Genomic DNA, 67,894 nt, shown 5'->3' on the forward strand with positions numbered 1-67,894 from the left:
ATTTTCAAACCTCTATTTTAATTTTTGTGTGATTGGAGATAATACTATCAATCTGCATTCCCTTACTTAGGAGTGACGTCAAACCCATTTTCCCGTGAAGTGACTGTTTTAATTTCTTTTCCTGTGGTCTTCGCACTCTGCTCCAGGGTGCCAGACCCATGCATGCAGGGAGCACAGCCCAAGTTCACGTGCCTGAGGAAACAGTCCACAGTCTCCATCGGGAGCTCCAGATGGAACCTGGCCGGGAAAGAGTGCCGATCACAGGACTTCCTGCTTTCCTGGGGCTCCGGCTTAGAGAACAACGTCCACCCCCACCCTTGTCACTGAAGCATCTTTCTTCCTGGGTACAGAGCTCCAGGAGGTCGAGCTCAGAAGGAACCACTCTCTACCCATAGATGTTTGAGGTACTAAGTCCTCCAACTCCAAATTCTCGCCTGACAGAGGCAACACAGCCTGGTCAGTGATTAGAGAGGCCCAGACCAGGCGTCAGGAAACGGGCCTCCTCTCCTGGCTTGGCGTCATGTGGGAAGTCAGGGCTGGCCGGGGTGGGATAGATCATGCGTCATCCATTTCACAGATGTTAAAACTGAGGCCCAAGGAGGTGAAGGGATGCACCCAAGCCTGTACTGTTTGCACGGAGCCTGGATTCTGGCTCTAAAGAGACCTGAGTCTTTTTTTTTTTTTTTTCTTTGATTGAAATACGGTTGATTTACAATGTTGTGTTCATTTCTGGTGGACAGTAAACTGAATTCCTTCACATATGAAGTGGGGTGGAGACTGGCCTTGCCCAGCAGCCAGAGTTATTGAGAAAAATGGGGCGGTGGATGTTGTGAAAGGGGGTTTGCTCTGTTTGCACACTCAGTGCGTGTGTGTGCATGTGGGTGTGTGACAATACGCTATCACTGACCTGTGATGTAAGTTCCCTTCCCATCCCTAATCAGCGGGGTGGATGCTCTCTGACCTCCCTGCATGAACTTTTCTCCTTGCTGCTGAATTTTAGGCTCAGCACAGCAATTTAGGTCCATCTAGTCAAAGGTCTGTCTGGTCAAAGCTATGGTTTTTCCAGTGATCATGTATGGATGTGAGAGTTGGGACTATAAAGAAATCTGAGCACCAAAGAATTGATGCTTTTGAACTGTGGTGTTGAAGACTCTTGAGAGTCCCTTGGTGCCGGGGTCCAGCCCCGGTGGATCCAGGGAATTCAAAGCGGGGACGGCGTCGGCGAAAATCAGGAAACAACTGCTTAATTAAACGTTTATTAAGGATATAAAGAGTGGTGAAATAAGGATAGCTCAGGGAAGAAATTCAGCGAAGAAAAGAGGCTGAATAAAATTCCAAAGCAGGGAATTAACGTCACCTACGAAGGCCACAGGCGTCCTCCCGTTCTCCCGAAGGAGAGGAGACACTAAGGCCTCCCCGGTCAGATCTTAGAAGCCCAGGCAAAATTAGTAGGCTTGACGAGCTTCCCTGCCTCAGAGGAAAAGTTCAGCTAGAAGGTGAAAGAAAGAACGACATGGGGAGACCAAATTTCGGTGAACAAAAAAGGGCATACTTTATTTTCCAAAGTAGTTTTATACCTTAAGTTGTGCATAGAGGATAATGGGGGAAGGGGTAGAGTCATGCAAAGACAGCAGTTCCTGATCCTTATCGAAGCCAGGCTTTCAAACTTATCATATGCAAAAATTTAGGTGATTTACATCATCTTCTGGCCAGGAGGCCTGTTAACATTTTAAGAAACTTATTTTTCTCTAAAGGTGATTATTCTAAAGTCAGGCGCCAGCCTCCAAAAAGCATTGGATAAAGTTGCATTCCTATAGGGCAAAGGTGAGGTGGGCTCAATCAGGAAAAGAATTAACTCAAGGGTCCAAGGTTACAAACACTGAGGCTACTACTTACATTTCTATACACCCATTATATCAATCAATACACTGCCAAGGACACAGTAGGTAAGGGATATGGAGACTTAGCAGCAAACATTGGCCCAACAAGTGAAAAACCCTTCACCAATACAATTTCTAATCAATCTTTTAACTACTCAAAGGAATCTGTGTTTAGACAGTTTAGAACATCTCCTGCCTCTCACAGTTGGGAGGCTCTGAACTATCACATGTTGCCGGAAAAAACCTATTCAGGCAGGCTAGAGGACTTCCAAAGGAGTTTGTAGGTTGAAACACTGTCACACCCAGGAATTATTAACTGGAGCTGTAAGTTAACTCTTTTTTCAGAGAGAGGTAGTGGGGGACAGCCCCCCGTAAAGCCAGAGGTGTAGGTGAAAGCACAAAGCAGAAAGTAGGCAGACTCTGGTTTTGGGGGTAGATGCTCGAGAATTTCCAGGGAGACTCCTGAGGCTCGATCCCGCCTTTGCGTATGCCAAGCCTCCTTCCTCAAGACCTTTGCCAGGGGAGGAGCTCGCTCCCCGCACCTTGGACTTCAAGGAGATCCAACCAGTCCATCCTAAAGGAAATCGGTCCTGAATATTCATTGGAAGGACTAATGCTGAAGCTGAAACTCCAATACTTTGGCCACCTGATGCGAAGAACAGACTCACTGGAAAAGACCCTGATGCTGGGAAAAACTGAAGGCAGGAGAAGATGGTTGTCATGTCTCATGTCATGTCTCATCCTCTGTCAAGAGGATGAGATGGTTGGATGGCATCACCGACGTGATGGACATGAGTTTGAGTAAGCTCCGGGAAAAGGTAACGGACAGGGAAGCCTGGTGTGCTGCAGTCCACGGAGTTGCAAAGAGTCGGACATGAGTGAGCGACTGAACTGAACTGACAGCAATTTAAGTGGGGAGAGTGGGAGTGATGCTGAGATGAGATCAAGGAGAATGCATGTGAGCAGCTTGAGGGCCAGACCCAGCAGACAGAAGGATGCACCAGTCCCCTTGGGATTGCTCTGCCTCATGAAGTGGGCCACAGGGACCCTGGGGTTTCTTCTGGCTGGACCAATCTCCCCACGTGCGTCTGAAGGGGATGGATGTAGAAGATGGTGCAGGGGCCTCTTCGTGTTACATCCCTTGTGTGAATTTACCCGGGCCTGGTCCTCATCCTTGCAAATCTAGAACCCAGACTCCAGCCACACAGGCAGAGATGCTCAGACTCTACCACGGCTCAGCTCAAAGGATTCATCTGGGGGACAGTCCCTTCCAGAACCTGAATGTCTTGACCTCATGCCTCCAGGCAGGCTTCAGGGCCCCTCTCCAGTTTTCTGGTCTCAGTTATATGGGGGGTTGCCTAAATCATGAAATAGGCAGAAGGTAGTTCATAAGCCTGGGTGAGAACCAGCGTCATTCCGCTGGGGCATCTCCATCTGCAGCCAGGCTGGCCTCAAGTGGCCCTCATCGTCTCTATCTTTCTTTGTGTTCCAAATATTCTGCAGTTGACATCATGTTCTTTGTTCAAATAGAGTTTCTCAACCTTGGCTCTGTTTATCTCCTTGGAGTGATTCATTTTTTATCTGTCTCCCAGGGTTAGCCTTTCTTAGCAAGACTTTTATTATTTTTCTTTTGTTTTTTTCCTACTTTTATTATCATGAGCTCTTTCTTCTTCTTCACCTTCTTCTTCATATTCTCCCATCTCTTCCCCCCACCCTTTCTTTTCTTCCTTTTTTTTTTTTTTGGCCACACCATGCAACACGCGGGATCTTAGTTCCCTGACCAGGGATTGAACCCTTGCTCCTTTCATGGGAGGTGTGGATTCTTAACCACTGGACCTGTTGTGACAACCAAAAGCATCTTGGACATTGACAGATGTCACTTCATTGTCTCCGGTTGAAAACTTCTGGTTTAAAGGGTTTGCTTGACTTAAGTTTGAAGTTGAGACTTCCCTGGCAGTCCAATGGTTAAGACTCCATGCTTCCACTGCAGGGGGCCTGGGTTCCATCCCTGGTCAGGGAACTAAGAGCCCAACAAGCCGTGAGGTTTGTTCAGAAAAAAAAGTGAAGTCAGATCATGACATTGGTCCTTTGAGCCTGGCAAATATTCCGTGTGTCTTTCTAAACTCCCCCTCCCTACCGCCAACACTGAGTTTTATTTTAAATGAACTCCTGCTCATGGGGCAGGCCCCCACTCTCGTACTGACATCTCCCACATTGTCTGTCATTTCCTCATTCCTGTATTTATTAACTATTTACTAGATACCAGGTGGTGTCCACACCGGGGATGGAGAAATAGATGAGATAAACACGGTTCCTGCTTCATGGCTTTCCTCTTCCTCATTCTGCTCGTCAGCACAGAGAACAAGCATATGCGGGTGCCTACCTTGCAGAGAGAGGGCTCAAGCTTTCTTGAAGTTTAAGATGAAAAAGCTGTCAGGAGACACTGTGTCTATGTCTTCACTGCACACAGGACATTAGGAGGAGGGGGGCAGGGAAACCAGAGACAGAAGGTCACGCAGCGCAAGGATCTCAGTCCACACATCCTGATCCCATGGCAATGCTCTCTCTTTTTAAAAATATTTATTCGTTTTTGACTGTGTCAAGTCTTGCTTGCCACACGCAGGATCTTTGTTTCAGCGCTCGGGCTTCTCTCTAGTTGTGACTCATGGACTCAGCAGTTGTGGCAGGTGGGCTTAGTTGCCCCGAGCCGTGTGGGATCTTAGTTTCCTGACCAGGGATCGAACACGTCTCCCCTGCGTTGGCAGGCAGATTCCCTGGCGTCACGTGGCTGGACCGCCAGGGAAATTGCTACTGTGTTTTTGGCACTCATTATTCAGGATTGGATGTGTTTGTCCCCATAAGATCAACACCCAGGCTTTCTCAGGGCACCTTAGGAACCCAGGCTTAGCAAACGATGTGCAAATCCAAGGTGTTGTTTTTTTTTTTTTTAGTCTAAAATCTTTATTTTTTAATCTGAAAGGGCCAAAAAGAGTTACCCAGGAGAGGAGAGACTAGAAAATCCTTACAGGATCCATCCTGATTTATCCTCAGAAATTCTTGGCTTCTCAGTACGATGTTTGATCATCTTAACTCTCTGACCCAACCCAGTCCCTAGTCTCATGTCCCCTCTTCCCACCATCCTGAGAAGCCCACCCCTCTCCATTTCCCCAAGCAGGGCTGGGGGCAGCCTCAGAATACTCCCTTTCCAGCTCTTGCATGTCTTGATATAAAAACAGCAGCAAATCTCAATCTTATGTGGATTTTACCCGGTGCCATTAACATTTTTCTATTGGCCACCTTAAAAACACTTTTAAAAAGTTGAAATTGATTTTAGTAGTATTACTCGATACACTGGAGAAGCCTCTTGAGAGTCCCTTGGACTGCAAGGAGATCCAACCAGTCCATTCTAAAAGATATCAGTCCTGGGTGTTCATTGGAAGGACTGATGTTGAAGCTGAAACTCCAATACTTTGGCCACCTGATGCAAAGAGCGGACTCATTGGAAAAGACCCTGATGCTGGGAAAGATTGAAGGTGAGAGGAGAAGCGGACGACAGAGGATGAGATGGCTGGATGGCATCACTGACTCAATGGACATGGGTTTGGGTAAACTCCAGGAGTTGGTGATGGACGGGGAGGCCTGGCGTGCTGCAGTCCATGGGGTCGCAAACAGTCAGACACGACTGAGCAACTGAACAGAACTGAACTGACTCGATACACTCAAAACATTATCATATCAGTGATATTGGAGATATTTTAAACTCTTTTTTCCATAGCAAGTCTTCAACACCTGGTGTGTGTTTAACACTCGCAGCACGCCTCAGGACCGACGGCCACGACGTCACGTGCTCGGTAGCCACATGCGTCCTGTGGCCGCCACATTGGTCTGGATGCTGGTTACCTGGCTCCCAAACCTCCAGCCCAGATCTCCTTGGTGTTTCTCTTTCCTCTAGTTTCTTCTCCCACCTCCTCCAACTGTGTCTTAATTTCACTGATGCAGCAGTGACAGAAAACTCCTCGTACAGGGTTAAGAGCCTGATGCAAACCAGACTATGAGCTTTTGTCTTGGTAATGGAATAAGCAGAATGCATGCAAAGTTGTGTTTAAACTACAGGAAGTGTCCATCCTCCCGACGCCCCATCACAGCCCCCTCCTGCCTCTGGCCAGCTGCCCTTCCCCTCCAAGGTTCCCACTTTTTCTCTTCATAGTCAGGGTAATGCCCTAAATAAAAGTCTTCAAAGTGAAGAGTCTACCCGTCTTTCTGGTTTGATGACTAGGGTATGATTAGCGTTGGATTTTTTTTCCTTCCCACATTTGCTTTACTGAGATTAGTTTGGAACTTCCCTGGTGGTCCAGTGGTTAAGAATGGCCTTGTATTGCAAGGGTATGCAGGTTCGATCTCTGGTCTGGGAACTAAGAGCCCACATGTTGTGGAGCAACAGAGATGACTGGCAGAGGAGGAGCAGGGGGAAGGGTAGTGCGCAGCAGCAAGGGGATGGGAGAGGGTTGCCCAGAGGGACCCAGGCTCCAGGTCCCCTCCCTGCTAACTCTCCCAGTTGAGTGTTAGGGGGAACTCAGGAAAGCCCCCAGAGGTGCATCTGGACTCCCCTTCTGGGAGGAACCTTGACTCCCAGCTTCACAGGAGGCAGGGTCCCCAGATAAGGACAGAAACAAAGCCAGCCATGAGGATCTGGGAAGTTTGGGGCAGGTGGAACAAAGCCAGGCAGACAAGCCAGCTGTGGAGAACAGAGTTTCAGAGAATAGATGAGCGAAGCGCTGAAAACTTATTCCTTTTGCCTCATTTATTAAGAAAACAGGGCTTCCCTAGTGGCTCAGATGGTAAAGAATCTGCCTGCAATGCAGGATACCCGAGTTCCATCCCTGGATCAGGAAGATCCCCCGGAGACGGGCATGGCTACCCACTCCAGTATTCTTGCCTAGAGAATCCCATGGACAGAGGAGCCTGGTGGGCTACAGTCCTTAGGAGTGCACAGAGTCAGACACAACTGAAGCGACTTAGCATGCACTCATTAGGAAAACATCATTCAGGACGCATCCATCATCAAGAAGAAAGCTCCCCAAGTCCTGGCTTGGGCTCCTGTTGCTTCTCCTGCCCCTGATTCGCTTCTCTCTGCTCTGGGTGAACTTCCTGTGTGGTTGCACAGATGCTCAGAAGTAGAGGCCCATGGATAGGAGCTCACAGGGAAGGAGAAGTTGTGCTTTCCTCTAAAGAGCAATCCGCATCCGCTCGCTCTACCTCGGCCAACAGTTGGTTACAGAACCCGTTAAAACCACACACGAGGAACCATAGGCGTCTCCAGCTATTGGAGGGCATGAGGGCTTGGGTACCAGGCTCCTGCTAGAAACACACTGGCTGGAAAATATCATCCCAGCTGTGGTGCTGACCTACTTCATTTCTGTCTCTCTCCCTGCCGTGGAGAGTGGGCGTATTAGTCAAGTGAGGCCTGACAGCTTTCATTGGAACCCAAGAGGCAATTGCCAGAAGCATGAGTGTGTGTGTGATTGTATGCATGTGTGTGTGTGTGGCAGGGATGGGGTTCAGGACAGACAGGTGATGCCTACTCCAGTGGATTTTCTTTGATGACATTGTGTGAGTAACAACTCACCCACAGTTTCTCATAGAGATCAGGACTAAGTGAATATCAGCTGCAAAGAACTGTCGGGAAATCACTGTCCCCAGGTTGGCAACCGCCAACGGCCCCTCAGCCACCTGAGCCGAGGAGGCAGCTGGACTCTGGCTTTGCCTCCTGCAGAGCAGAGCTGCTATGTTACCTGAATCTGTCTGGTTGGATCTTCGGAAGGCTGGATCCAGGACGTATTCACAGAGGAGGGGACTTGGGAGCTGGAAGACTGTGGGTTCCCAACAGAGTGACTTGGTGTCTTCAGTCAGCTCAGTTCAGTCTCTCAGTTGTGTCCGACTCTTTGCGACTCCATGGACTGCAGCATGCCAGGCCTCCCTGTCCATCACCAACTCTGGCTCAAATTCTGTTCTTTCTGGGAACTTGCAGGCCCATCACTGACCAGAACCCTAAACCAAATGCAAAGAGGGAGAAGGTTTCTCATTGGCCAAAGGACAAAGAGAGGGGAGTACAGTACCCCTGTGGAGGTGGGAGAGCGGAGGCCCCAGCCACCTTACTGGGGACAGGGAAGATTCCCTTCTCCTTCACCCTCAGTTGAAGCATCTTCCGGTGGCCTCTCGGGGCTGAGAACCAGGGCTCGCCTATTAGGACAAAGAGCAGGACTGATGGGTCTTCACAGGTGTTCAAAAACATTCCATGTAGAACTAGGGAATGGAATGTGGTTGGTGGTGGGAGGGGCTGGAGGGGATGGGAAGGAATAGGAGAGGCTGATCAAAGGGCACAGACTTCCAGGTCTGAGATGAGTAAATCTGGGCTCTAAGAGTATGGGGACTTCAGCTCATCAGACTGTGCTGTATCCTGGGGATTTGTAAGAGGGTAGATCTTATGTTCTCACTGCACAAAAAATATTAAAACTGATTTAAAAAAAATAAGTGTGTAAAGTGGTGACTGTGTTAACTTGATTGGGATACTCATTTCACAATATATATGTATCTTAAATTAGCACATTGTGCACCTTTAAAAAATCACATTTACACCTTAAATATAGTCGCTGTTGAGTCACTTGGTTGGGTCCAACTCTTTGGGACCCCATGGACTGTAGCCCACCAGGCTCCTCTGTCCATGGGATTTTTCAGGTAAGGATACTGGAGTGGGTTGCCATTTCCTTCTCCAGGGGATCTTCCCGAACTAGGGATCGAACCTGTGTCTCCTGCGTTGGCAGGCGGGTTCTTTACCGCTGAGCCCCCAGGGAAGCCTGGTAAAGCTGGGGGAACAGCCAAAGGGAAACATTCCAAACATGTGTCTATCCACGTGCTTGCCTGTCTAGGTGTGGAGGGACTCGTCTCAGGTGGAGCTGTTTCTCCTCAGTGAAGTGCGGCTGCTGCTGGTGTGAGGACCGTGGCCCGTGACACAGACAGACCGAATCCCAGAGCGTCCTTGACGCACGTGAGGCGCTTCAAAGAGGCGACTTTCCCTCAGACATTTTAAATTATTATGATGATTTTAAAGAACATAACTGTTTTTTTTTTAACTGTTGAGCCGCACAGCGTGTGGGATCCTAGTTTCCCAACCAGGGATCGAACCCGCGGCCCCTGCAGTGGAAGCTCAGAGTTCTAACCACTGAGCCAGCAGGGAAGTCCCCGAGGACATCACTTCAGAGAGGCAACGAGATTTCCCTCAGACAACTTTAATTAACCAGATGCACACGTTATTTAGAAGAGACACCACCCCTTTCCTCAGACAGCTTTTATATCACCTTCCCTGACCTTGAGGTGGTTTCTGAGGCCCCAGGGCCCCATGGAGACTCTGCAGTCCTGCTGAGGGGGGAAGTGAAGGCCGGGCTCCTGAGTCTCAGCCGCCCAGCAGCCCAGCCCCTGAGAGGTGGGGGGCAGGGGGCTTGGGGAGCCAGAGCTGAGTGGGGAGGGGGAGGATGAAGGGGGAGAGTGAGGGGGAGGGGAGGAGGAAAGGAGGAAGGGGAGGGGAGGGGGAGGATGAAGGGGGAAGACAAAGACCAGCCCCAGGGCCCCTCCTCAGCCCCCTGGACACAGAGCGGTGTCCTCACTGGGCAGAGGGGACATCAACCTGTCACGGTCCAGAACCAGGACTCTCCCCAGAATCACCCTCCTTAGGGTGTGTGTGTGTGTAGGGTGTGTGTGTGTATAGGGTGTGTGTGTGTGGGGTGTGTGTGTGTGTGCATGCGAGTGCATCAAGTCAAGTGATGGTCACGAGCCATCAAAACCCAGCTTGAGATTCATGTTGCTGTTTGACAGAAAACAACAAAATTCTGTAAAGCAATTATCCTTGAATTAAAAAATAAATTAAAAAAAAAAAAAAAACCCAGCTTAACTAGCTTAAGGAAAAAAGACTACAAAATCCCATATGTCAGAAGCCCAGTCAGGGAGCGCCCTGAGCTGGTCTCAGGAAGGAGGGCCCCCTCCTCTCTCCTGTATCCCTGTGGCTTCCCCCTGGACTTTGGTCCCCGGCCCTGCGCCCCAGTTCTTCCAGCAGTGGGGGCACAATGGTCTGAACTTGGGCTCTAGCCCAGCAGCTCCCAACTGTGAACCCTGAACCCCAAGTGTGGGTCCAGGCAGGGCACTTGCAGCCCAGAGAAGCAGGAACAAGATGCTGGCCCTCCAGGTGGGGACCGCACATCAGGAGCAGTGGCCCTGAGCCGAGCGGGGCAGGGCGGGGTGGGCGCATCCTGTGACTCCGGGGTGTTTCGTCCACAGCTGAGTTTTCTCTGGAAATGGGGTGCGGTGTTGGAAGGCTCCACTCATCTGTCCGTCTAAACGGGGGTGTCCTTGGTCAGAAGCCCAGAGGACAAGTTCGCGTAGATGGGCTGTCCCCGCTGCTCCGCAGGGTCCCTCTGACGTTCCTCCAACCAGAGCACAGCACCAATCAAGCCGAGCAAGAAGGGCACCTTCAGGAACACCAGGAGCACGTAGTGGGTCCTGGGAAGGGGCGCAGAGCAGTCAGAGCCCCGGGCCCCTCCATGCCCACCCCCCCAGAACTCAGACACCGGGGAGCCTTGCGGGGAGCAAAGCCTGTGACCCTGCACTCGGCAGCCTCGTCTGAAGACTCACAGGGACCTGCTTAATGGCTCAGTCCTGAGGGCTCCTTGGAATAGCTCAGCTTTGCAGCTTTGCTCTGTTCTGTGCCCACTTTCCTCTCCAATTTCACCTTTGCCTGAAGCACATCTCAGCACAGGAGATGCACCTGCCGGTCCCCCACGGCAGGCTGGCTCTGTGTTCTCACCGCTCCCATGACTGCCAGCTCCATGTTGCTAAACCTGGAGGTTTGTATCTCGTTTCCCTCCACATTCAAAAGTCATCTGTGCTGTTTTGTTGAATGGGCAGAGGACCCGCGACCTCCCCTCCAGCAGGGATGCTAATAGAGGAGGAGTCTGCAGAGCAGATGTCTGGCCGGGGCTCGAATGGGAAGATAGAGGATGAGGAGGGGCCTGGGCAGAGGGGCACGGTGGGTGGGCTTGGGGCCTTGGCTCTGACCGAGGTGGGCTCCAGGATAAGGTGACTGACTGCATAAGGGTTGACGGCCCCACAGGAGAAGCCGCAGGAGAAAGGACCACAGCTACTCACCTGCTGTGGGGGCGGGAGGACGCGGCTAGACGGCTGGTGGTCGTCTTCCTGGAGACCTGACTTCCTACTACAGCCAGAGCAGCTTCCCCTACACACAGGCAAAGTCACCCCAGGTCATCAGCACAGACCCGGGGTGCATTCTCCCCTCACCATACCCCACTGCACTCAGCCCTCACAGGAGACCCCTTTCTCCTGGTCCAGGGGGCTTCCTCTCTCGGGCTGCAGTCCCTCTGGTTTCTCCCCTTTCTACCAAGTCATCTGAACCACAATACACAGTCATGTCCCCCCTCGTTTCCAGGTGTGGCCAAAAGGAAGAGAATTAAATATGTCAATCCCAGTCTCCCAGTTCGTCCCATCCTCCACGTGTAGTGGGAAGCTGCTGTGTAGCCCCAGGAGCTCAGCTGGGTGCTCTGTGATGACCTAGCAGGTGGGAAGAGGCGGTGATGGGTGCTCTGTGATGACCTAGCGGGTAGGAAGAGGCGGTGATGGGAAGGAGGTTCAGAAGGGACGGGAAATTGTATGCATATGGTTGATTTACTTCACTGTACAGAAGAAACCAATGCAACATTGTAAAGCAAGTATCCTCCAATTAGAAATTTAAAAGAAGAAAAAGGATGTATATGTTAATATATGACTAACTGAATCCCTTTGCTGTACAGTGGAAATTAACACAGCATTGTAAGTCAGCTATGGAGTTGGATCCCTGGGTTGGGAAGATCCCCTGGCGGAGGGCACTGCCGCCCGCTCCCGTATTCTTGCCTGGAGAATCCCAAGGGCAGAGGAGCCTGGTGGGCTACAGTCCGTGGGGTTGCAGAATTGGGCATGACTGAACAACTAACGCTTCCACAAATCAACTGTACTTCAAAAAACATAAATTTTTAAGATGAAAAAAAATTACATTCTGATTTAAAAAGAATTCAAAAGAAAATGAAATAAAAGTAAGCACTGCGTTTTATTCTGGGGAGAGAGAAGAATCACACCACAAGTGGAACTTTTTGGTTGAAGGTGGTGGGAATCCCTGGTCCTTTCTGCTCAATAATGCCCAAGCAAACGGGGCTCAAGAACAGACAGTTCTGGAAACAGGGCATCTAGTTCCTGGCATGGAAACGAGCGAGGGGGATTCTGGAAGACTGGTGGATAAGAGGACCCCTTCTGGTGAAATAGTGAACAGTGACAGTGATGAAGGAGATATATATCTCATTATGAGATACTATGGAGACGATTTATTGTGAGCAGCCTGGTCTCCGAGAGCAGAGGCCCAGAGCACTCTGGGTGGCCAGGTTCCTGGGGCTCAGCACTGGGACGCACTGGGTTACCCCAGATGTCCCTCTGTGCCCCTCTGAGTAATGACGGGTCCCGGGTGTGATGACCAGAGGTTGGCCGCTTCCTAGAGGGATGCTCTGGGACATCACTGCAGAGGCCTCGGAGAGACCTCGGGGATGTGGTGGGCAGCCGGGCTGGGAAGTGGTGCTCTGCCTTGGTCTCTTCCCCTTCCTCCCCATCCGTCTGTCTCTTGGTCTCACTCACACTCACTCTCAGACACCATCCTTTCTCTCCTGCCCTCGGGGAGGGGTGGGGAGGGGACTTCATTCTTCCAATCCTGAGCACCAGGGCCCCGGAGCGTAGACAAGGAGGCTCTTACTTGGACCAACAGTCACTTTAATTTGTGTCCCCAGGTTGGCTCCAGGGTTCTCAATCCCGCACCAGTAAGTGTCTGCGTCGTCCGGCCTGAGCTCCTGCATGGTCACTGTGAACGAGTGGTTTCTCTGATGGTCCTTGATGGACACGCGGGCTCCTTTCTCTTCTCGCTCTGATCCCTGGGTTTGCACGAGGATCCGGCATGAGGCCCACCGTGCTCCCCGGCACCACCACTTCTGGTGGGTCTCCCATCCAGGGTCATAGTGACATTGCACGCTCACCGACTCCCTCTCCCAGCCCCAGACGGACTCTGGGCCTCGGATGGACAAACAGCCTGGAAAACAGAACCCAGAATCCAGCTCCTGCCAGAGCTGGGCCAGACTGATGTCCGAGCTTGCACCAGGGTGCCCGGCCTTCCCAGAACCCCCCAGCTGATGCCTCAAGTCCACCTTCTCCTCCCCACCAGCTGCCTTGGTCTCTTTGGTCCCCGTGTCCCTACACCTGCTCCCCGCATCTGCTTTTCTGGCACTTCCTTTCCGTGTACTCTCAACACTGTTCTCAACCGGCTCCTCCTCTTCTCCAACCACCAGGTCCCCAAGGCCTCTGCGGGTTCTCTTCTCTCCCTTCCTCTTTAAATCTTGGTGTCAACCATGCTGCTGTGTTGGTAAATACCTAACAACCCGTCTCTGGGGGTAAAAATAATCTCATTTGGAGTGCTTTCCAATTTCCGGAGTGTAAATATTCCCACGGCTGACGTCAGGCTATCCACGTGACGTCACTGGGCACCGAGGCGGGAAGAGGCGTCCCCAGTCTGAGCCAGCTCTCCCAAGGAGGAGCCAGGGTCCCCCCTCCAGCCTTTATCTTGTCTCACTGTATTACGCCCCCAAAGAGTGACTCTCCATTCCTTTGGTTTCAGTTCTTGCCTATATGCTGATGATTCCCAAATCCACATTTGTAGCCCCGACTCTCGCCTTGGCCCCAGCCTGCCTGTGCACATGCTGAGTCACTTCAGTCGTGTCCGACTCTTTGTGACCCCATGGACTGTAGCCTGCCAAGCTCCTCTGTCCGTGGGATGCTCCAGACAATAATACTGGAGTGGGTTGCCATGCCCTCCTCCAGGGGATTGTCCCGACCCAGGGATGCAAGCTACATCTCTTACGTCTCCTGCATTGCAGGCCGATTCTTTACCACTAGCGCCACCTGGGAAGCCCTGGCCCCAGCCTACTGCTTGCAAATCCGCACTGGATGTCTCTTTCCCAGACTCAATAGTTACAGAGCTATGACGCTTTTGAGGGGAGCTGTGTCACACAGCTTTGGGGATCCCAGTTCCCCAACCACGGCCTGAACCTGGGCCACAGTAGTGAAAGCAGAGTCCCAATGCCTGGACCACAAGGGACGTCCCGACAGTCACAGAACTGAATGCATCGCTTCTTCCATCCAGACTCACTCTCCTTCAGCACTTCCTCTCTCTTGTGGAGGGTTGGCGTGGATGAACCAGCAAGGGTCTGCTGGGAGTGGAACTGGGTGTTCTGTTTTCTGTGAACTGAATGCTTAAACTCACTGTGTTCAGATACACAGATACTCTGTCCTTGGCCAGGACCATTTGTGCATTGACCACGGGGCGATACACCAAGAGAAGCTCACAGGAAGCCTCTCTTGACCACCCCATGGCCCCAGAGCCCCAGGGCCAGGGCGAGAGCTGGGGTCTGTGCAGGAAGGAAGCAGTCAGGTCCGTTGCACCAGGTGTCACCTCTCACACCTCAGACCTTCTCCCTGAAACTATTTTAGTTACTTGGGGTTTGCACATATGGAAGCAGAATAACTCCCTCCCAAGACGCTCAAGTCCTGGGCTTCCCCTATGGTTCTTTGGCAAAGAATCCGCCTGCAGTGCAGGCGATATCAGAGACGCGAGTTTGATTCCTGGGCCAGGAAGACCCCTGGAGTAGGAAATGGTAACCTACTTCAATAATCTTGCCTAGAAAATCCCATGGACAGAGGAGCCTGTTGGGCTACAGTCCATGGGGTCACGAAGAGTCAGATACAACTGAGCGACTAAGCACACATCCTAATTCCCAGAAATTCACAGATGCAACTGAAACAAGGCTCTCAAGACGGCAAGCTTATCCTGGGTTATCTAGCTGGGTCCATTGTAATCACAAGGGTCCTTAAAAGTGAAAGCAGAAGGGACTTCCCAGGCGGTCAAGTGGTCAGGACTCCACGCTTCCACTGCACCCCTGGGTTCAATCCCTGGTCAGGGAATGCAGATTCCCACCAGCCACGTGATCAAAAAGGAAAAAAAAAGTGAAAGAGCTGAAGGAGAGTTAGTATCAGCATCACAGATCTGAAAACAGAGAAAGGGCTCTCGAGCCAAGGACTGTGGGTGGCTTCTAGAAACTGGGAAAGCTGAGCAGACAGGCTCTTCTGTAGGGCACCCAGAAGGAGTGAACCCTTGCTGACCTCCTGAGTGTAAGCCAGTAGGACCGTTTTGGACTTCTGACCTTCAGAACTGTAAGAAAATAAGTCTGTGTCATTGCAAGCCCCGAGGCTTGTGGTAATTTGTTACAGCAGCCACAGTGAGTGGAGCGGAACCCTGTGGTGCCTGCCCCCCTTGTCCTCTGCCTGCCATTCATCTGTGGAAAAAATTTAGCCCATGAATAAGTTTCATTAGAGAAGTGAGAACATGCAGAAGCCAAGAGAAACAGTCAGGAGAGACCAGATGTTAGCGAAGCCGTCCTTAAGCATAGTCAGAGACCTTTAGTTCCTTCCCAAGGGCTACAGATAGCATTCTGAGCCGCGCTCTGTGAGCAGTCTTACAGAGATGAGCCCCTCGCCAGGTGGAGAAGTTAATTACAGATGACCGGATTATAGCCATGACATAAGCGGCCACAATTCCAAGAACTGGCCTCAGGGAAATGAGAACAAACCGACCCTGGAACCGAAGACTAACTGTACTTAAAATAATACGATGACGCTGGTCAGACCACTGATGACCGACTTCAAGTTGACTGTCAGGGCTGACTGTGCTGTTTCTGCATGGAGCCCCCTCCCGCAGTCTACAAAAGCTCTGGCCTCTTGACTGTCAGTGGGAGGGGGATCAGCCTTTCGACAGGCGTCCATGCCCAGCACCCACCCCGCCCTGTTGCTGGCATCCAAACTAAAGCAAACTTCCCACCAACCTGGTGTCTTTAATGGCTTTTGAGCAGCGAGCAGCCTGTCCCTGCTTTCGGTTATGATAAGAAAGTAGTGTAGATTTCAATCAGCAGAACTAATGCTACTCTCTCCTCAAACCAGCACCACCACGGGCACCTCTAACTGGAGACCCTGGCACCTTCACTGCCCTGTCCCCTCCCTCCCCGTCCACAACAACGGGTAACCAATTAGTCAGCTCTCCCTCAAAAACGGGGGCTTCCCTGGTGGCTCAGTGGGAAAGAATCCACCTGCCAATGCAGGAGACTCAGGTTTGATCCCTGGGCCAGGAAGACCTCTGGAGAAGAAATTGGCAACCCACTCCAGTATTCTTACCTGGGAAATCCCATGGACAGAGGAGCCTGGCGGGCTACAATCCATAGGGTCACAAAGAGTCAGACAGGATTGAGCGACTTAGCACAGGACACCTCAAAAATGCTTGTCCAAATGACTGTCTTGTTTCCTCTGCCGTCAAGGTCCACGGGGACAGCTTGACATGCTAGAAAGATACTGAGCTTTGGACCCAGAAAGACCTGTCAGCCACAGGCTAGTTGGGAAACTTTAGGTTGCTTCATCTCTGAGCCTTGCTTCTGTATGTGTAAACTGGCTAGCTGCTTTCCACCTTGCAGGTTCTTCTTGGGGATGTGTGCAACCCTCAACACTCAGGAGTTGCCCCATCAGCGGGAGCCCGGCCGCAGCCCTGCTCTGCTGCCTGGGTCACAGCAGCGGCACCCCTCGGGGTTCCCCAGCCCCCACTGCACCTCTCCTCCTGTCTCCTCTGCACATCGCCACAAGGGTTTTGTACCAAAATTGTCCCCAGATTCCTCCTCAATGACACTTGCCATGAGCACTTAAAATCTTTCGGGACTCTCCTGCAGCCACTTCCCGCTGCCTTGGAATGATTTTAAATGCCTGAGTTCTCTACACTTAAAATGGATAAGCAAAGACCTACTGTCCAGCACAAGGAACTCTGCTCCATGTTACCAGGCAGCCTGGATGGGAGGAGAGCTTGGGAGAGAATGAATACATTGTGTGTGTTTTTTTTTCTCTCTTCCCAGCCCCAGCCCCTGTGACTTACACAGTGTCTGGATCCTGGTTGGTACTGTTGAAGTTTGTGATTAATTTTGAAAAGAAGCTGGTCATTATGATCTCAGACAGACTCATCCAAGTCTAGGATCAACTACAGTTTCCACACCAATGAGAAATGAAGTGTAAGGTGCTGGTTGGATTGCTATCCAAACAGTGAACACTGGAAACAAATCCAAAGCCACCAGTGGGAGGCGGGGCTAATAGATTGTGATCTATCCAACACATGGTTCAAAGAAAAAGACAGGGACTTGGCTGGTGGTCCAGTGGCTGATTCCCCACTTGCAAAGTGGGTGGCCCAGGTTCAATCCCCAGTCGGGGAACTAGATCCCACATGCTGCAGCTAATATCCAGTGCAACCAAATAGCTACATACACGTTAAAAGAAAAGACAGATCATAATGACGAGAAAGACGTCCCAGACATATTGCTATTGTGTTCAAACAAGTTGCCTGACAGAGTGTGAGTGATTCCACTTCCTCAGTATTTTGATAGCCCATGCATAGGGGGAAAAATTGATCTTTAATAAGTGATTAGTGTTGAGTTTGAGGTTTTTGAGCAGAAATTTCACTTTCTAAGTCACACATTTCTATTTTGTCAAAATCTTTGAAAACATAATTAACTGATAATAATAATGAACATAATTAACAGCTTTTTTTCATTAAAAAGGAGTCAATTAAGAGAATTGCTAAAAAAAAAAAAAAGACAGGAATTGATGTAAATTAAAATCTAATGTAAGAGTCAGCAGAAAGGGTCATTTTTTTTTTCCCCTTAAAAACAAATAACACAGCTATAGTAGGAAGCAAAAGCACAATGAATACGGATTCTATCTGCTGGTGATCATAAACAGCAGAAAACAGGTGTGGATACTTGGAAACAGAAACGTCACCCTCCCCAGGGTAGGGAATTTAACAGAATGGTCCAGCACTCATAATGTGATGGGGCTTGTTTTTTAAAAATACATGGGAGGTTTTTATAAACAGAGATTATGATGGATGATAAACTGTTCATTGGACCTACGTGTGTTTGCAAGAGTGTTTTGTTGTTGTTGTTGTTTAGTTTTTGTCTTTTGGCCTTGCCGCTGCAGCTTGCAGGATCTTAGTTCCTGACCAGGGATTGAACCTCCGGGCCCCAGCAGTGAAAGCAAGAAGTCCTAACTACCAAACCTCCAGGGAATTCCCCCAAGAACTGGTCTGAAGGAAGAGAGAAAAATGACAAGACAGTACTGCTGACCTGGGAGCAGAACTCTGAGAAACGTAGCCGATGGGTTTTAAAAGCCTAAGCCGGTTTGGGGCTTCCCTGGTGGTTCAGACAGTAAATAATCTGCATGCAATGCGGGAGACCCAGGTTTGACCCGTGCATCCATCGAGAAGATCCCCAGGAGAAGGGAATGGCTACCCAACCCGGTATTCTTGCCTGGAGAACTTCATGGACAGAGGAGCCTGGCTGTTTGAATTTGAATTTCAATTTTTTTTTTTTTTTTTTTTGCTTTTGTGAATTTGAGATATAAACTTTCTTTTTCATGTCAAGCTTTCAGGAAAGTTTGCCCTCTGTGCAAAATTCTTGGGTGGACAGTCCTGTCTCAAAATCAAGATCATGGTTAATCTCCACATCTAGGCTAATAGCAAGTGACAAATGACGCATAAAAATGAGTCAAATTCACCCAAGGCAGGCTCAGAGCAGAGGCCCTGTTCCAGAGGGAACGTGTGTTGTGCAGTGGGGTTTGATCCTGTCTTAGTTTGCACTTACGGGGCTGGGGGTCTGGGCTGGTGTTCCCCAGACGTCATGCCAGCCCAAGCTAAGAGAAATAGTTTCTGGGGTGCAAATCTGGGCCCCTGGCTATTCTTGCAACACTTCACTCTTTGGAGAACAGAAATCTCTTCTTCCATTCTCTGAGTTGTTGGGGGTCAGGATACCAAGCAGATGAATGTCCAACCAGAAGCTGGGTCGCTGTGACTTCACCATGCCCACCTTCTCTCCTGCCTTTCACAGAGGAAACCCAGGGTGGCTGATGGTGTCTAGACGTGAAAACTTGACTGGCTTGCTTTTTTTTTTCCATCCTTGACTAACTTCATGCCCAAGTTCGTTCAGAATTGGAAGAGGAGGGACCCATCCCCTCTCACAAGGCCAACCCTCCCCTCAAGCCACCAATCGGCCTGTGTGAGCGTGTGTGTGGCTGTGCGAGTGTGTGTTATTCTGTGTCCCTGTGAGCGAATATATGTGTGTGTCTCTGTGTCCATACGAGTGTGTGTGTATTATGAGCGTGTGAGAATATAGACGTGAACTGTCATGTGATTCCATAGGTATGTATGTGTGTATGGGTGAGTGTGTTGTGTACATGCGTGTAGGAGCATGTGATCCTAACACAGTCTACCCATGCCCTTCTCCTTGGCCTCCCGGTGAGCTGGACGTTGAGGTTAAGAGAGAGAGGAGATGGAGGGCTGGGCTTGGGACTCAGATGGAAAGCTGGACCCCAGGGGGAGATGCAGACATTCTGAGCGGCCATCCTTTGGGAGTCTGGGCCATCTGGGGTTGCTGTTAGTGACATGGCCGTCACAGACAAGCCAGTCCCACAAGCCGTCCACAGGTATCATCAGAAGGCTTCTTCAGCATCAATACCATCAACAATGGCAGTGAGAATTCAGGGACGCCCACAGCCCTACCATCTGAATGGTAGAGTCCTACATCATTAGAGCTAGAAAGGGCTCAAGGACTCCCATCCCACTGGAAATCCAACAAGGAACCAGAACTCAGCTCTCCAGACTCCTTGGCCATGCTCTTTCCTGCGGCCCCTCCACGGAGTGGTCTGTGAGCGTCACATGGTCGGTCCCCAGGCCTGGAGGGAGAGGACTTGTGACCCACACCTACTGCCTACATTGTGCAAGCTTCCACACTATTTCCTAGATGCTAGGGCAATGGTTTTCCATAGAAGAGAAGCCCCTCCCGTCACCCAGCAGTTTCCTCTTTGAAAGCCTCCATTCCTGGGCAGGATATCCCGGGCCTTTCAGAGTCCTATCTGTGGCTCTCCTAACCTCAGTTCCAACCAGTCACCCCAAGCCTTTCTGAGAATTCAGAGCTCCCTCTGCACGAACCCAGCGTCCTTTCTCAAGCCTCCAACCCTTGGCATGCAGTTCCCTCTCCAAGGAACACTGGTCCCTCTTCTCCACTTGAAGAGCTGATCCTCACATTCTCCCAAGCTCATCAGATGGACAGTTGCCACGAGACTGTTCTGCTCGGCTCGTGGGAACTTAGTTCCCCGACCAGGGATTGAACCCAGGCCCTCAGCAGTGAAAGTGCAGAGTCCTAACCGCTGGACCACCAGGGAACTCCCAGCTCCTCTTTTTAATGGTCAGTCCTATTTCTCTTTTCCCTTCCTCAGGGCCAGATGCCTGCCTGGTACAAAGAGGAACCTAGTGAAATTTCGCTGGATGAAGTAACAAAGTCACCTCTCATTTCCCCAAGATATTCTTCCTCGTACCTGGGACAAGGGCTTCTCAGGTGGCACAGTGGTAAAGAACCCACCTGCCAAGGCAGGAGATGCAAGAGATGTGGATTATAATCCTGGGTCAGGAAGATCCTCTGGAGGAGGGCATGGCAACCCACTCCAGTATTCTTGCCTGGAGAACCCCGTGGACAGAGGAGCCTGGTGGGATAGTCCATGGGGCAGCAAAGAGTTGGACACGACTTAGTGACTTAGCATGCACACATATCTGGCACAGACCCTCCACCCCCTCACCCCCTGCAGGGCCCCAGCCCACTCACCTGGGAGGCTGAGAAGAAGCAGAGCTGGGGGCAGCCACATGGTCCTGCCTCCGGGTTCCTCTCCCTGCTGACTTACAAACTGGGAAGCACGCCCAGGTGCCAGCTGACTCTCAAAGCTCTGGGCACAGGCAGGCTGGTGCCCTCTGCCTGTCCAGACCGCCTTTGAGTTTCTTACTCATTCGCTTCCTTTTATAGAGTGAGTGTTTCCTGCTTTTAATTATTCAGCATAAGCAGTGCTGTTTCTTGGTGGGGCTGGGTCACAGGGCATGAGAGTGTGCACTAGGTAAGAAAGAGGAAGCTAGGGAGCTGTGCAAGGGAGAAAGGGGGCCTGTGTCTGCAGAAGGGTCAGAGGAGCGGGTGTCTGACCTACCAGGCCTTGGGTCTGGTGTCAACTCCAGAAGTGATTCTCCATGACAGCAATGGGTCCCAGCAGCAGGAAACTGTCCAACTCACATGTCAGGTGTCCGTGCTCGGTACACCTGCTGGTGCCTCCGTCCAGGTGTTACAGCCACGTGCATAAATGTGCCAGCTACGAAATGAAACGAACCAGGGCTCTAACCCCATGAGCACCCCATATAAGCCATAGAACTATGGACAACTTACTTAATCTTTCTGAGCCTCAGTGTTTATATCTGTAAAATGGACTAATAAGAGTTGTTATGCGAATTTAATGAGGAAACGTATGAGAGGTTCCAAAAACAGAGTTCTGGGGTATGGTTAGCACGGTGTGTCCTTATTCGTACCCTGGGCAAGACTTCAGACACTAGATGAAGAGTAGGATTAAAATAAGCACAGGATGGGGCTTCCCTGGCAGTCCAGGGGTTAAGACTCTGTGCTCCCACTGCAGGGGGCTTGGGTTCCATCCCTGGTCCGGGAACTAAGATCCTGCATGCCACAGGGTGTAGCCAAAAAAGAAAAAAGCCCAGGACAAGAGGCTGAGAAGAAGCCAGTGGACTGGGTTTCCTCACTAATAATAGGACAAATTCTAATCTTAACCAGATATCATTTAATTCAGATCACAATATATAAAACCCAGGAGTAAAACTCTTCAAGAGCAGTTCTGAGAAGGCAAGGGAGGGTATTTCTTTCCAGGTGTCCAGAGCCAAATTGGACGGGGAGCTGTCCCTGAAAGTCCTGTGCTTTGGTGGCTCAGCACACATTCAGAAGGGCTGGGAGGAGTAAGAGGACCTTAGTCACGTACCAGGGCGCAATGGGCCCAGGAAAGTGATGGGAAGTAGGAAAAGGTTTGGGATGTGAGTCTCCCCCAGGTTTTCTCAGAATCAGTCAGTTCACTGCCCCACCATCTTCACTTCTCTGGGAACGTGGAGCAAGTCTGCTGCTGCTGCTATAAAAAATTTAGGGAGTTCCCTCAGATATGCAGATGACACCACCCTTATGGCAGAAAGAGAAGAACTAAAGAGCCTCTTGATGAAAGTGAAAGAGGAGAGTGAAAAAGTTGGCTTCAAACTCAACATTCAGAAAACTAAGATCATGGCATGTGGTCCCATCACTTCATGGCAAATAGATGGGGAAACAACGGAAACAGTGAGAGACTTTATTTTGGGGGGCTCCAAAATCACTGCAGATAGTGACTGCAGCCATGAAATTAAAAGACACTTGCCACTTGGAAGAAAAGTTATGACCAACCTAGACAGCATATTAAAAAGCATTATTTTGCCAACAAAGGTCCGTCTAGTCAAATCTTTGGTTTTTCCAGTAGTCATGTATGGATGTCAGAGTTGGACTATAAAGAAAGCTGAGCCCCGAAGAATTGATGCTTTTGAACTGTGGTGTTGGAGAAGACTCTTGAGAGTCCCTTGGACTGCAAGGAGATCCAACCAGTCCATCCTAAAGGAAATCAGTCCTGAATACTCATTGGAAGGACTGATGCTGAAGCTGAAACTCCAATACTTTGGCCACTGATGCAAAGAACTGACTCATTGGAAAAGACCCTGATACTGGGAAAGATTGAAGGTGGAAGGAGAAAGGGATGACAGAGGATGAGATGGTTGGATGGCATCACCAACTCAATGGACATGAGTTTGAGCAAGCTCCGGGAGTTGGTGATGGACAGGGAGGTCTGGTGTGCTGCAGTTCATGGGATCTCAAAGAGTCGGACATGACTGAGGGACTGAGCTGAACTGAACTGAATGTAATAAAGGAGAGAAACCACATTACCCTGAATACTCATTGGAAGGACTGATGCTGAAGCTGAAGCTTCAATACTCTGGCCGACTCATTGGAAAAGACCATGATGCTGGGAAAAGTTGAGGGCAGAAGAAGGGGGTGACAGAGGATGAAATGGTTGGATGGCATCACCAATTGAATGGACATAAACTTGGGTGAACTCCGGGAGGTGATGAGGGACAAGGAGGCCTGGTGTGCTGCAGTCCATGGAGTTGTAAAGAGTTGGACACGACTGGATGACTGAACAACAACATGCAAAGCATTATATACAAATCCAGTACTTTTCCTGAGAAGCTAGGAATGGAAAGATATCTATAAGGAAACATTCTGCAAACATTAAAACCAGTGGTAGGGACTTCCCTGGGGATCGAGTAGGTAGGACTCCATACTTTCAATGCCAAAGTGAAAATCGCTCAGTCATGTCCGACTCTTTGCGACCCCATGGACTATATAGTCTGTGGAATTCTTTTCCTCCTCCATGGGATCTTCCCAACCCAGGGATCAAACCCAGGTCTCCCACATTGCAGGCAGATTCTTTACCAGCTGAGCCATGAGGGAAGTCCCGCAAGCCTCAGGGCACGGCCAAAGGAAAAAAAGGCAAATCATGAAAAGGCTTCCCTTTAAAAGCAGGAGGAAGACCAGGATGTTCATAAGGATGACTTCGACTCAAGGATTTGATTGGCTCATGGAATAAATAGAATGAGAAACAAAAGAAAAGAGAACTGGAAACGAAGAAACCAAATTCCAAATTATTATAGGTGATTTGATTGTCTACACATAAAGCTAGAAGGAGTCGGGTTTTAGCAGGGTTGCTATATGTTGGAGTTTCTCTTTTTATTTCTAGTTTCTTGAGTGTTTTTCATGATGAAAAGGTGTTAAATTTTATCAAATTTTTTTTTCTGCTTCAGTTGAAATAATCTTGTGGGTTTTTTTTCTCGACATAGTTTATTCTTCCTTTTAAATTTGATTAATTGTAAAATTTATATGGAAGAGGGAAGGGCCAATATTTGCAAAGACTCCTAATGTCAGACAACAATGTGCAGTAATGTCCTATCAGATAGCAAGACTTTTAATAAAACTGTAACAACGCTGTACCAGTTTTCAGAGTCAATTAGACAAATAAAACAGGATAAACACTCTAGGAAAAAAGTCCAAGAATACACAGAAATCAAACATAGGGACAAAGCTCTGAGACATTGGTCTTGGCAATGATTTTTTTAATGTAACACCCAAAGCGTAATCAATAAAAGCAAAAATTAATAAGTGGGACTGCATCAAATTTTAAAGCTTATGCACAGTAAAAGAAGCAATCAACAAAAATGAAAAGGAAACTTATAGAATGGGAGAAAAAATTTGCAAACCATACTTCGGGATAAGGGGTTAATATCTCAAATATATAAAGAAATCATACAGCTCAACACACACACAAAAAATCCAGTTTAAAAATTGTGGTGAGGAATTTCGTCTCTGCAGCCCAGTGACGAGCACTCCACTCTTTCACTGCCTAGGGCATGGGTTCAGTTCCTGCTTGGGGAACTAAGATCCCACAAGCCAAGAGGGGTGGCCAAAAAGAAAAACGGCAGAGAAACTGAGTAGACAGTTTTCCAAAGTGTCTATTTCATGGCCAACAGGTCCATGGAAAGATAGTCAACACCACTAACCGCCAGGGAAATGCCAATCGCTTCATGTCTGTAGAATGGCAATCACCAAGAAGACGACAGTTAACAAGTGCTGGCAAGAATGTGGAGAAAAGGGAATCTCTGTGCATCGTTACCACTATGGAAAATAGCATGGAGGTGCCTCAAAACCTGAAGAGAAGAACTACCATATCACCTGGCCATCCCACTTCAAGATGTGTATCAGAAGGAAGTGAAAACAGGGTCTCGAAGAATCCCACACACTGTTCACTGCAATCACAGCAGATGAAGAGACGAAGAAGGCATGGTGTGCACGCACGGAGAAATGGAGGCTGTGCATCAGTTATATCTAAAAATACCTGGAAAAAATGAAAATAAAGTAATCTTGGGGACTGTTAAAAATATATGAATGCTCTGAGGGGAGGATAAATTAGGAGTCTGAGGTTAACATATACATACTACTATATATATTGAATAAAATAGCTAATCGACAAGGACCTACTGTATAGCACCCGGACCTCTCGTCAATACTCTGGAACAACCTCTGTGGGAGAAGAATCTAAAAAATGGATATATGTGTATGTATGTATTGCACTGATTGCTGAGGAAGGCTTTCTTATCTCTCCTTGCTATTCTTTGGAACTCTGCATTGGAAGGACTGATGCTGAGGCTGAAACTCCAGTACTTTGGCCACCTCATGCGAAGAGTTGACTCATTGGAAAAGACTCTGATGCTGGGAGGAGTTGGGGGCAGGAGGAGAAGGGGACGGCAGAGGATGAGATGGCTGGATGGCATCACCGACTCGATGGGCATGAGTTTGGGTGAACTCCGGGAGTCGGTGATGGACAGGGAAGCCTGATGTGCTGCAATTCATGGGATCGCAAAGAGTTGGACACTACTGAGCGACTGAACTGAGAACTGAACTGATATGTATGTATAGCAGAATCATTTTACTGTACACCTAAAGCTAACACAACATTGTAAATCAACTCTATTCCATTATAAAACAAACATTAAATTAAACTGACAAAGAAGATGCTGGGTTGACAAACCTGTACGTGTATATACATACACACTCTGGAAAATCATGTGCATATATATGGTAAAACCATGAAGAAAGGAGATGATGAATATAAAATCCAAAGTTAAAGGAGGAACTTAGGGCTTCAAAATTTTTAACGACGTCTATTACTTAAGCTGCAAGGTATACACTCAAGTGTTACAGGGTATTCCTGGTTTAAAGAGTAGGCATTTATTAGGTATATTCTTTTGTTTGTATGATACATTGCAAGAAAAAGTTTCCCAAAAGTTCACCTAGTGTTCTGAGAGAGACACTGGCACTGAATTTATTGGTCAGGAGTCATTTCCGTCCACCAGAGGGGGCTGTGACCCTGAGCAGGCATAGCAACAGATGTCACTGGTTCTCAGCTTCTCAAGGGCCTGTGGACCCAGAGGGCAGCACCGCGCATGCCCAGGAGCAGGGCCACCTTCAGGAAGACCAGCAGCAGGAAGTGGGCGCTGCCCAGCAGGAAGTGGACGCTGCCCAGCGGGGGCCTTTGTGGAACACGGGGACAGTGAACCGCATCCTTAGAGAGACGCCCTGGTCTCTCCACCCCCGCCCCCCAGAGCTGAGGCCACGGCAGTCCACACGAAGATCACCCCCGGACAGAGCAGCCCTGCTCTAAGGCCTTCTGCTCCCCTTCTCTCTGCTTAACAATCCCCTTGAGAATTAGGCCTGTGAGCGTGAGGGTGAGAATCACGTGAGGGGGACCAGGGATCCTGGCGGGATCTGGGCAGGAGGAGGGTTCCTTCCAAGGCCCCCCACATGTGGGGCTACCCTATCCGGGGTACAGTAATCAGTCGTGTCTCCTCTCCTATAAACAGCATTTTCCATGAAGGAAGGAACTGTTCTATTCACAGGGAGAAACTCATACCAGCTGGATGCCTCTGAAGACCAGCCCTTAAACATCTGCCGTATACTCTAACATGAAATAAAATTAAATTAAAAAAAGTCATACGGTGAACGTTAGAAAAAACAAGTGACGGTAGTAGTTGATGGATGAACGAATGACTCCCTGAGCTCTCTCCGCCCCCGGAGGCTGGGGTTCTTCAACAGGATGACACGTCTGACCAGGCTCCTGGGGGGCAGGGGCCACAGTGCAGGGGCCAGTGATGCCCAGAGCTTCTGCCACCTGCTCTGCCCTGGACCGGGTCCTGAGGCCTCCTTTTATGGGACATTTGCACTCACTTTTCTCTCTACCTGGAGTCTTATTTGTGCAGAAACCTGAATGCCAGGCTCCCAAGATCCTGCAGGTCTCCCCTCAAAAGAATCAGCCAGGTGTCCCTGATTATCATGTATTAAATAGCAAATTTAATCACCTTCCCACACACTCACCAAAACCCCAGTGACTGGTATTTCTCCGTAGTACCCATCCCAAACCACCATATTTACATAGGAACTCTGTGTGGACTGGCTCAGGGCGTGACTTCCCCCATACAGCACAACTCTCAGAGTAGGGTCCTGTCTGGGTGGTCTTACCTGCATCCACAGCAGAGCCCCAGGCACACAGTAGGACCTTCACAGTCCGGTGTGGGAGTAAACGAGGGGCCCGGAGACGGAAGACCCAAATCCCCGAACGTCCCCTCACCCAGAGGAGAAACCACACAGGTGCCAATGTCCTGGGACGTGGGCCCCTTACCGAGGAGGTTTGCCAGGATCGGGGGTCTCCTGACCAGATGCAGTGCTCCAGGTGGGCACTGGCAGGCTCGTGGGAGAGCCTGGGGAGCCTGTGGACCTCTCGGGGCCGGTGGCTATAGCAGGGGTGCGGGCAAAGCAGAAGGCAGGTCCCGTTTCCTTCCCCGGGTCCCACACTCTGTCCCTGTGTGGCTGTGACTCACAGAGTCAAGGTCACTCAGGCCATCTGGTCAGATGTGCGTGTCCACTGCTCCCCATGGCCTCACCCAGGCCTGACCAGCACCCTGGGCTCCCCTCCCCCAACCCCTCCAGATGCACCCTGGGCAGGTGAGCACGGTCAATGCCAAGTAGAAAGCAAGAGGGACAGAGAGGGTCAGCCTGGCAGGGCAGGGCGAGCCCCAAGAGGGACAGAGTAGGGGTTCCTTTTTGCTCTTTCCTTGGGGTTACAAGAGAAACCCCAGAGCCCCAGGAGGTCCTTCCAGAACACTGGAGGGTCACTGGTGGCCTCTGGTCCAGCACAAGGGCAGGGTATGTATTGGAAGCAGGATCGTGGTGGAGAAGCCCGGTGCAGATGCGGGCTCTGGAGCAGGTCCCACCCCTGGGCTCAGGGGCAAGCCCGTCTCAGGTCCTCAGGGCCCCAGGCTCAAGGCCAGCCTGTATGCAGTGGGGCCTTGTGAGAGCGCGCCCCCCATAGGCAGAACCCTGCACAGGCCAGAAAGTGACACGGGCCCCTTGAGAGTGGACGTGCCCTTGTGAGGAGAGCAGGCAGCCTGGACCCCAGAGCAGGATGCCCGCCAGCCCGTGAAGCAGGAAGATGCCCACCTTGACAGTGTCCACGTGTAGCTCTAGGGTGGCCCCACTCACAGACAGAGATGTGCATGTGTGCAAACAAACGTGGGCCCAAGACACCACCCATAGCCAGGCCCACCGCCCACCCCCTCCTGGTCATCCTGGCCCAGCCTTTCTGTCCTATTTCCTTCCTGAGGGTCCGGGTGACCAGCCTGGCTCTGGAGTGAGGGTGGAAGATGCTCACCTGGGATCACAAACACCTCCACATTGAAGATGGGGTCAAATGTAGATAACACATCGATTCCACACCGGTACAGTCCCCCATCTTCTTCTCTGAGGTTCTCCAAGGTCACTGTGAAGGTGAGCCTTGCAGGATGGTCTCTGATGGACACGCGGCCCCTCCTCACTTCTCTCGCTGACTCTCTGGTCTCCACAGTCTTCCACAAACATAGGGATGTGCACCAGAATTTGTTGTCGTCTATGAATTCCTCCTGGTACCTACACTCCACGCTCAGGGATTCTCCCACGATGCCTGTCACTCTGCTGGGGCCACTCAGGGACAAACAACCTGGAAAACACAACCAGCTCCTTGTCCAGGGGCGCAGGGCTGGGAACACCAAGGATGTGGGTCCCGCAAGGGGCCCGTGGGGTTGGAAGAGGTGGAGGCAGGAGGCAAACGTTTCCTCAGACCCAGGGAAGGCTGAGGAGGGACACGTACCCTCCTCAAAGGGTGTCTACGGAGAAGGGAAGGGCCCAGGCTGGAAAGAACTGTGTGTGTGTTCCTGGGAGGAGCCAAGGTCCTCTCTGATTGTGACTGTTGGGGTGTGACCATCACAGGCTCTCCCTCCCAACAGCACAGTGGACCAGCTTCACCTGCTTTGCTCCCTGAACCGTCCTGCTCTCTGCTGAGACAGGCGGCGGCCCCTTCTGGAACTTTCTCCCTTCCCCCCGCTGCTGGTCCCACGCTCACCCAGCTCCAGCCCTGCCCCTCCCCGCCCCCCAACCTCCCCCAGGAAGAGCTGAGCCAATCACCTGGGAGGTGGAGCAGCAGCGGAGCTGAAGGCAGCCACCCAGCCCTGCCCCTCGGGGTCATTTCCCCAACAGGGATGCCACTACAGCCAGGCCTCGGGCAGGGACAGGGTGGAGCCTCTTCAGAGGAATCACTTCCAGTCCTCACTTCTGCTTTTCTGGGCCTCTCTGCTTCCTGGTCCCATCCCGGGTCAGCTCAGGTGGTTCAGGGGGCAGGGGGCAGGAAGCTTAGGGGGAGGGGCACACGGCTGGTCCAGGTGCTTGGACCCACTGCCCTCAGCTTCTCTCAATCCAACGACTGGATGCGTCCAGGGTCCCCCGATCTAGGAGGCTGCCCCCTCCCAACCCTGCACAGCAGGTCCTCTCTCGGTCTCACACACGCTCCGGCAGCAGCACCAAGCTGTGCTCCTCTTCTGTGGGGCCTTAGCTTCCGTGTCACATCATTTCCCTGCTGTCAGGATGGACACTCGGATGAGGATGCCATGCTCATCCATCCTCTCTGGCCTTCATGGGGATGACCCAGGGTCTGTGTCACCATGACCAGGGACCGCAGGCAACCTGTGGGACCCCTAAGTCCACTTCCTGCCCCGCAAGTCTGTCCTGTGACCCCAGACAACTTCTTATGTTCCACCTTGGCTCTGGTTCTCCCCGGGGTACACATCCCTCGGGCTGTGGCTTCCCGTGTCTTGGGCCCCTCGCTGCCTACATTCGACTCAGAATAGCGGTTCCCAACCTTTCCATGCTCTGCCTCTGGACAGAGTCTACTCCCTTTTGAGAACTACAGAGAGCCTGAGAACTGACAGGAGGTCAGAGGAGAAGATGCTGGGTGGAGGGATGAGGACTTGGGGGCCTGGGGCTGAGAGGAACCTCCTCCCCAACCAATGGCACAGAGGGGTGATTGTACAACAGGGGCCCCAGGGCACTGGCTGCTGGGGCCTCTCCTGGATGCACATCGATGAGCAGGGGCCTCTTCACGATGCAGAGATGAGGGAGGGGACAGCCCACAGAGAGGAGACAGACTGCCTTCACCGATGGTGGCTTGTTCAAGTGCCATGCTGGACCTTTAAGCCCTATTTTCCCAGGCACTGTGGTAGGGGTGGGGGTGGGGGGGCCTCCTGTCCTACCCTCGGGTAGGTTATTCCAGTTTCTCAAGCTGGTCTGCACACCCCAGGGTCTCCCACTGCTCCCCTGCAGATCCTGACTCTCCTCAGTTCTGGTCACAGGCAGTACACCTGCGTCCCAGTGCATAGCAGGGTTGGATGCCTGCCCGTCCCAGGACGAAGCCCTGTGTTCTGACTGGTTCCCTCAACATAGCTCTTGGCAGCACCCAAAGGTCCAGCATTCGGCCTCAACATCCTGTTGCAGATCCACGCTGGGCTGCTGCCCTGCTCACTTCCGGCCTGGTCCAGACCCTTGAATCCCTGCTCCTCTGCCTGACCCACCAACATCCGTGACTGGACACCCTTGTCCACTCTCCCAGCTTATGTTGGCTCCCCATCTATGGTCTCTTGGCGCCTATGACACCCCCTAGGCTTTCATCACGCCTGGGATTTGGGGTTCCCGGTGTGTCTCCTGCTGGGCTGTGACCCCATGAATGCAGGGTCCTCGTCCTGCCTCATGGCCCGGAGTCTTTCCACAATATGTGCGTGTTGCAGTTCAGCTCCTGGGCTGTCGAGTGGATGAATGGTGAACGCCTCTCTCAGGTCTCCCCTGCTTTCAGAAGACTAAGTTCTCCTGTTCTGGTCTGTCTTTTCCTGCTCAGGCTGGGAAACAGGACTGGAGCATGATTCTTGGAGAACACGGCACCACCGGACCCTGCAGGCATCTGCTCCCTAGTCTTCCCTGGATCCCCATCGAAAGTGCTCCCCTGGCAGGACATTTTCATCTGGCCTTCCCTTTGCTCAAAGGCTCTTCCTCCAGATACCCACAGGGCTCACTCCATTTCTTTCTTCTGATCTCAGTTAAATACAACCCTATTCGTGGAGCCTGACAGAAGTCACCCCTCACAACTGCACCAATAACAACTTACCTGATTTGATGTTATTCCAAGATACTCTTCACCTTACTTGGACTTTGACATTTCTGCATGTCTGCATACCTGTATTCTCGTGTTTGTTAATTATCTGTGTCAACCAGCTGGTATGTGAGGGCCATAAAGCCGAGCTCTTGGGCTTCCCTGGCAGCTCAGTGGTAAAGAATCTGCCTGCTGATGCAGGAGACACGGGTTCCATCCCTGATCCAGGAAGATCCCACATGCCATGGAGCAACTAAGCCTTTTGTCACAACTGATCGGCCTGTGCTCTAGAGCGAGGAAAGCCCAACTACTGAGGCTCCTGTGCCCTGGAACCCATGCTGCACAAAATGGGACGCCACCACCAAGGGAATCCTGCACACCACAACTACTGAGTAGCCCGCAGAGCAGCAAAGACCCAGAACAGGAAAGCAATTTTAATGTTCAAGGAAAACAATTTTTTAAAGCTGAGCTCTTTCTTCTGTTTGTTCATGGTTGGGACCATTGCCTGAATTAGTGCTTGCTACTTTGTTCATCTCTATACGTTTCCTGAGTGAAAAGCTGGTGAAATTCCCCCAGGCTTAGCTGCTGCAAATGGACGAGACATGACGATAACCTACCTTTCGGGGATGTTTGGTGCCCACAAGTTCATCATGATACACCTTGAACTGAAATCGGTGGGCAGCCTACTCAAGCCTTTCTTTGTTGCTGTAAGTAGGAGAGACTAGGCTATTGAACAGAGGAAACAGTCATGGCCCCTCAATCTATTTCCAGACTTGAACCAGGTCTAAAACCACAGGCCTTGGATGATGAGGTGGGAAAGGGTTTCAGTTACTCTTGAACAGGAGGAAGGAAGGACTCCGTTATGCTGCATAAACCGAGTACTCTTACTGTTCTACCAGCCATCACAAAGGACCTGAACACACTAACCAGTCTGACTGGGCATGAGGAGGGAATAACCAATTTTTCAGGCAACTCTGGGTTCTGTTCTGAACTGACACCAATTGGAGAAGCCCAACATGACTCTTTGGTCCATTAGACAGAGCAGAGGCTTATGAAGGTTTGTGAACAATGGAATTTTGACTCAGAACTCAGTTTCAGTGGGCCCAAAGGACTCATGAACTTTCTGCATTGGTATTTCCTGAGCTTCAGAATGCATAATTAATTAGACGGATTCAGCAACTGGAAGATTCCCCACGGTGGATCTGAGCCCTGTGGAAGGTGAGGGATTGTGGTAACGCAGATGGTGGGGGAGACCATGGAACTGCCCGGATCCATCAAAACAGATCCAAAGGAAGGCTTGCACACTCCTGGGGATGAAGACTTCAGGGAGAGCGCCCGAGAGATCCGTAAATGAGCGATGCTCTGTGAGTTAACCAGAAGGTACGTCCTCAACGTTGCTCTGCAGTTACAGTTCAGAAGACCCTATTGAGTAGGTTACATTTAGGATGTATGAGAACCATGTTCTAGGAAAAAAGTTACAAAGAAGTTCTGAGAGAGAGGTGGAGTGTGATATAGGACAGCTGGACAGAGGGTCATTTCCATCCAGCGGTCAGACTGCATCATTGAAGAGGATGCGATGAACATGGGGGCTACTGGTTCCCGTAAATGGACTGCCTCCGCCGGTCCGCAGAGCTCCTCAGAGGCCTGTGGAACCAGAGGACAGCACCGAGCATGCCCAGGAGCAGGGGCACCTTCAGGAAGACCAGGAGCAGGAAGTGGGCACTGCCCAGCAGGGGCCTGTGGGGGACATGGGGACAGACAGGGAGCAGCATCCTTAGTGGGGACCCTGGTCCCACAGTCTCTCCCCACCCCCGTCCCTGTGCCCTGAGTCCAGGACCATCCACGTAAGCATCACCCCCGGAGAGGGCAGCCCACCCTAAGGCCCTCTGCTGGCTTGTCTCTGCTTATTAATAGCCCTTGAGAATTAGGACTGTGAGCATGAGGGTGGACGGGGCCGTGAGAATCACATGAGGGAGACCAGGGATCCTGGAGGGATCTGGGAAGAAGAAGGATTTTTTCCAAGGCCCTCCACATGTGAGGTTAGCCTTTCCAGGGTATAGTAATCAGTAGTAGGCTTTTTTGTGTGATGTCTGCTCTCCTGTAAACAGATTTCCCAAAAAGAAAGGGACTGCTTTATTCACAGGGAGAAACTGGTACCAGCCTGATACCTCCAAAGACCCAAGGTCTAAGAGACGTGGGTTCGATCCCTAGGTCAGGGAGATCCTCTGAATTAAGAAATTGCACCCACTCCAGTATTCTTGCCTGGAAAAGTCCATGGGCAGAGAAGCCTGCTAGTCTACAGTCCATGGAGTCGCAAAGTATTGGACATGACTTAGCATCTATGACGTATCTCCAAAGGTCAATACTTAAAAGTTTCTGTAATACTCTAATAATCATGGCTGATAGATGTTGGTGTTCAGCAGAAACCAATACAATTCTGTAAAACAATTACCCTCAATTAAAAAATAAATTAATTTTTAAAAGTTGTGATATACTCTATACTTTGTAATCTAATATAAAATAAAAATTAAATAGAAAAGTTTTATGGTGAAAAGTCAAAGTAAAAAAAAAAGTGCATGGTAGTTGATGGATGAATAAATGACCACCTTCGTTCTCTCTGCCCTCTGACCCTGGGGCCTTCAACAAGAGATCACCAATGACCAGGGCTGGGGGGAGGCAGGGGACAGAGTGCAGCGGCCACCAATGCCCAGGGAACCTGCTTCCTCCCCGCCCTGGGCCGGGGTCCTGAAGGCTCCTTCTGTGGGACATTTGCACTCACTTTTCTCTCTGACTGGAACCCTGAATGCCAGGGTCCTCAAATCCTGCAGGTGTCTCCTCAAATGATTCAGCCAGGCGTCCCTGATTATCATGTATTAAATAGCAAATCTAATCACCTTCCCACAAACACTCTCACCGAACCCCAGCGGCTGGTATCTCTCCATAGTATTCATCACAAACCACCATATTTACATAGGAACTCTGTGTGGACTGGTCAGGGCGTGACCTCCCCCTTACAGCACAACTCTCATCAGAGCCGGATCCTGCCTGGGGGGTCTTACCTGCATCCACGGCAGAGCCCCAGGCACACAGTAGGACCTTTGCAGTCCGGTGTGGGAATAAACGAGGGGCCCAGAGACGGAAGACCCAAATCCCCCCACCTGTCCCCTCACCCAGAGGAGAAGCCACCCAGGTGCCAATGTCCTGGGACGTGGGCCCCTTACCGAGGAGCTTGGACGGGATCGGGGGTCTCCTGACCAGATGCGGTGCTCCAGGTGGGCACTGGCAGACTCGTGGGAGAGCCTGGGGAGCCTGTGGACCTCTCGGGGCCGGTGGCTGTAGCAGGGGTGTGGGCAAAGCAGAAGGCAGGCCCCGTTTCCTTCCCCGGGTCCCACACTCTGTCCCTGTGTGGCTGTGACTCACAGAGTCAAGGTCACTCAGGCCATCTGGTCAGATGTGCGTGTCCACTGCTCCCCATGGCCTCACCCAGGCCTGACCAGCACCCTGGGCTCCCCTCCCCCCACCCCTCCAGATGCACCCTGGGCAGGTGAGCAAGGTCAATGCCAAGTAGAAAGCAAGAGGGACAGAGAGGGTCAGCCTTGCAGGGCAGGGTGAGTCCAAGAAGGACAGAGTAGGGGTTCCTTTTTGCGCTTTCCTTGGGGTTACAAGAGAAACCCCAGAGCCCCAGGAGGTCCTTCCAGAACACTGGAGGGTCACTGGTGGCCTCTGGTCCAGCACAAGGGCAGGGTATGTATTGGAAGCAGGATCGTGGTGGAGAAGCCCGGTGCAGATGCGGGCTCTGGAGCAGGTCCCACCCCTGGGCTCAGGGGCAGGCCCGTCTCAGGTCCTCAGGGCCCCAGGCTCAAGGCCAGCCTGTATGCAGTGGGGCCTTGTGAGAGTGCGCCCCCCATAGGCAGGACCCTGCACAGGCCAGAAAGTGACACGGGCCCCTTGAGAGTGGACATGCCCTTGTGAGGAGAGCAGGCAGCCTGGACCTCAGAGCATGATGCCCACCAGCCCGTGAAGCAGGAAGATGCCCACCTTGACGGTGTCCACGTGTAGCTCTAGGGTGGCCCCACTCACAGACAGAGATGTGCATGTGTGCAAACAAACGTGGGCCCAAGACACCACCCATAGCCAGGCCCACCGCCCAACCCCCTCCCGGTCATCCTGGCCCAGCCTTTCTGTCCCACTTCCTTCCTGAGGGTCCGGGTGACCAGCCTGGTGCTGGAGTGAGGGTGGAGGATGCTCACCTGGGGTCACAGACACCTCCACCTCGAACATGCGGTCAAGTGTTAATGGAACATTAATCCCACACCGGTACAGTCCCCCATCCTCCTCTCTGAGGTTCTCCAAGGTCACTGTGAAGGTGAGGTTTGCAGGATGGTCTCTGATGGACAGACGGCCCCTCCTCACTTCTCTCTCTGACTCTGTTGTCTCCACCGTCTTCCTCAATAACACACATGGGTGTTTGCACCAGTATTTGGTATTGTTTATGAATTCCTCCCGGTACCGACACTCCACTCTCAGGGATCCCCCAACGATGCCCATCACTCTGCGGGGGCCGCTCAGGGACAAACAGCCTGAAAAACACAACCAGGTCCAGCTCTCCATCAGGTGGGCCTGGGTCAGAAGATCCCCGGATGCGGGTCCCTGAAGGACCGGTGGGGTCTGGAGGAGGCCAAGGCAGAAAGGGAGGCTTCCTCAGACCCAGGGGAGGAAGACGGGGAGGAGCTCCCTCCTCACAGAGGAGAGGGTGTCCTCGGAGACAGAAGAGCCCAGGATGGGAAAACCTCCGTGTGTGTGTGTGTGTGTGTGTGTGGTGCCCTAAGAGGTCATCCCTGACTGTGACTGTTGAGGTGTGACCATCACAGGCGCCCCCTCCCACCAGCACAGTGGACCAGGCTCACCTGCTTCATGCCCTGAACCCTCCTGCTCGTTGCTGAGACAGGTGGCAGCCCCTTCTGGAAACTTCTCCCCTCTCCCCCTGCTCACCCAGCTCCAGCGCTGCCCCTCCCCTCCCTAGGAAGGGCTGAGCCACTCACCTGGGAGCTGGAGCAGCAGCAGAGCTGAAGGCAGCCACCCGGCCCTGACCCTCGGGGTCATTTCCCCAGGAGGGATGTCACCTGCAGCAGCGCCAGGCCCTGGGCCGGGACAAAATTGAACCTCCTCAGAGGAGTCCCTCCCAGTACCCACTTCTGCTCCTCTGGGCCTCTCTGCTTCCTGGTCCCGTCCTGGGTCAGGTCAGATGGTCCAGAGGTCAGGAGGCAGGAAGCTTAGGGGGAGGGCAACACGGCTGGTCCAGGGCAAGGACCCGCTGCCCTCAGCTCCTCTCAGTCCAGCGACTAGACACGTGCCAGGACCCTCGATCGGGGAGGCTGACCCTCCTCGCCCAACCCACAGCAGATTCTCTCTCAGTCTCACACGCCCATCCACAGAGCAGGAACAAGCTGGGTTCCTCTTCCGTGGCACATCCCCGCCCTCTGCGATGCGTCATTTCGTTGTGGTCAGGATGGGAAGTCCGAGAGTGGATGTCATGCTCATCCATCCTCCCCAGTCCTGGCGGCGACCAAGGGGTCACTGTCTCCCCACCTGCAGCTCTAGGCGACCACAAGACTCTGCCCTCACAGAACCCAAAATCCTCTTCCTTCCCTGGCAAATCTGCCTCGTGACCCCAGACAACTTCCTACGTCCCACCTTGTCTCTGGTTCCCCCCAGGGTACACCTCCCTAGGGCTATGGCTTCCCCCTTCTTGGGCCCCTCACTGCCCACATTATACACAGAACAGCGGTTCCCAAGCCTCCAAGAACCCTTCTTCATGCTCCGTCTCTGGGCAGAGTCTACTCCCCGTTGAGAAGCAGAGAGAGACTGAGAATGGAGACCAGGGGAGAGAACTCTGGATGAGAAGCTGGGGACCTGCGACTGAGAAGAGCCTCCTCCCCCATCAGTGGCATAGAGCAGGTGGGTGAGGGCACTGGCTGCTGGGGCCTCTCCTGGATCCACGTGATGAGCAGGGGCCTCTTCACAGTGCAGAGATGAGGGAGGGGACGGCCCACAGAGAGGAGACAGACCTCCCGTCCACACTCACAGTGGCATGCTCACATGACGTGCAGAGCCAGCAAGTCATATCCTCCTGGGCAGTGGGACGGGGGTAACGGGGGACTGCAGTTCTTCCCTCGGGTAGGTTTTTTCAGCTTCTCAAGATTGTCTGCAGAAACCAGGGTCTCCCATTCCTCCCATGTGGGTCTTGACTCTCCCCACTTCCCGGGCACGGGCAGTAGACCTGGGTCCCAGTGTGCAGCTGGAGGGGTGCAGTAGAGCCGGCTCACTCTGCTTCATCGATCACCGATCACCCCCTGACTCCTGCCCATCTCCAGATGAAGCCCCGTGTTCTGACCAGGCCTCTCCCACAGCTCATGGCAGCATGCCAAGGCCCAGAACGCAGCCACCTCATCCTGACTCCAGCTCCACCCCCAGGCTGCCACTCTCCCCACATTGACCCACAGCTGACACCCTTGACTCTACAACTTCCTTGACCCTCCCAGCTTAGGTTGGTTCTCTTGTCATATGTCCTGTTGGATCATTTGAACCCCCTCTTGGATTTATCTCCTGGGATTTGTGGCTCCCTGTGTGTCTCCATCTGGGCTGTGGCCCCATGAGTTGATGGTCCCCATCTTGCCTGAAGCCCAGTGTCTTTCCAGCATAGCCTGTGGTAATTCAGCTAAGGGATCAATGACTGAATTCCTCTCTCAGGACTCCCCTGCTTTCAGGAAACTAGGATCTCCAATCCTGGTGTTCCTTTTTCTACTCAGGCTGGTGAACACGACTGGACCATGATCTTGGAGAACATGGCTCCAGTGGACCCTGCAAGCATCTGCCCTCTGCTCTCCCCTGGATCCGCATCTCAAACGCTCCCAAGGCAGGATGTTTGCACCTGAAGTTCCCTTTGCTGAGGGCTCTTCTTCCAGGCACCCGCAGGGCTCACTGCATTCCTTTCTTCTGGACTTGGTTAAATATCACCCTCTTCACGAGGCTGATAGGACTCATCCCTTGCTGTCTCACCAACAGCACCTCCTCTTATCTTACGTTACTACAAGATACTCTTCAGTGTGGACCTGGACATCTGCATGTCAGCATACCTGGACTATGGTGTCTGTTTTCTCTCTGTCCACCAAGTGGAATGTGAGCACCAAAAGCTGGGCTCTGTCTTCTGTTTAATCATGGTTGGAAGCAACGCCTAGGTTAGCGGTTACTACTTTAGTCCTCTCCCCATATATTTGCTGCATGAAAAGTGGCTGCAAGTCCCCAGGTCCTGGCTGCTTCAGATAGATGAGTCAAGATGATAGCCTGCCTCTCAGAGATCTTTGGTGCCGGCAAGTTCATCACGATGCAGTTTGAGCCGAAAGTGTGGGAAGCCTACCCAGGTCTTTGCCTCTACAAGTCGTGGAGACTAAGCTATTGACTAGAAGACTCACTCATGGCTCCTCAATCCATTTAAAACTTGAAGCAGGTCTATCACCATGGGCCTTGAATGATGGGGTGACGTTGGGGCTTGAGTTACCTTTGAATAGGAGGAAGGAAGGATTCTGTGATGGTTGCATAAATTCTGTACTGTTATTCTTCTACCAGCCATCCGCAAAGGACCTAAACACACTAACCAGTTTGACTGGGCATGGGGAGGGGAATAAGCTGATTTTCCGTGCAATGCTGAGTTCTGTTCTGAATTCACACCAATTGGAGAAACCCAACATGGCCCTTTGGTCCATTAGACAGAACAGTGGGGTGTGGAGGTTCGTGCAGAATGGAGTTTGGATTCAGGTCCCATGCATGCTGGTCCCCTGGACCATCAAATCTCTGCATTGCTATTTATTTCCTGAGCTTCAGAATGCATAATTAAATATACACACTCAGCAACCGGAAGATTCCCCACGATGGATCCGAGACCTGTGGACGGTGGGTGATTATGGTAGCACGGATCATGTGGGAAACCATGGAACTCCCTGGATCCATCAACACAGACCCAAAAGCAGGATTCCCACACTCCTGGGGTTTGAAGACTGCAGAGAGAGCGCCGGAGAGTTCAGTGCATGAATGATGCTCCGCGGATGAGCTGGAAGCTCTGTACTCTATATTGAGCTGTAGTTACAGTTCAGAAACACCTATAGAGGAGGTATCCTTTTGGTTTTAGAGAATCATGGACAAGGAAAGAAAGCTACAAGGAAATTCACAAACACAGTATTCTGAAAGAGAGGTAGAGGGTGATACAGGACAGATGGACAGAAGGTCATTTCCATCCAGTGGTCCGACTGCATCATCGAAGACGACACGATGAACATGGGGGCTACCAGTTCTTGTAAATGGACTGACTCTGTCTGTCCGCAGAGCTCCTCAGAGGCCTGTTGACCCAGAGGGCAGCACGGAGCATGCCCAGGAGCACGGGCACCTTCAGGAAGACCAGGAGCAGGAAGTGGACGCTGCCCAGCAGGGGCCAAGGGGGACACGGGGACGGAGAGTGAGCAGCATCCTCGGGGAGGCCCTGGTGTCTCCACCTTGCTTGCCCCGCGTCCAGATTCTGTGGCTGCAAGAATCTATACAAGGATCAACCCGACACAGAGCAGCCCCACCTGAAGGACTTTGGACCCTGATCTTCAAGAATTGCCCCTGAGACTTAGGACTGTGGACATAAGGGTGGATGCAGCCATGAGAACCATGTGAGGGAGACTGGAGATCCAAGGGGAACCTGGGCATTAGGAGGATTTCTATTTGAGCCCTCCTCATGGGGGCTTCCCCGGCAGCTCAGAGGGTAGAGAATCTGCGTATGGTACAGGAGAGACCCAGGTTCGATCCCTGGGTCAGGAAGTTCCCCTCAAGAAGAGAATGGCTACCCACTCCAGTATTCCTGCCTGGAGAATCCCATGGACAGAGGAACCTGGTGGGTTACAGTCCGTGGGTGTCACAAACAGTCAGACATGAGTGAAAAACTAACACACTCCTCAGGTGGGGGTTTTGCAGTCTAGGGTGCAGAACCCAATACTGGGGAGACTTGGTTGACGTCTGCTAGCCAATAGAGCACAGCCACCTTGAGAGCAGGGACTGTTCCGTCTTATTCAGTGAGCAGTTGGTACCTGCCCAGGGTCTCCAAAGCTCCAGTCCTTCAAAGTCCTTGGCTGATGAAAGAGTGATCCCCGCAGCTCTGCACCCTCAGAGGCCAGGGCTCTTCAGCAAGATGATACAGATGACCAGGGCTCCAGGGGACAGAGGGGTCACCAACGCCCAGAGCATCTGTTCCTGCCCTGCCCTGGGCTGGGGGCCTTTTGTTCAGCCTGCCCCCCTTGTGCCTGGTGCCTCATTTCTGAGGATCCCGGCATGCCTGGCTCCCAGATCCTGCAGGCCTCCATTCAAGCGTCTGTAATCAATTAGGGGCCCTCTCATCATTGTGTTTTAACCAGCAAACTCCACCACCCTCCCACACATGCTGGCCCCTCCACAGGTGGCATTTTCCTCCAAGCAGTCATCAGTGAATGGTGTATTTACACAACCGACGTGCCGATCTGCTCACTGTGTGAATCGCCGCTTAGAACACGGCTCTGTCCGGGCAGGACTGTGTCTGTGTGCTTTGGTGCTGGATCCCAAGTCAACGAGAGCTCCTGGCACTTAGTAGGACCTTTACTGCTTGTTACAGAATTTGTTGAAAAAGTTAGGGTCCTTGGTGAAGGAAGACTTGCCTATTATTCCCCAGTCTCACCTAGAAATCACCCAGGTGAGATGTCCTGGGATGGGGGTCCATTACCGATGCGCTTGGCCGGGATTAGGGGCCTCCTGCTGGACACAGCGCTCCAGGTGGGCACTGCCAAGGTAGTGGGAGACTCAGGGGTGCTTGTGGACCTCTTGGGGCTGGTGGCTGTCATAGAGACTGAGGGAGAAACACAAATCAGGCTTCGTTTCACCCCCTGGGTACCCCGCTCTGTCCCAGTGTGGTTCTGACTCACAGTCAAGGTCACTCACAACATCTGGATGGATGTGCTGTGTCCACCACCCTCCTGGCCACACCCAGACCTGACCAACACCCTGGGCCCCTCTCCCTGCCCCTCTCCAGATGCTCGCAGGCCAGGTGGGCACTGTCAGAGGTATATGGCCCTGCTCCCCGGGGGATCTGAGAGTGTGGAGAGGGCACTTGGCTCCAGGTCACCCCCAGGCACAGCCACACCTCTGTCCTCCTGGTCCACCCTGCCACGGGACAAATGGGGTGACACGTTTTCTTTAGGGATTAACACAGAGAGACGGGGCAGACAGTCACGGGCAAGGGGAGTGGCTGGAGCGAAGCTCAAATGCAAAGTCCTGCAGCTGAGCCTGAGCTGAATCAGGAGACCCTGTATCATCTGTCAGCCAGGCCCAGGGCCCCAGGCAGTCCTCTCCGTGGGAGGGCATGACCAGAAAGATCTAGAGAGATATCAACCTGGTGGACCCCGTGAAATGTGGCCTCTGCTGAGGTAAGTGGACAGAACCCTTCCCCGACACACCCCGCGGAGCCAGTAAACTCTGGGTTCCTTTCTTGTAAACAGAAACATACAAAGGAAACCTCCCTCGTGAGAGAGAAGCAACAACCAACAGGAAGGAACTCAGGGGAACCGGGCACAACCTCAGAACAAGAAGTCAGGGGAGAAAGGGAATATATGGACAGAGTATCGTGACTGGGTTCTTAGGAAACCAGCCTTCTGTTAAAGAAGACTTATTGGGGGTTCCCTGGTGGTCCAGTGGCAAAGAATCTGCCTCCCAATGCAGGGGACGTGGGTCCGATCCTTGCTCTGGGAAGATCCCACACGCCACTAGGCATGAACAACGACTGAGCCCAGGCTCTAGAGCCCGTGCTCCGCAGCAGGAGAAGCCGCCGCAGTGAGAAGCCTGAGCACCACGGCAAAGAGCAGGCCCTGCTTGCTGCAACCAGAGAAGGCCCGCGTGCAGCAACCAAGACCCAGCACAGCTAAAGAGAAAGAGAGAAAAGTTTAAAGATTCATTTGCAGCACGTGGCGGTCCACTGAGGGCCATAACACCTCCTAAGAGCCCTGTTCCTCATCCTTCTCTACCCAATGGGCTCCTCTGGGTTTCCTCCTTGGGTGCCAGGTGCCAGAGGAAGAGGGATAGGCAAGGTCAGGCTGGAGTGGGGAGGGGTCTCCAAGGCATCCAAGGCCCCACGTGGGCTCCGGGACTCCGCCTCCCCCCTCTCGTGGCTGCTGCAGACCCCCAGGACGACCACTACGATGCTGGGGCCCCAGGAGCCCTCCACGACACTGCAATGCCCTCTGCTGGCCCTGCTGGTCCCCGCCCCATAGGGCTGGCCAGAGAAGCCCGGGAAGAGACACAGGGTCACCTTCAGAGTGAACCTGACCCTTGTGAAGACGGTAAGGCAGCAGGCCCCCAGATTCAGGGTGTCTCCCCCTCCCTTTCCACCCAGGAGAGCTTCAGGTGTGAGGGTGTGTCAGGGGTGGACACAGAGGAGGTCTCGAAGAACCAGAGGTGGACGTGTGCTGTGTGCCTGCCGACCACTCAGAGCCTGGGTCCTGATCACTGATCCCACGACACCCTCCGCTCCAGGTCCTTCCTGAGGGTCAGGGTCCCAGGTATGTCAGCAGCCCTAGAGCTGGCGTCTCAGGCTCACCTGGGATCACAGACACCTCCACCTGGAGGGTGGGGTCACGTGAAAGTGGCACATAGATCCCACATCCGTACGTTCCCACATCCTCCTCTCTGAGGCTCTCCAAGGTCACTGTGAAGGTGAGGCTTGCAGGACGGTCTCTGATGGACACGCGGCCCCTCCTCATTTCTCTCTCTGACTCTCTGGTCTCCACAATCCTCCATGGTGACATACACGGGTGTTTGCACCAGTATTTGATGTCATCCACGAACGCCTCCTGGTACTCACACTCCACGGTCATGGATCCCCCACGATGCCTGTCACGCTTCGGGGGCCACTCAGGGACAAACAGCCTGTAAAACACAACCGAGTCCAACTCCATCGAGTGAGTCTGGGTCTGGGGAGCCCTGGATGCAGGTCCATCGAGGGCCCGTGGGGTCTGGAGGAGGCCAAGGCAGGAGGCAGGCCCTTCCTCAGACCCAGGGGTGGAAGAAGGGGGAAGGAGGTCCCTCCTCACAGAGGAGAGGATTTCGTGGAGACAGAAAAACTCAGGGTGTGTGTGTGTGTGTGTGTGGTGCCCCAAGAGGTCATCTCTGACTGTGACTGTTGAGGTTTGACCCTCACAGTGCCCCCTCCCACCAGCACAGTGGACCAGCCTCACCTGCTTCGCACCCTGACCCCTCCTACTCGCTGCTGAGACAGGTGGCAGCCCCTTCTTGAACTTTTTCCTCGTCCTCCGCTGCTGGCCCCCCACTCACCCAGCTCCAGCCCTGCCCCTCCCCTCCCCCAGGAAGGGCTGAGCCAATCACGTGGGAGCTGGAGCAGCAGCAGAGCTGAAGGCAGCCACGCAGCCCTGCCCCTCGGGTCATTTCCCCAGCAGGGATGTCACCTGCAGCAGCACCAGGCCCCGGGCAGGGACAGGGCGGAGCCTCTCAGAGGACTCACTTCCAGTCCTCACTTCTGCTTCTCTGGGCCTCTCTGCTTCCTGGTCCCATCCCAGGTCAGCTCAGGTGGTTCAGGGGGCAGGGGGCAGGAAGCTTAGAGGGAGGGGCACGACTGGTCCAGGTGCTCGGACCCACTGCCCTCAGCTCCTCTCAATCCAGCGACCTGATGTGTCCAAGGTCCCCCAGTCTAGGAGGCTGCCCCCTCCCCACCCTGCACAGCAGGTCCTCTCTTGGTCTCACACACGCTCCGGCAGCAGCACCAAGCTGTGCTCCTCTTCTGTGGGGCCTTAGCTTCCGTGTCACATCATTTCCCTGCTGTCAGGATGGACACTCGGATGAGGATGCCATGCTCATCCATCCTCTCTGGCCTTGGTGGGGACGACCCAGGGTCTGTGTCACCATGACCTGGGACTGCAGGCAGCCTGTGGGACCCCAAGTCCACTTCCTGCCCCGCAAGTCTGTCCTGTGACCCCAGACAACTTCTTATGTTCCACCTTGGCTCTGGTTCTCCCCGGGGTACACATCCCTCGGGCTGTGGCTTCCCGTGTCTTGGGCCCTTCACTGCCTACATTCGACTCAGAATAGCGGTTCCCAACCTTTTCATGCTCTGCCTCTGGACAGAGTCTACTCCCCTTTGAGAACCAGAGAGAGACTGAGAACCTACAGGAGGTCAGAGGAGAAGATGCTGGGTGGAGGGATGAGGACTTGGGGGCCTGGGGCTCAGAGGAACCTCCTCCCCAACCAATGGCACAGAGGGGTGATTGTACAACAGGGGCCCCAGGGCACTGGCTGCTGGGGCCTCTCCTGGATCCCCACTGATGAGCAGGGGCCTCTTCACGATGCAGAGATGAGGGAGGGGACGGCCCACAGAGAGGAGACAGACGGCCTTCACTGATGGTGGCTTGTTCAAGTGCCATGCTGGACCTTTAAGCCCTATTTTCCTGGGTATTGGGGTGGGGGGTGGGGGCCCTGCTGTCCTACCCTCGGGTAGGTTATTCCAGTTTCTCAAGCTGGTCTGCACACCCCAGGGTCTCCCACTGCTCCCCCGCAGATCCTGACTCTCCTCAGTTCTGGTCACAGGCAGTACACCTGAGTCCCAGTGCACAGCAGGGTTGGATGCCTGCCCGTCCCAGGACGAAGCCCCGTGTTCTGACTGGCTCCCTCCACATAGCTCTTGGCAGCATCCAAAGGCCCAGCATTCGGCCTCAACACCCTGTTGCAGATCCACCCCGGGCTGCTGCCCTACTCACTTCCGGCCTGGTCCAGACCCTTGAATCCCTGCTCCCCTGCCTGACCCACCAATATCCTCGACTGGACACTCTCATCCACTCTCCCAGCTTATGTTGGCTCCCCATCTATGGTCTCTTGGCGCCTATGACACCCCCTAGGCTTTCATCACGCCTGGGATTTGGGGTTCCCGGTGTGTCTCCTGCTGGGCTGTGACCCCATGAATGCAGGGTCCTCATCCTGCCTCATGGCCCGGAGTCTTTCCACAATATGTGCGTGTTGCAGTTCAGCTCCTGGGCTGTCGAGTGGATCAATGGTGAACGCCTCTCTCAGGTCTCCCTTGCTTTCAGAAGACTGAGTTCTCCTGTCCTGGTCTGTCTTTTCCTGCTCAGGCTGGGAAACAGGATTGGAGCATGATTCTTGGAGAACACGGCACCACCGGACCCTGCAGGCATCTGCTCCCTAGTCTTCCCTGGATCCCCATCGAAAGTGCTCCCCTGGCAGGACATTTTCACCTGGCCTTCCCTTTGCTCAAAGGCTCTTCCTCCAGATGCCCACAGGGCTCACTCCATTTCTTTCTTCTGATCTCAGTTAAATACAACCTTATTCACGGAGCCTGACAGAAGTCACCCCTCACAACTGCTCCAATAACACCTTACCTGATTTGATGTTATTCCAAGATACTCTTCAACTTACTTGGACTTTGACATTTCTGCATGTCTGCATACCTGTATTCTCGTGTTTGTTAATTATCTGTGTCAACCAGCTGGTATGTGAGTGCCATAAAGCCGAGTTTGGGGCTTCTCTAGTGGCTCAGTGGTAAGGAATCTGCCTGCTGATGCAGGAGACACGGGTTCCATCCCTGATCCAGGAAGATCCCACATGCCATGGAGCAGCTAAGCATTTGCCACAACTGATCGGCCTGTGCTCTAGAGCGAGGAAAGCCCAACTACTGAGGCTCTTGAGCCCTGGAACCCATGCTCCACAAAACGGGACGCCACCACCAAGGGAATCCTGCATACCACAACTACAGAGTAGCCCGCACAGCAGCAAAGACCCAGAACAGGAAAACAATTTTAATGTTCAAGGAAAACAATTTTTTAAAGCTGAGCTCTTTCTTCTGTTTGTTCATGGTTGGAACCATTGCCTGAATTAGTGCTTGCTACTTTGTTCATCTCTATACGTTTCCTGAATGAAAAGCTGGTGAAATTCCCCCAGGCTCAGCTGCTTCAAATGGACGAGTCATGACGATGAGAGAGTCATTTCCTAGGCAGATTGATAAGGAGTCTAGGGGTCCCCAAGGAGAGAGGCGTTGGGAATTCTCATGGAGGAAGAAAGGACAAACTTTTTTTTTTCCTTCTCTACATTCCTTAGGATTAGATAACAATAATGTATCCTGCCTGAGGACAGTCTCTGGATTAAACCTTCTGGCTAATTCTGTTATCTTAAAATGTAAATTATGGGAGTAGAACTGGTCTTTACAAGGATGTATCCTGCTTGAGGACAGTCTCTGAATTAAACCTTCTGGCTAATTCTGTTATCTTAAAATGTAAATTATGGGAGTAGGTCTGGTGAGGTCTTTACAACCTCCAGACATTCTTTGGATTCATTGGAGAGTATATAACTTCATTGCTAACACTAGCAAGCGGGTACTCTTTCAGCCCCCTTCTGATCCCTTGTCAGAAGCTTTCTCTATCTCCTTTATACTTTAATAAAACTTTATTACACAAAAGCTCTGAGCGATCAGGCCTCATCTCTGGCCCCGGATTGAATTCTTCTCCTCCGGGGGCCAAGAATCCCGGTGTCTTCGCATGATTCAACAACAACCTTTCATCTTGGGGGCTCGTCCAGGATCCTTCAGGACAAGGTAAGGATGCTTGGAGCTTTAGTTCTTTGTTCTCTTAGCAAACACGTTTTCTGCTGTGCTTTACTAACTCTACGGTGTGCTTGTGTGAATGAATGGCATGCCCTGCGTGAAGCAAGTAAGGAGCCCTGCTCTGCGGTTCCATGGTGATATCATAAGGCTTATGGCAGAAACCTGTCGGGGGTGGGGCGGGGGGCTTATACTGACCTGCCAATGCCAAGAGGCACCCAATGTCTCCTTCAGGAATCGACCAGAAATGGGCAAAGCCTGTGGACCGAATTCTCCTTTCTCGGTCAAACTTTTCGGTCTCTTTGACCATTTCATAACTCCTTGGGAACTAGAAGTACTAACCTAATCTATCGGATCATAAACTTTCAAGGGACTTGTGATCTATACTGTAATTGTGTACTGTGGCTTAGGTCCCAAACTTGGATTGGTAGTCAAGAAAGAGCCTAGCCTCGCTAGGAATCGAAAGTTTGGAAGCTAGATGGAGCTCTAGCTCCAAGAACATCTCTGAGGTTAAAGGTTACTCAGATTGGGACTGCAATGGGTTTTTTCCTTTGGTACGCAGGCTCTTAGTGGATCAGAGGAGGCTGTTATACTGGTATGGTGATGCTTGGAAAGAACATCTCAGTCTTATGTTCGTGTCGGTCTTATTGTGGTCAGGAAATACTCAGGGGCATGCACAGGCACTCAGGTGACAAATGTTTCCCCCAGTAGTCTTAGCTTGGGAGGCATTCCAAAAGGTTACTCTGATTCACCCCGGGTGACATCAGAGGCAAGCAAGGTTAAAGGTGAAGAGCTGGACATCAAGTAGGGATGCTATCAGGTCTACCCCTAGTACTTCCTCACCCCATCTCGGTGGTAGAACTGGGAGGGACGTGGACTGTGCCTGCGTCGGTAAGGGACAGACTAAGTCCGACCAGGAAGGAAAAGCTTTTGGTGTAACATCTGTCTACACCCCCATCTAGAGCAGGGAGGGACGCCTCCGGTAGAAAAATGGCCATGGTCGCTTTTTTCTCTCTTACAGATGGGAGCTAACAATTCCAGCCGCACTCCTTTGAACTGTATCCTGAAAAACTGGGATAGATTTGATCCCCGGGGCTTAAAGAAGACACACCTGGTCTTCCTATGTGATACTGCATGGCCACAGTATCCATTGGAGGACGGCGAATGGTGGCCAGTTGGAGGGTCTCTTAAGTATAATACTGTTCTACAATTAGACCAGTTCTGTAAGGAACAAGGGAAATGGGTAGAAGTAGCATATGTGTTGCCCTTTTTCTCTCTGCCAAATATGCCAGACTTATGTCCTAAGGGTATAGATTTGGGTGTGAAACCTTCAGCTCCCTCCTGTCCTCTTACTTTGCCCCCATACCTGGGCCTCCAAGTTGAGCAAAGAGAGTTGAAAGCCAGAGAACCCCCCTCAGAAGGGTTGCCTTGGTCTCAAACTGCCCACATGGAGGTCCAAACAACTCCTGTCTCAGTACGACCTCAGACTACTCTGGTTTCAGTAGAAACTCAGACCATCGAAGTAAGAGATGAGATGGAGGACAGGAGACAAAGAGAAGAGGAAAAACAGGTTTCTCCAATCTATCCCTGGGATCATATGCGCAGAGCAGCCAGAGAGACTGAGGAACAGCCACACAAGCTGTTGCCTCTTTATGAAACACCCACTGGGAGAAATAATCAGTCTGTGAGAGTTAATAAGCCTTTTTCTTATCAAGAAATACAAAGAATCAAGGAAGACCTGGGAGACTATTTAGAGGACCCAGAAAAATATATTAGAGCTTTTAAAGGTGTCACTCTGCTTTATGACCTCACTTGGAAGGATGTGATGTGTATCTTGGGACAAACGTTGACTCCAGAGTCAAAGACTCGAGTTTTGGGAAAAGCGGTTGCTTATGGAGATGAATGGCTTGGTAATGAATCAGTAGGGAGGAGGGAGAACGAGATAGCGGCCCTCCCCACTGGGAATCAGGCGGTCCCAACTATAGAACCAGACTGGGACTACAACGCAGCTAAAGGAAGATGGGATCAGAGTCATTTTGTTAGATGTATTCTTGAAGGACTTAGGCACACGTGTTCTAAGCCTTTGCTGCTGCTGCTAAGTCGCTTCAGTCGTGTCCGACTCTGTGCGACCCCATAGACGGCAGCCCAACAGGCTCCCGCGTCCCTGGGATTCTCCAGGCAAGAACACTGGAGTGGGTTGTCATTTCCTTCTCCAACGCATGAAAGCGAAGAGTGAAAGTGAAGTCACTCAGTCGTACCCGACTCTTAGCGACCCCATGGACTGCAGCCTACCAGGCTTCTCTGTCCATGGGATTTTCAAGGCAAGAGTACTGGAGTGGGGTGCCATTGTCTTCTCCATCTAAGCCTTTAAACTATGGCAAATTGGCAGACATAGAACAGGAGGAGAAGGAAGCTCCTGGTAAATTCCTAGGTAGTCTGAGAGAAGCCCTTCGCAGAATCACTGAGATTGATCCCGAAAGTGAAGAGGGAAAAGTGATCTTAAAGGATAGATTTCTCACTCGGTCGGCTCCAGATATCCGCGGTAAGCTATTAAAGTGGGCGTATGGGCCAAATCAGTCTTTAGATACTCTGTTACAACTGGCTCAGACAGTCTATTATGGTAGGGAATATGAGGAAAAGAAAGAAAGGTGAAAAAAGACAAATGCGGAAGCCTTCGCCTTGGCTATGAAAAACGTTCTTAAACAGCCTGAGAAAAATGCCCAGAGGGGCCCAGGTGAAAAGGGATGGGCTTGCTATTACTGTGGAAAGGAGGGGCACCTCAAGCGGGATTGCCCTCAGGCATCTAAGCCGCCCCTGGCTCCATGTCCAGTCTGCAAAGGACCACACTGGAAGAGAGACTGCCCCCAGAGGCGTAGGTCTCCGGGGCCGGACTCTCAAGACAATCAGGACTGAAGGTGCCCGGGGGTCCCCACACAAGCTCCCGTCCTAATTACACCTGAGGAACCCCATTAATAATTGGCGGGGTGGGGGTGGGAATCTGTCGATTTCCTTTTAGATACTGGGGCAACTTATTCTGTGCTTACTGAAGCCCTGGCCCACTTTCTTCCCAATCCGCTTCCATAATGGGACTGTCAGGACGAGCCAAAAGGTATTATTTCAGGTATTCTTTATCTTCCAACTGGGATTCTGTGCTGCTTTCACACGAGTTTCTGATCGTGCCAGAATCTCCCTCACCCCTTTTGAGAAGGGATATACTGAGCAAGGTCCATGCCTCTGTTTTCATGAATATAGAGCCCTTCCTTTCTCTCCCTTTAGTTGAACAAAATGTAAATCCTAGAGTATGGGCTGATGGAAAATCTGTGGGTCGAGCACAAAATGCTATTCCTGTAGTTGTCAAGCTCAAAGACCCACACTTATTTCCACATAAGAAGCAGCATCCACTGAAACCTGAGGTTAAGGAAGGGTTAAAACCCATCATTGAACATTTAAAGGAGCAGGGACTATTAATTCCCTGTAACAGTCCTTGCAACACTCCTATTTTGGGTATAAAGAAATCGAATGGTAAATGGAGACTAGTTCAAGATTTACGAATAATAATTGAGGCTGTAGTTCCTTTACACCCCGTGGTGCCTAACCCTTATACGCCATTGTCTGAAATTCCTGAGCGGGTCAAATATTTCTCAGTAATTGATTTAAAGGATGCCTTGTATTCAGTGCCTTTGGCGGAAGAAGGTCAATTTCTATTTGCCTTTGAAGACCCTACACAGCCAGCTTCTCAGTTAACCTGGACAGTTTTGCCCCAGGGATTTCGTGACAGTCCTCACTTATTTGGACAAAGTTTGTCACGGGATCAACAAAACTTTAATAGCTCTGAAGCGGTGGTGTTACAATATGTAGATGATATTTTGCTCTGTGCTGAGACAGAGGAAGCTTGTTCGCGAGCCTCAGAAGATTTCTTAAACTTTCTGGCAGGCTGCGGTTACAAGGCATCAAGAGAAAAGGCTCAGCTTTGTCAACAATCCGTTAGATATCTGGGCCTAATCATATCAGAAGAGACTAGGGCCATAGGCCCTGAGAGAATTAAACCTATACTAAATCATCCCCTACCTATGACATTAAGACAATTGAGAGGATTTTGAGGAATCACAGGTTACTGTCACATTTGGATTCCGGGTTATGGGGAACTTGCCCGGCCTTTATATAAACTTATAGCTGAAACTCAGCAGGCCCAAACCGACAAACTGGTTTGGTCTCCAGAAACTCAAGGCCTTTAAGGTTCTTCAGACTGCTCTCCTGCAAGCTCCAGCTCTGAGCTTGCCCACAGGGTCAGAATTTAATTTGTTTGTCACGGAAAGAAAAGGTGTGGCATTGAAGTTTTGACACAAACCCTAGGGCCTCACAAGCAACCTATTGCTTATCTAAGCAGAGAATTAGATGTAGTTTCACGTGGGCGGCCCCACTGCCTAAGAGTCATTGGGGCAGCAGCTTTATTAGCACCTGAAGCTTTAAAAATAATTAATGGACGAAACCTTACTGTACTGACTTCTCATGATGTGAGTGGAATCTTAAATTCTAAGGTTAATACTTGGATGACAGACAGTAGGCTTCTTAAATATCAGTCATTGTTGTTAGAAGGACCAGTAACTAAGCTTAAAGTTTGTGGAAATCTAAACCCTGCCACTTTCCTTCCTAAGAAGGAAAATGAAACACCTGATCACGATTGTTCTCAATTCCTAACTTTAAACTATGCAGCTCGGGACGATCCAAAGGATACCCCATTAGGCAATCCTGACATGGGAATATTTACAGATGGCAGTTCTTTTGTTCGAGGTGGAAAGCGTAAAGCAGGTTACGCCGTGGTGACTGCTGAACAGGTTTTGGAAGCAAAATCTCTCCCCCAGGGAACCAGTGCTCTGTTAGCGGAGCTTGTGGCTCTGAGCCAACCTCTAGAGTTAAGCAAAGGGCAGCAGATGGGCCTGATAATCTATGTGAGTCTACTTCTGCTGACTCCAAAAATCCTGAGTCTGCCGTTCGATCCTCAAGACAAGGCCTTCCTGTCCTGGGCTCACTCCTACACTGCATTCCACAATTGGTCTAACTGCTGGGTCTGTGGAGTGCTCCCCTCTTCATCAGTGGAAGGCTTCCAGAGGTGGACATCTCCACTTCAAGGAAAAGACTTTCTCCAAGTCTGTGAATACTTTCGACAGCAATCACATGCGATGCCTCTTCTTCACCTGATGACATCTACCAACCCTAAAATGGACTGGTGCGACACGTTGCACTTTAACGATGGACATAATGTGACTTTTAATTTCGATTTTAACTTGTTTTAATGACTATGTTGCCTGCATCTGTAATTGTATAACTGGGTTTGTTTCTAGCTGCTTGAAAGCTTTTAAGTTACAAATGGTTGCTCAAACGTCTGCTACTGCTTCAGCTTCCTCCAACTACTATTTGGGGCCCCTGGATCAGATATCCTCAATATGAGGATTAGGAGAATATGTTGCCTCACCAATTTAGGGACAACGCCCCTTGTCAGCTCGGAAGCAGTTATGGAATCAGAACAATGCCCCTTTTCCATAGGCAACATAATTCTCCTAAAAGAAAAGGGGGGAATGAGAGAGTCATTTCCTAGGCAGGTTGATAAGGAGTCTAGGGGTCCCCAAGGAGAGAGGGTGGCGGGAGCCGGCGTGAGGACCTCCACCCGTGGCAAAGGTCATGAGGAAGGAGGCTCGACATACGCAAAGGCGGGATCGAGCCTCAGGAGTCCCCCTGGAAATTCTCGAGTATCTACCCCCAAAAACCAGAGTCTGCCTACTTTAATGCTTTGTGCTCTCACCTCTGACTTTACTGGGGGCTGTCCCCCACCACCATCTCAGTCTCTCTGATAAAGAGTTAACTTACAGCTCCAGTTAATAAAGTTCCTGGGCATTCAGATCAGATCAGATCGGATCGGATCAGTCGCTCAGTCGTGTCCAACTCTTTGCGAGGAGTGTTTAAATCCAAACCCCTCAGATAGCTCTCTAACTCGCCTGACAAGTTTACCGGGACCCCTACAGCTATGCATATGATTGTTTACAGTCTCCCAGCCTTGAGAGGCACGGGAAGCTTAAGATATTCAAATAGCTTAGAGCCTCTCAGAGAGTTAGAAACAGTCAGAATAAAACTAGTAAAAGATTTCATTGATGAGCCAATGCTTGCTGCCAAGTTTCCACATCCCCTGTATTGTATCCTTGAACGTATATTAATTAATATAGTTGGTATGTAGAAAAAATAAGTAGTGGCCTTGGTGTTAGCAACTTTAGACCCTTAAGGTAATAAATTCTTTCCTTTGTTGTAAACCCACTGCACCTCTGCTATTAGGAATGTAACTTTATCTAACACCTCCGGAGGATGGCGCCAAACCTTAAAATAATTACTCTTAGAGAAAATAAGTCTTATGGTTGACAAACCTTGGTCAAGAGTCATAAAATGTTAATAGGCCTTCTGGCCAGAAGATGATGTAAATCACCTAAACCATTTGTATACGATAAATTTGCAGGAAAGAAACCCTGGTTTTGATAAGGATCAAAGACTGCTGACTTTGTATGATTTCACATCCCCTATTATCCTCTATCGGAGAAGGCAATGGCACCCTACTCCAGTACTCTTGCCTGGAAAATCCCATGGATGGAGGAGCCTGGTGGGCTGCAGTCCATGGGGTTGTGAAGAGTGGGACACTACTGAGCGACTTGGCTTTCACTTTTCACTTTCACGCATTGGAGAAGGAAATGGCAACCCACTCCAGTGTTCTTGCCTGGAGAATCCCATGGAGGGCGGAGCCTGGTGGGCTACTGTCTATGGGGTCGCACAGAGTCGGACACGACTGAAGCGACTTAGCAGCAGCATTATCCTCTGTGTGTAACTCAGGGTATAAAAGCCCCTGTTGGAAATAAAGCTACGGGCCTTGCTCACCAAAGCTTGGTCTCCCCATGTCATTCTTTCTTTTCACATTCCGGCTGAGTCTCCATCTGGAGCGTGGAGGTCTTCTGCGACCATTTATTTGCCTGGGTTTCTAAGACCCATTCGAGAAGGTGCCTAAGGTGGGGCGCCTTCCGCTATTCAAGAGGGCGCCTGCGGCCTCCATGGTCAGAGCTAACCTGACGTCACAGGTTATATTGATTTTCTGCGTAAACCAAGGTACTCAGCCTCTTTTCTCCACTGAATTTTCCTGCTGAGCTATCCTCATTCTATTACTCTTTATATCTTTAATGAATATTTAAATTAATAGCCGACGCCGTCTCCCCTTCCAATACCCTGGATCAGCCAGGGCTGGACTTGACAAGAGGGGTTGGGAATTCTCATGGAGGAAGAAAGGACAAACTTTTTTTTTCCTTCTCTACATTCCTTGGGATTATATAACAATAATGTATCCTGCCTGAGGACAGTCTCTGGATTCAACCTTCTGGCTAATTCTGTTATCTTAAAATATAAATTATGGGAGTAGGTCTGGTGAGGTCTTTACAACCTCCAGACATTCTTTGGATTCATTGGAGAGTATATAACTTCATTGCTAACACTAGCAAGCGGGTACTCTTTCTGCCCCCTTCTGATGCCTATGTCAGAAGCTTTCTCTATCTCTTTTATACTTTAATAAAACTTTATTACACAAAAGCTCTGAGCGATCAGGCCTCATCTCTGGCCCCGGACTGAATTCTTCTCCCAGGGCCAAGAATCCCGGTGTCTTCAGGTGATTCAACACCAACCTTTCAACAATAACCTACCTTTCGGGCATGTTTCGTGCCCACATTTCATCATGGTACACCTTGAACTGAAATCGGTGGGCAGCCTACTCAAGCCTTTCTTTGTTGCTATAAGTAGGAGAGACTAGGCTATTGAACAGAGGAAACAGTCATGGCCCCTCAATCTATTTCCAGACTTGAACCAGGTCTAAAACCACAGGCCTTGGATGATGGGGTGGGAAAGGGTTTCAGTTACTCTTGAACAGGAGGAAGGAAGGACTCCGTTATGCTGCATAAACTGAGTACTCTTACTGTTCTACCAGCCATCACAAAGGACCTGAACACACTAACCAGTCTGACTGGGCATGAGGAGGGAATAACCAATTTTTCAGGCAACTCTGGGTTCTGTTCTGAACTGACACCAATTGGAGAAGCCCAACATGACTCTTTGGTCCATTAGACAGAGCAGAGGCTTATGAAGGTTTGTGAACAATGGAATTTTGACTCAGAACTCAGTCTCAGTGGGCCCAAAGGACTCATGAATTTTCTGCATTGGTATTTCCTGAGCTTCAGAATGCATAATTAATTAGACAGATTCAGCAACTGGAAGATTCCCCACAGTGGATCCGAGCCCTGTGGAAGGTGAGGGATTGTGGTAGCGCAGATGGTGGGGGAGACCATGGAACTGCCCGGATCCATCAAAACAGATCCAAAGGAAGACGTGCACACTCCTGGGGATGAAGACTTCAGGGAGAGTGCCCGAGAGATCCGTACATGAGCGATGCTCTGTGAGTTAACCAGAAGGTACGTCCTCAACGTTGTTCTGCAGTTACAGTTCAGAAGACCCTATTGAGTAGGTTATATTTAGGATGTATAGAACCATGTTCTAGGAAAAAAGTTACAAAGAAGTTCTGAGAGAGAGGTGGAGTGTGATACAGGACAGCTGGACAGAAGGTCATTTCCATCCTACGGCAGACTGCATCATTGAAGAGGATGCGATGAACATGGGGGCTACTGGTTCTCGTAAATGGACTGCCTCCGCCGGTCCGCAGAGCTCCTCAGAGGCCTGTGGAACCAGAGGACAGCACCGAGCATGGCCAGGAGCAGGGGCACCTTCAGGAAGACCAGGAGCAGGAAGTGGGCGCTGCCCAGCAGGGGCCTGTGGGGGACATGGGGACAGACAGGGAGCAGCATCCTTAGTGGGGACCCTGGTTCCACAGTCCCTCCCCACCCCCGTCCCTGTGTCCTGAGTCCAGGACCATCCACGTAAGTATCACCCCCGGAGAGGGCAGCCCACCCTAAGGCCCTCTGCTGGCTTGTCTCTGCTTAATAATAGCCCTTGAGAATTAGGACTGTGAGCATGAGGGTGGATGGGGCTGTGAAAATCACGTGAGGGAGACCAGGGATCCTGGAGGGATCTGGGCAGGAGAAGGTTTTTTCCAAGACCCTTCACATGTGGGTTAGCCTTTCCAGGGTACATAATCAGTAGTAGGCTTTTTTGTGTGATGTCTGCTCTCCTGTAAACAGATTTCCCAAAAAGAAAGGGACTGCTTTATTCACAGGGAGAAACTGGTACCAGCCTGATACCTCCAAAGACCCAAGGTCTAAGAGACATGGGTTCGATCCCTAGGTCAGGAAGATCCTCTGAAGTAGGAAACTGCACCCACTCCAGTATTCTTGCCTGGAGGAGTCCATGGGCAGAGAAGTCTGCTAGTCTACAGTCCATGGTGTCATGAAGAACTGGACATGACTTAGCAACTCAGGACGTATCTCCAAAGGTGAACACTTAAAAACTCTGGTATACTCTAATAATCATGGCTGATAGATGTTGGTGTTTGGCAGAAACCAATATAATTCTGTAAAACAATTACCCTTCAATTAAAAAATAAATTAATTTTTTAAAGTTATGATATACTCTATAATCTAATATAAATAAAAATTAAATTTAGAAAATTGCATGGGGAAAATCAAAGCAAAAAAAAAAGTGCATGGTAGTTGATGGATGAATAAATGACCACCTTCGTTCTCTCTGCCCTCTGACCCTGGGGCCTTCAACAAGAGATCACCAATGACCAGGGCTGGGGGGAGGCAGGGGACAGAGTGCAGCGGCCACCAATGCCCAGGGAACCTGCTTCCTCCCCGCCCTGGGCCGGGGTCCTGAAGGCTCCTTCTGTGGGACATTTGCACTCACTTTTCTCTCTTCCTGGAACCCTGAATGCCAGGGTCCTCAAATCCTGCAGGTGTCTCCTCAAATGATTCAGCCAGGCATCCCTGATTATCATGTATTAAATAGCAAATCTAATCACCTTCCCATACACACTCTCACCAAACCCCAGTGGCTGGTATCTCTCCATAGTATTCATCACAAACCACCATATTTACATAGGAACTCTGTGTGGACTGGTCAGGGCGTGACCTCCCCCTTACAGCACAACTCTCATCAGAGCCGGATCCTGCCTGGGGGGTCTTACCTGCATCCACGGCAGAGAACCAGGCACGTCGTAGGACCTTCACAGTCCGGTGTGGGAATAAACGAGGGGCCCAGAGACGGAAGACCCAAATCCCCCCACCTGTCCCCTCACCCAGAGGAGAAACCACCCAGGTGCCAATGTCCTGGGACGTGGGCCCCTTACCGAGGAGGTTGGCCAGGGTCAGGGGTCTCCTGACCAGATGCGGTGCTCCAGGTGGGCACTGGCAGGCTCGTGGGAGAGCCTGGGGAGCCTGTGGACCTCTCGGGGCCGGTGGCTGTAGCAGGGGCTGAGGGAGAAGCAGAAGGCAGGCCCTGTGTCCTTCCCCGGGTCCCACACTCTGTCCCTGTGTGGCTGTGACTCACAGTCGAGGTCACTCAGGCCATCTGGTCAGATGTGCGTGTCCACTGCTCCCCATGGTCTCACCCAGGCCTGTCCAGCATCCTGGGAACCCCTCCCTCCACCGCTCACCCTGGCCAAGTGAGCACAGTCAAAGCCAAGTAGAAAGCAAGAGGGACAGGCAGGGTCCGCCTGGCAGGGCAGGGCGAGTCCCAAGAAGGACAGGGTAGGGGCTCCTTTTTGCTCTTTCCTTGGGGTTACAAAAGAAGCCCCAGAACTCCTGGCGGGCCTTCCAGAACACTGGAGGGTCACTGGTGGCCTCAGGGCCAGCACAAGGGCAGGATATGTACTGAAAGCGGGATCGTGGTGGAGAAACCCGGCGCAGGTACGGGCTCTGGTGCAGGTCCCACCCCTGGGCTCAGGGGAGGGCCGGTCTCAGGCCCTCAGGGCCCCGGGGTCAAGGCCAGCCTGTATGCAGTGGAGCCTGTGAGAGTTCTCCCCCCATAGGCAGGACTCTGCACAGGCCAGAAAGTGACACGGGCCCCTTGAGAGTGGACGTGCCCTTGTGAGGAGAGCAGGCAGCCTGGACCCCAGAGTGGGATGCCTGCCAGCCCGTGAAGCAGGAAGATGCCCACCTTGACAGTGTCCACGTGTAGCTCTAGGGTGGCCCCACTCACAGACAGAGATGTGCATGTGTGCAAACAAACGTGGGCCCAAGACACCACCCATAGCCAGGCCCACCGCCCAACCCCCTCCCGGTCATCCTGGCCCAGCCTTTCTGTCCCACTTCCTTCCTGAGGGTCCGGGTGACCAGCCTGGTGCTGGAGTGAGGGTGGAAGATGCTCACCTGGGATCACAGATACCTCCACCTGGAAGGTGATGTCAGTTTGAAATGGATCATCAATCCCACACCAGTACGTTCCCGCATCCTCTTCTCTGAGGCTCTCCAAGGTCACTGTGAAGGTGAGGTGTGCAGGATGGTCTCTGATGGACACGCGGCCCCTCCTCACTTCTTTCTCTGACACTGTGGTCTCCACCATCCTCCACAATAACACACATGGGGATTTGCACCAGAATTTGGAACTGTTTATGAATTCCTCCCGATATCGACACTCCACTCTCAGGGATCCCCCCACGATGCCCGTCACTCTGCGGGGGCCGCTCAGGGACAAACAGCCTGGAAAACACAACCGGGTCCGGCTCTCGATCAGGTGGGCCTGGGTCAGAAGAGCCTTGGATGCAGGTCCCTGAAGGGCACGTGGGGTTTGGAGGAGGCCAAGGCAGAAAGGGAGCCTTCCTCAGACCCGAGGGAGGAAGACGGGGAGGAGCTACCTCCACAGAGGAGAGGGTATCCTCGGAAGAGCCCAAGATGGGAAAACTTCTGTGTGTGTGTGTGTGTGTGTGTGTGTGTCTGATGCCCCAAGAAACTTCCGTGTGTGTGTGTGTGTGTGTGTGGTGCCCCAAGAGGTCATCCCTGACTGTGACTGTTGAGGTGTGACCATCACAGGCGCCCCCTCCCACCAGCACAGTGGACCAGGCTCACCTGCTTCGTGCCCTGAACCGGGCTGCTAGCTGCTGAGACAGGTGGCAGCCCCTCCTGGAACCTTTTCCCAACCCCCTGCTGCGGGCTCCACCCCCACCCTCCCACCACGCTGACCCAGCTCCGGTCCTGCCCCCTCCCCTCCCCCAGGAAGGGCTGAGCAGCTCACCTGGGAGCTGGAGCAGCAGCAGAGCTGAAGGCAGCCACCCGGCCCTGCTCCTCGGGGTCATTTCCCCAGGAGGGATGTCACCTGCAGCAGCGCCAGGCCCTGGGCCAGGACAAAATCGAACCTCCTCAGACGAGTGCCTCCCAGTCCTCACTTCTGCTCCTCTGGGCCTCTCTGCTTCCTGGTCCCGTCCTGGGTCAGGTCAGATGGTCCAGAGGTCAGGAGGCAGGAAGCTTAGGGGGAGGGCAACACGGCTGGTCCAGGGCAAGGACCCGCTGCCCTCAGCTCCTCTCAGTCCAGCGACTAGACACGTGCCGGGCCCCTCGATCGGGGAGGCTGACCCTCCTCGCCCAACCCACAGCAGATTCTCTCTCAGTCTCACACTCCCATCCACAGAGCAGGAACAAGCTGGGTTCCTCTTCCGTGGCACATCCCCGACCTCTGCGATGCGTCATTTCGTTGTGGTCAGGATGGGAAGTCCGAGAGTGGATGTCATGCTCATCCATCCTCCCCAGTCCTGGCGGCAACCAAGGGGTCACTGTCTCCCCACCTGCAGCTCTAGGCGACCACAGGACTCTGCCCCCACAGAACCCAAAATTCTCTTCCTGCCCGGCAAATCTGCCCCGTGACCCCAGACAACTTCCTACGTTCCACCTTGGCTCTGGTTCCCCCCAGGGTACACATCCCTCGGGCTGTGGCTTCCCCCCTCTAGGCCCCTCGCTGCCCAATTACACACAGAACAGCGGATCCAAACCCTCAAGACCCCTTCTTCACGCTCCACCTCAGGGCAGAGTCTACTCCCCGTTGAGAAGCAGAGAGAGGCTGAGAATGCAGGCCAGAGGAGAGGATACTGGGTGGAGGGATGAGAAGCTGGGGACCTGGGGGCTGAGAGGAGCCTCCGCCCCATCAGTGGCACAGAGCGGGTGGGCGAGGGCACTGGCCGCTGGGGCCTCTCCTGGATCCACGTGATGAGCAGGGGCCTCTTCATGGTGCAGAGATGAGGGAGGGGACGGCCCGCAGAGAGGAGACAGACCTCCCGTCCACACTCACAGTGGCATGCTCACGTGACGTGCAGAGCCAGCAAGTCATATCCTCCTGGGCAGTGGGACGGGGGAAACGGGGGACTGCAGTCCTTCCCTCGGGTAGGTTTTTTCAGCTTCTCAAGATTGTCTGCAGAAACCAGGGTCTCCCATTCCTCCCATGTGGGTCTTGACTCTCCCCACTTCCCGGGCACGGGCAGTAGACCTGGGTCCCAGTGTGCAGCTGGAGGGGTGCAGTAGAGCCGGCTCACTCTGCTTCATCGATCACCGATCACCCCCTGACTCCTGCCCATCTCCAGATGAAGCCCCGTGTTCTGACCAGGCCTCTCCCACAGCTCATGGCAGCATGCCAAGGCCCAGAACGCAGCCACCTCATCCTGACTCCAGCTCCACCCCCAGGCTGCCACTCTCCCCACATTGACCCACAGCTGACACCCTTGACGCTACAACTTCCTTGACCCTCCCAGCTTAGTTTGGTTCTCTTGTTATATGTCCTGTTGGATCATTTGAACCCCCTCTTGGATTTATCTCCTGGGATTTGTGGCTCCCTGTGTGTCTCCATCTGGGCTGTGGCCCCATGAGTTGATGGTCCCCATCTTGCCTGAAGCCCAGTGTCTTTCCAGCATAGCCTGTGGTAATTCAGCTAAGGGATCAATGACTGAATTCCTCTCTCAGGACTCCCCTGCTTTCAGGAAACTAGGATCTCCAATCCTGGTGTTCCTTTTTCTACCCAGGCTGGTGAACACAACTGGACCATGATCTTGGAGAACATGGCTCCAGTGGACCCTGCAAGCATCTGCCCTCTGCTCTCCCCTGGATCCGCATCTCAAACGCTCCCAAGGCAGGATGTTTGCACCTGAAGTTCCCTTTGCTGAGGGCTCTTCTTCCAGGCACCCGCAGGGCTCACTGCATTCCTTTCTTCTGGACTTGGTTAAATATCACCCTCTTCACGAGGCTGATAGGACTCATCCCTTGCTGTCTCACCAACAGCACCTCCTCTTATCTTACGTTACTACAAGATACTCTTCAGTGTGGACCTGGACATCTGCATGTCAGCATACCTGGACTATGGTGTCTGTTTTCTCTCTGTCCACCAACTGGAATGTGAGCACCAAAAGCTGGGCTCTGTCTTCTGTTTAATCATGGTTGGAAGCAACGCCTAGGTTAGCGGTTACTACTTTAGTCCTCTCCCCATATATTTGCTGCATGAAAAGTGGCTGCAAGTCCCCAGGTCCTGGCTGCTTCAGATAGATGAGTCAAGATGATAGCCTGCCTCTCAGAGATCTTTGGTGCCGGCAAGTTCATCACGATGCAGTTTGAGCCGAAAGTGTGGGAAGCCTACCCAGGTCTTTGCCTCTACAAGTCGTGGAGACTAAGCTATTGACTAGAAGACTCACTCATGGCTCCTCAATCCATTTAAAACTTGAACCAGGTCTATCACCATGGGCCTTGAATGATGGGGTGACGTTGGGGCTTGAGTTACCTTTGAATAGGAGGAAGGAAGGATTCTGTGATGGTTGCATAAATTCTGTACTGTTATTCTTCTACCAGCCATCCGCAAAGGACCTAAACACACTAACCAGTTTGACTGGGCATGGGGAGGGGAATAAGCTGATTTTCCGTGCAATGCTGAGTTCTGTTCTGAATTCACACCAATTGGAGAAACCGAACATGGCCCTTTGGTCCATTAGACAGAACAGTGGGGTGTGGAGGTTCGTGCAGAATGGAGTTTGGATTCAGGTCCCATGCATGCTGGTCCCCTGGACCATCAAATCTCTGCATTGCTATTTATTTCCTGAGCTTCAGAATGCATAATTAAATATACACACTCAGCAACCGGAAGATTCCCCACGATGGATCCGAGACCTGTGGACGGTGGGTGATTATGGTAGCACGGATCATGTGGGAAACCATGGAACTGCCTGGATCCATCAACACAGACCCAAAAGCAGGATTCCCACACTCCTGGGGTTTGAAGACTGCAGAGAGAGCGCCGGAGAGTTCAGTGCATGAATGATGCTCCGCGGATGAGCTGGAAGCTCTGTACTCGATATTGAGCTGTAGTTACAGTTCAGAAGCACCTATTGAGGAGGTATGCTTTTGGTTTTAGAGAATTATGGGCAAGGAAAAAAAGCTACAAGGAAATCTACAAACACAGTATTCTGAAAGAGAGGTAGAGGGTGATACAGGACAGATGGACAGAAGGTCATTTCCATCCAGTGGTCCGACTGCATCATCGAAGACGACACGATGAACATGGGGGCTACCAGTTCTTGTAAATGGACTGACTCTGTCTGTCCGCAGAGCTCCTCAGAGGCCTGTTGACCCAGAGGGCAGCACGGAGCATGCCCAGGAGCACGGGCACCTTCAGGAAGACCAGGAGCAGGAAGTGGACGCTGCCCAGCAGGGGCCAAGGGGGACACGGGGACGGAGAGTGAGCAGCATCCTCGGGGAGGCCCTGGTGTCTCCACCTTGCTTGCCCCGCGTCCAGGTTCTGTGGCTACAAGAATCTATACAAGGATCAACCCGACACAGAGCAGCCCCACCTGAAGGACTTTGGACCCTGATCTTCAAGAATTGCCCCTGAGACTTAGGACTGTGGACATAAGGGTGGATGCAGCCATGAGAACCATGTGAGGGAGACTGGAGATCCAAAGGGAACCTGGGCATTAGGAGGATTTCTATTTGAGCCCTCCTCATGGGGGCTTCCCCAGCAGCTCAGAGGGTAGAGAATCTGCGTATGGTACAGGAGAGACCCAGGTTCGATCCCTGGGTCAGGAAGATCCCCTCAAGAAGAGAATGGCTACCCACTCCAGTATTCCTGCCTGGAGAATCCCATGGACAGAGGAACCTGGTGGGCTACAGTCCGTGGGGGTCACAAAGAGTCAGACATGAGTGAAAAACTAACACACTCCTCAGGTGGGGGTTTTGCAGTCTAGGGTGCAGAACCCAATACTGGGGAGACTTGGTTGACGTCTGCTAGCCAATAGAGCACAGCCACCTTGAGAGCAGGGACTGTTCCGTCTTATTCAGTGAGCAGTTGGTACCTGCCCAGGGTCTCCAAAGCTCCAGTCCTTCAAAGTCCTTGGCTGATGAAAGAGTGATCCCCGCAGCTCTGCACCCTCAGAGGCCAGGGCTCTTCAGCAAGATGATACAGATGACCAGGGCTCCAGGGGACAGAGGGGTCACCAACGCCCAGAGCATCTGTTCCTGCCCTGCCCTGGGCTGGGGGCCTTTTGTTCAGCCTGCCCCCCTTGTGCCTGGTGCCTCATTTCTGAGGATCCCGGCATGCCTGGCTCCCAGATCCTGCAGGCCTCCATTCAAGCGTCTGTAATCAATTAGGGGCCCTCTCATCATTGTGTTTTAACCAGCAAACTCCACCACCCTCCCACACATGCTGGCCCCTCCACAGGTGGCATTTTCCTCCAAGCAGTCATCAGTGAATGGTGTATTTACACAACCGACGTGCCGATCTGCTCACTGTGTGAATCGCCGCTTAGAACACGGCTCTGTCCGGGCAGGACTGTGTCTGTGTGCTTTGGTGCTGGATCCCAAGTCAACGAGAGCTCCTGGCACTTAGTAGGACCTTTACTGCTTGTTACAGAATTTGTTGAAAAAGTTAGGGTCCTTGGTGAAGGAAGACTTGCCTATTATTCCCCAGTCTCACCTAGAAATCACCCAGGTGAGATGTCCTGGGATGGGGGTCCATTACCGATGCGCTTGGCTGGGATCAGGGGCCTCCTGCCCGGACACTGCGCTCCAGGTGGGCACTGCCAAGGTAGTGGGAGACTCAGGGGTGCTTGTGGACCTCTTGGGGCTGGTGGCTGTCATAGAGACTGAGGGAGAAACACAAATCAGGCTTCGTTTCACCCCCTGGGTACCCCGCTCTGTCCCAGTGTGGTTCTGACTCACAGTCAAGGTCACTCACAACATCTGGATGGATGTGCTGTGTCCACCACCCTCCTGGCCACACCCAGGCCTGAACAACACCCTGGGCCCCCCTCCCTACCCCTCTCCAGATGTCCCCTGCCCAGGTGGGCACTGTCAGAGGTATATGGCCCTGCTCCCCGGGGGATCTGAGAGTGTGGAGAGGGCACTTGGCTCCAGATCATCCCCTGGCACAGCCACACCTCTGTCCTCCTGGTCCACCCTGCCACGGGACAAACGGGGTGACACGTTTTCTTTAGGGATTAACACAGAGAGACGGGGCAGACAGTGACGGGCAAGGGGAGTGGCTGGAGCGAAGCTCAAATGCAAAGTCCTGCAGCTGACTCTGAGCTGAATCAGGAGACCCTGTATCATCTGTCAGCCAGGCCCAGGGCCCCAGGCAGTCCTCTCCGTGGGAGGGCATGACCAGAAAGATCTAGAGAGATATCAACCTGGTGGACCCCGTGAAATGTGGCCTCTGCTGAGGTAAGTGGACAGAACCCTTCCCTGACACACCCTGCGGAGCCAGTAAACTCTGGGTTCCTTTCTTGTAAACAGAAACATACAAAGGAAACCTCCCTCGTGAGAGAGAAGCAACAACCAACAGGAAGGAACTCAGGGGAACCGGGCACAACCTCAGAACAAGAAGTCAGGGGAGAAAGCGAATATATGGACAGAGTATCGTGACTGGGTTCTTAGGAAACCAGAGCAGCCTTCTGTTAAAGAAGACTTATTGGGGATTCTCTAGTGGTCCAGTGGCAAAGAATCTGCCTTCCAATGCAGGGGACGTAGGTCCAATCCTTGGTCTGGGAAGATCCCACACGCCACTAGGCATAAACAACAACTGAGCCCAGGCTCTAGAGCCCGTGCTCCGCAGCAGGAGAAGCCGCCACAGTGAGAAGCCGAGCGCCACAGCAAAGAGCAGGCCCTGCTTGCTGCAACCAGAGAAGGCCCACGTGCAGCAACCAAGACCCAGCACAGCCAAAGAGAAAGAGAGAAAAGTTTAAAGATTCATTTGCAGCACGTGGCGGTCCACTGAGGGCCATAACACCTCCTAAGAGCCCTGTTCCTCATCCTTCTCTGCCTAACGGGCTCCTCTGGGTTTCCTCCTTGGGTGCCAGGTGCCGGAGGAAGAGGGATAGGCAAGGTCAGGCTGGAGTGGGGAGGGGTCTCCAAAGCATCCAAGGCTCCACGTGGGCTCCGGGACTCCGCCTCCCCCCTCTCACGGCTTCTGCAGACCCCCAGGACCACCACTGCGAAGCTGGGGCCCCAGGAGCCCTCCACGACACTGCAATGCCCTCTGCTGGCCCTGCTGGTCCCCGCCCCATAGGGCTGGCCAGAGAAGTCCAGGAATAGACACAGGGTCACCTTCAGAGTGAACCTGACCCTTGTGAAGACGGCAAGGCATCAGGCCCCCAGATTCAGGGCGTCTCCCCCTCCATTTCCTCTCAGGAGAGCTTCAGGTGTGAGGGTGTGTCAGGGGTGGACACAGAGGAGGTCTCGAAGAACCAGAGGTGGACGTGTGCTGTGTGCCTGCCGACCACTCAGAGCCTGGGTCCTGATCACTGATCCCACGACACCCTCCGCTCCAGGTCCTTCCTGAGGGTCAGGGTCCCAGGTATGTCAGCAGCCCTAGAGCTGGCGTCTCAGGCTCACCTGGGATCACAGACACCTCCACCTGGAGGGTGGGGTCACGTGAAAGTGGCACATAGATCCCACATCCGTACGTTCCCACATCCTCCTCTCTGAGGCTCTCCAAGGTCACTGTGAAGGTGAGGCTTGCAGGACGGTCTCTGATGGACACGCGGCCCCTCCTCATTTCTCTCTCTGACTCTCTGGTCTCCACAATCCTCCATGGTGACATACACGGGTGTTTGCACCAGTATTTGATGTCATCCACGAACGCCTCCTGGTACTCACACTCCACGCTCATGGATCCCCCACGATGCCTGTCACGCTTCGGGGGCCACTCAGGGACAAACAGCCTGTAAAACACAACCGAGTCCAACTCCATCGAGTGAGTCTGGGTCTGGGGAGCCCTGGATGCAGGTCCATCGAGGGCCCGTGGGGTCTGGAGGAGGCCAAGGCAGGAGGCAGGCCCTTCCTCAGACCCAGGGGTGGAAGAAGGGGGAAGGAGGTCCCTCCTCACAGAGGAGAGGATTTCGTGGAGACAGAAAAACTCAGGGTGTGTGTGTGTGTGTGTGTGGTGCCCCAAGAGGTCATCTCTGACTGTGACTGTTGAGGTTTGACCCTCACAGGCGCCCCCTCCCACCAGCACAGTGGACCAGCCTCACCTGCTTCGCGCCCTGAACCTCCTGCTCACTGCTGAGACAGGTGGCAGCCCCTTCTGGAACCTTCTCCCCACCCCCCTCTCCTGGCCCCCCACTCACCCAGCTCCAGCCCTGCCCCTCCCCTCCCCCAGGAAGGGCTGAGCCACCTACCTGGGAGCTGGAGCAGCAGCAGAGCTGAAGGCAGCCACCCAGTCCTGCCCCTCGGGTCATTTCCCCAGCAGGGATGTCACCTGCAGCAGCACCAGGCCCCAGACAGGGACAGGGTCAGGCCTCCTCAGGGGATTCCCTCCCGATGCCCACTTCTGCCCCTCTGGGCCTCTCTGCTCCTGGTCCAGCCCTGTCCGTGGTCTCCACAGTCCTCCTGGCAGCCAGTACTGAGCCGCGTGCAGAAACCTTGGGGTGAGGAGCAGAAGGGCCATGCGACGCCAGCTGGTGACCCCCGGCTTCTCTCAGTCTCGTGACTGGACTTCCGTGGTCACCTTCCGAGGATGAGCGGCCCACTCTGCTTAGCCCATAGCTGCCCCTGTGGGTCTCACGCATGCCCCCCAACACCTGGGCCACGCTGGGCTCTTTCTCCGAGGTGCGTCCCCACCCTTGGTGATACATCATTTCCTCTGTGGTCAGGGTGGATGGCTCTGGGGGCAGGTGCCAGGTTCCTCCATCCTCCCTGGCCTGGGTGGTGACCACAGTGGGTCTGTGTCCTGCCAACCTGCAGACCCATGCACCCGTGAGAGCACCGCCCCTGTGGAGCCTCGGGCTCCTCTTCAGTCAACCTCTGATGCTTCCAGAAGGTCCTGTCTTGGGCCCAAGAGCAAATCCCACAGCCCATGGCTTCCCTCCCAGTGTGTCTCCTGGATCCCTGACACAGACGGGGAGCCGCTGACCCCAACCCTCCACATCCCTCACTTTTTACTCTTCTTTGAGAGTGGACTGCATCGTGAGCCTCAGCACAGAGAACTGAGTGTGAGCGAGGGCAGTTCAGTGGTGAAAGATGCTAAGGGGGAAGCTGGGACCCAGGGAATCTCACTCCAGCCCTTTACCCTCCACCCAACAGCGTGGAGGGGGCGGCTGTATAATATGGGGGCGGTCTGCCTGAAGACACCAGAGCTGGCCTCTTTTTGAGTTCGCAGTGATGAGCAGAGATGCAGAGAGGGGGGTGGTCCTTCCCAGGAGGTGGGCAGGCAGGTCTGTCCTCACTCAGAGTGACTCGTCCTCATGACGTCATGGTTTAGGGTTGGTTCCCCCTGGGATTGACAGGCAGGTCGGTCCAGCTGCAGGTTCATCTCACCCACCTTATGTGTTTCTCCACCTTTTCCTGCAAAAGCCAGGTCTACTGATTTCCTCCTAAATACTCTCTTCCCAGATCTGTCCCTCTTCTAGACTGCCTTATCAAGATCAGAGGCCACATAATCCTGGAACCCAAATCCTGTAGTCTTGGATTTCTCTAACTCTCCCTCTTTCTCCCTCCTCTCCCTCTGGCATTACAATAGCCCTCTCTCCCGACAACTCTGTGATTACAGCTGTCTCCATCTCAATCCTCCTGTGCCCTTTCTGTTTGCATGCTCTACCTCGATAAAAGAATTTAAGCACCAGTTTAGAAAGAACAAAATAGTGCTGTGTGCAGCAATATGAATGGACCTGGAGGATGTCACACTAAGTGAAGTAAGTCAG

General features: G+C 52.3%; 5 protein-coding genes, 1 long non-coding RNA gene and 1 other non-coding gene across 20 annotated transcripts; 1 reads left to right on the forward strand and 6 right to left on the reverse strand.

The window, feature by feature from the left end:
- Positions 1-8,619: 8,619 nt before the first annotated feature.
- Positions 8,620-21,001, reverse strand: LOC102393189 (CMRF35-like molecule 7). The gene is made up of 4 exons (XM_006039774.4): positions 20,747-21,001; positions 12,718-13,047; positions 11,076-11,163; positions 8,620-10,430 (listed from the first exon to the last, which is right to left on the reverse strand). Exons 1-4 carry the CDS (start codon positions 20,784-20,786, stop codon positions 10,265-10,267), a joined length of 624 nt encoding a protein of 207 aa, XP_006039836.2. The 5' UTR covers positions 20,787-21,001; the 3' UTR covers positions 8,620-10,264.
- Positions 20,237-20,309, reverse strand: TRNAE-UUC. The gene has a single exon. It is a non-coding gene; the product is annotated as a tRNA-Glu (tRNA).
- A 4,808-nt stretch (positions 21,002-25,809) lies between the features above and the next one.
- On the reverse strand, positions 25,810-31,389 carry LOC123465550 (protein CD300H-like). 3 transcript variants are annotated; one of them, XM_045164742.1, is made up of 3 exons: positions 29,087-30,092; positions 28,299-28,661; positions 25,810-26,124 (listed from the first exon to the last, which is right to left on the reverse strand). In XM_045164742.1, the coding sequence occupies exons 1-3, from the start codon at positions 29,145-29,147 to the stop codon at positions 26,060-26,062; spliced, it is 489 nt and encodes a 162-aa protein (XP_045020677.1). In that variant the 5' UTR covers positions 29,148-30,092; the 3' UTR covers positions 25,810-26,059. The 3 variants fall into 3 exon arrangements, 2 of the variants coding, with proteins under 2 accessions (XP_045020677.1, XP_045020676.1); XM_045164741.1 differs by lacking the exon at positions 25,810-26,124 and adding an exon at positions 26,931-27,457 and having other exon boundaries at positions 29,087-31,389; XR_006640744.1 differs by lacking the exon at positions 25,810-26,124 and adding an exon at positions 27,281-27,457 and having other exon boundaries at positions 28,299-28,622; positions 29,087-29,635.
- Positions 31,390-31,516: 127 nt separating this feature from the next.
- Positions 31,517-46,221, reverse strand: LOC102401307 (CMRF35-like molecule 6). 11 transcript variants are annotated; one of them, XM_045164746.1, is made up of 5 exons: positions 36,417-36,562; positions 36,140-36,238; positions 35,348-35,455; positions 34,319-34,506; positions 32,461-32,834 (listed from the first exon to the last, which is right to left on the reverse strand). In XM_045164746.1, the coding sequence occupies exons 2-5, from the start codon at positions 36,198-36,200 to the stop codon at positions 32,538-32,540; spliced, it is 654 nt and encodes a 217-aa protein (XP_045020681.1). In that variant the 5' UTR covers positions 36,201-36,238; positions 36,417-36,562; the 3' UTR covers positions 32,461-32,537. The 11 variants fall into 11 exon arrangements, with proteins under 11 accessions (XP_025135227.3, XP_045020681.1, XP_025135226.3 ...); XM_025279441.3 differs by having other exon boundaries at positions 35,348-35,677; positions 36,417-36,541; XM_025279442.3 differs by having other exon boundaries at positions 31,517-32,519; positions 35,348-35,677; positions 36,140-36,539.
- An 8,400-nt stretch (positions 46,222-54,621) lies between these two features.
- Positions 54,622-59,400, reverse strand: LOC102413162 (CMRF35-like molecule 6). Of its 2 annotated transcripts, none has more exons than XM_025279451.3 (4): positions 58,969-59,400; positions 58,107-58,214; positions 57,086-57,209; positions 54,622-55,611 (listed from the first exon to the last, which is right to left on the reverse strand). In XM_025279451.3, exons 1-4 carry the CDS (start codon positions 59,027-59,029, stop codon positions 55,464-55,466), a joined length of 441 nt encoding a protein of 146 aa, XP_025135236.1. In that variant the 5' UTR covers positions 59,030-59,400; the 3' UTR covers positions 54,622-55,463. The 2 variants fall into 2 exon arrangements, with proteins under 2 accessions (XP_025135236.1, XP_025135234.2); XM_025279449.3 differs by having other exon boundaries at positions 58,107-58,436; positions 58,969-59,392.
- On the forward strand, positions 55,119-56,359 carry LOC123332507. The gene is made up of 2 exons (XR_006549288.1): positions 55,119-55,256; positions 56,015-56,359. It is a non-coding gene; the product is annotated as an uncharacterized LOC123332507 (long non-coding RNA).
- A 2,868-nt stretch (positions 59,401-62,268) lies between the features above and the next one.
- LOC123465507 (CMRF35-like molecule 6) lies at positions 62,269-65,865 on the reverse strand. Its single transcript, XM_045164692.1, has 4 exons — positions 65,660-65,865; positions 65,159-65,319; positions 63,718-63,841; positions 62,269-62,401 (listed from the first exon to the last, which is right to left on the reverse strand). The coding sequence occupies exons 1-4, from the start codon at positions 65,863-65,865 to the stop codon at positions 62,269-62,271; spliced, it is 624 nt and encodes a 207-aa protein (XP_045020627.1).
- Between the last annotated feature and the right edge of the window lie 2,029 nt (positions 65,866-67,894).

Source organism: Bubalus bubalis, chromosome 3, assembly GCF_019923935.1.
Source record: "Bubalus bubalis isolate 160015118507 breed Murrah chromosome 3, NDDB_SH_1, whole genome shotgun sequence".
In the NCBI taxonomy this organism is placed as follows: domain Eukaryota; kingdom Metazoa; phylum Chordata; class Mammalia; order Artiodactyla; family Bovidae; genus Bubalus; species Bubalus bubalis.

Coding starts and splice junctions, on each gene's coding strand:
- LOC102393189 (XM_006039774.4), bottom strand. CDS start 20,786: ATGTGGCTGCCCCCAGCTCTGCTTCTTCTCAGCCTCCCAG. Junction 13,048..20,746: donor GCTTCTTCTCAGCCTCCCAG/GTGAGTGGGCTG, acceptor TCTGTTTTCCAG/GCTGTTTGTCCATCCGAGGC. Junction 11,164..12,717: donor TAAAGTGACTGTTGGTCCAA/GTAAGAGCCTCC, acceptor GCCTGTGTGTAG/GGGAAGCTGCTCTGGCTGTA.
- LOC123465550 (XM_045164741.1), bottom strand. CDS start 29,147: ATGACCCCGAGGGGCAGGGCTGGGTGGCTGCCTTCAGCTCCGCTGCTG. Junction 28,662..29,086: donor GCTGCTGCTCCACCTCCCAG/GTGATTGGCTCA, acceptor TGGTGTTCCCAG/CCCTGCGCCCCTGGACAAGG. Junction 27,458..28,298: donor GGAGGTGTTTGTGATCCCAG/GTGAGCATCTTC, acceptor TGTGAGTCACAG/CCACACAGGGACAGAGTGTG.
- LOC102401307 (XM_025279441.3), bottom strand. CDS start 36,200: ATGACCCCGAGGGTCAGGGCCGGGTGGCTGCCTTCAGCTCTGCTGCTG. Junction 35,678..36,139: donor GCTGCTGCTCCAGCTCCCAG/GTGAGTGGCTCA, acceptor TGTGTTTTTCAG/GCTGTTTGTCCCTGAGCGGC. Junction 34,507..35,347: donor GGAGGTGTCTGTGACCCCAG/GTGAGCATCCTC, acceptor TGTGAGTCACAG/CCACACAGGGACAGAGTGTG.
- LOC102413162 (XM_025279449.3), bottom strand. CDS start 59,029: ATGACCCCGAGGAGCAGGGCCGGGTGGCTGCCTTCAGCTCTGCTGCTG. Junction 57,210..58,106: donor GGAGGTATCTGTGATCCCAG/GTGAGCATCTTC, acceptor CTTCTCCCTCAG/CCCCTGCTACAGCCACCGGC. Junction 55,612..57,085: donor GACCCTGGCCAACCTCCTCG/GTAAGGGGCCCA, acceptor TGTCCCCCACAG/GCCCCTGCTGGGCAGCGCCC.
- LOC123465507 (XM_045164692.1), bottom strand. CDS start 65,865: ATGAGCGTGGAGTGTGAGTACCAGGAGGCGTTCGTGGATGACATCAAA. Junction 65,320..65,659: donor AGAGAGGAGGATGTGGGAAC/GTACGGATGTGG, acceptor CGTCTTCACAAG/GGTCAGGTTCACTCTGAAGG. Junction 62,402..63,717: donor GATCCCAGCCAAGCGCATCG/GTAATGGACCCC, acceptor CCTGCTGGGCAG/CGTCCACTTCCTGCTCCTGG.